We start from the raw sequence: 60,948 nt of genomic DNA on the forward strand, positions 1-60,948 counted from the left end.
GGGATGGATTGGATTTCCGGTAAGCTACCTTCGGTTCCGCTTTCTACCGGAAGGAATGCCCATTAACGTTGCCATTAAACGACCGTTTTCAACCGTCCGCTAGGTCGGCTGTGGAGAAAAGATGTCCACCAGTGCCAAGGATACGGTCCGAAATCTTAACACACAGCTAGCGGACATTCGGGACCTCACCGGGATGGACTTTGGCTGGTGGGTCATCTGGAAGGATCAACCGAAGCAGGACGCCAGGATTAAGAGGGAGGTAGAGGAAGAGGATGACTACAACTACGATTATGATGATGAGGAACCGGCCGGTGATGACGAAGGGTAAGTAAAGGGTCTAGTTTTTTAGTGTTATTCTTTTTATGCAAATTAAAAAAAACTACTGATACAAACGAGATGAATAAGTAAGTCCATGAATCCTGGTTTAAAATGTCGTGAGTTCGAAATTAATGTAGTTAAAATTAATTTATTAAACATACATGGCTTGCTTCTGTTACGCTATATTTTCAATTACCTCGTTTAAGGCTTGCTTCACGCCTCGATGAAGAATGATTTAATAAACCATCGTTATTTTCCTTTCAGCGAAACAACGGAAGTTCCACACGCTCACCGACATCACCACGGTTCCAGCGAGGTAAGTTTGCACGATTCTTTTCTACCCACTCGACCGTTTAACCGTAGCTGTAATGTTGCACTAATGACGATGAAACACCCCGATTCCGATCGACGCACGCCGGTTCGATACTCTGATGCCCGTCCACTGAAATGTTCCTTCCCCCTTTTTACCACTTGCGATTCTAACACAAACCACTAAGCGGACATAGCTTCTGGCGAGAGTGCGCCCGAGGTCCTAGAACATTGTCGTGCCGCGTCGAAAAGAAAGGGAGGGCAGAAAATTAATCCAACTTTGGTCTCCTGCTGGTAATTGATCGAAATTCACCCCTTGCCCAACAGTAAATGCCCAACGCTCCCAACGTCAGTCATACTTTTTACCTCCATTCTTGTGCTCCATCGGGGAACAGCGAGGTTCACATCCAAAGCTTCATAACCACATCGCACTCACATTCTACTTTGAGGAAAAATAATATCCGTACATCACTTTCAATTACAACCTTCTCCGGGAAAAGTTTGCCCTTCGTGTTAGTTTCCTCCGTTTGGCTCGTAGGCGAAGAAAAACAATCCCCATTAGAAACCTGTCGAATTCACGGTTGATGTTCATTCATTACGCTTCTAACTCAGTCCATTTGCAACATCCTGCCTTTACGTGCACAAAATATTTTAGCCTCCACATCAACCAACCCGATGCTTAAATACACCCACCGACACCCTTCGATACCCCACACAGTTAAGGCTGCTTGCTTCCCAACCTTGGAACACAGGATGCACTGTTAAGCGTTACACCTTCCACAAAATCATTCCCTCGATTAGCGAATAGTTGCAGTTCGATTTTATCTTCCCTGACGATATCATTCATATTGTTCCCTAGCATACAGTTTGAAATTATTCTACAGTGTTAACAATTAACATCAGTATTATTACTTTATTTAACCGTTCGGCTTCGGAGTTCCAATTTAATGAGTTTCAAAAACAATAATATGATTAAATTCGTTTCCTGTTGTCCCGATGCGTGACTTAGTTTGTTCGTTCGACTACCCAAACATTACTCCCGTTACTAATAGTGCATATAGTGTTGCGTAGTTATATACCAAACTAACTCATACACATATACTAAACCTCCTGGAAACTGTTATTGACCATGCCAAATACTCTACATAGCTACATACTCAGCATCCAGTACATAAACTTCGCAACCGATGTTTGCAGCTAGAGAATTTCTAGAGCACCTCAAAGTTATTGTTGTGACTTTACTTAGCTTCGTTTCCGTGTTGGTTTCCATTTTCGTTGGAAAACTATTTTGCGTTTTTGCTTTCACAGTTTACACGTTTTATGTTTTGGTTTCGGTTTTTGATGCGGTTTGTTCGTGTTATGCTATTATTACTATTTTTCAAGGATTTCTTAGTGTAGCTATCGGCGTGTTTTCGTTTTATCTCTCGAATTTTCTCTGGTATGATTTTCGTGGAAATTAAAATTATTTATCCATTTCACAATTTCATACCATAAGCATTCCACAGGGATGGAAAAGAATAATAGTTCCAGTTATTTTCCATCGCATTCTCATGCAGAAATTCTTTATTACGTGTGAAAAATTAAAATCGACGAGTAAAGCGAGCACACTCGAACGATTGTTAATGAGTTGCATTACTTTAGCATTTGTTCACTTTGTTTTACGTTTACGTCTTTTAGAGTTGTTGGTTTCTTTTGATTTGAGTTTTTATTTGTGTGGTTCTTAGATATATTTCCCAATCCAAACTCCTACCTGTACAACAGTTATACAGCCAGTTTATGCTCATTCTACATCATTTCAAACACGGATCAATCCACATGTCAATTTACTTTTTTGACATGGTACAGTTATTGTCTAAATGTTGAACTTCCTAAGGCTCAAAACCGGAGAGGCATTTCATCAATGTAAGTGCCCCATTGCCCAATACTTCCACGAAATGGCAAGATTTCGTCCACGAATTCGTCCAAGTTTGTGTTTATTTATTTTTCCTACAATATAAACATCCTGGTGTTTCATTTTTCCCAAGTTTTGTTTTGGTTCTTTTGAAACCTTTTCACAATTGGAAATATCACCATCATTAATCAGAAGGCGGATCGCGAAGACAATGTGCCCTTCATAATATATCGACTTGAAGGGCACCGTACCGTCCCGTTCCGGAGTCCAGGTGAACCATATTTCACCGTCTATTGTTATTATGCTAAGCCATAATGGAGAGCTTTTGTTCGAGGACTGAATGACTTCTTCCAGCGTTGGTTGGTTTGTTTTTTTTCTACGCCGCTTAAAAGGGCATGTAAAAAATGTTAAATGTCTACCGTTAATGGTCCGATAAATTGTGCTACAGTCAACCATCGTAAAAAGCACTTTCTTTTTTTTTTTTGCTATGATAAAGGTTACACCTTTTACAATGTGCATTCATTTGCCTGTAAGCTCTACCAGGAGATGAAATATCAAATGTTATTAAATTTAGGTCATTGTGTGATTTTTCGTAGTATTCAAACTGTGATACGTTTCTGTTGCGTATCTAAAACTCGCGAGTTTCCCTTTCTCCATCTGTTTATTACCTACCTTGATATTTATTAGATTTTTAAACGAACTCGTGAACTTGTGGATGGAAAATACGGATTCAAATACTACTAAACGGCTTGCAGCTGTAGTTGGTATATTTCCTTTCATATCCGGTCCAAATTTAAGCATTGCGTGAACACCGCCCATAACGTTCGTACGCTTGACGGAAAAACGCTATCAACGCCCTGGTGGAAATGGAAGGTCAATCGATACTTTGTGCGCGAAACAGAACCGCGAAAGCTCCGTACATGGCACGTACTCGCGTATAGTCAAAACTATTTAGCGTCGCCTGTCGCCGAGCTGGTCGGAATGATTGTGTTTGCAAAATAGGCGTTCACGCAATTGGATGCTATAAACCGGTGTGCGGGCGCGGAAATGACTCCTCTTCCGACTTACTTAATCGAAGGTAAAGGTTACATAACGCGTGCCGGAAGGCACCCGTGTCGCGAAAGGCACGGGGGAAGGAGAAAACATTAATTCGATCGCTCCCACGTGTGTCATGGAGGCGCCTAGTGTTTTTCATTTCAACCTCATGACCCATTACTTTCGCTGATGGGAAACGTTATCCTCGCACGTACTGCGCGTAAAGGACCCCAGGCAAAACATTTACATTCACATTCAAGCAGTCCTCCGAAGATAGGATGTAGTGTGTTTCTTATTTTGTCGGAAACAAAAGCTTAAAAGATACGCCATTACCATTGGTCCTGTTGCACTCACAAACCTAAACCGCGACTGTTGCTCGTCCTTTCCATTCCTTCCGCATAGTGTGTTCTTTTGCGTACGAGTAAAATTATGATTTTATTATTTCTTTGAATCCCATTCAACTCCTCCTAAAGCGCGTGCACCTCCTAGCCATTCACTAGCGATTTGAATTCATTTCCATACGAACTAGCTCCACTTCACATTTATCTCACTCTACGAATCGCACAGCACCAGCAGTGTTGCCTCTCGAAATCCCACCCTAGAGGGAGGTTGGGGTTTTGATAAAATTCTCTTTTTGTGTGAGATCTCCACCAACAAAAATATGATGTGCGTTTACAATTGCATTCACTATCATTCCTGTTTCGCCACAATCGTATGTGGAAAAATAAGCAATAAGAAGCACCCAAGCCGCAAATCTTCCTTATCACAAATGTATTTGCCATCGCCAGATAAAAAGAAGACATCGTTTCGTGTCGTTCCATCGTCGCTTTGGCCCGCGTTGCACCTTCACGCGCAAAAGTTATTAAGCGGTTCCAATCGTGTGGAGCTTTTCTTGTATGGCAGCTAACGAATGATGAAAAAAAGAACACGCGCGCTGTACGCTTGTATGTGTGTTTGTTTCTGTGCGTGATGGAATGTGTGCTTTCGTGTGTCAGTGTGTGCCCCCTTGTTTCACCGCAAAAGGATATTTAAGGATGAGGGTTTTTGGGGTCTCCGATCTTTCTTCTCTACTCGTTGTGTTTGTCTTTCTTCTGTAAATTCCAGCACAACAACAGCTTAACAGCCTTTCTATCACCAATTTTCTCTCTTCCTCTCTCTCTCTCTCTATGTCTCTATGTCTCTTTTTCTTGCTCTTCGTGTTTGATCTATATCTGTGCCGTGTTTGCGAAATGTGTTTCTCAATGGGATTCGGATGATTATTTCTGTTGCTTCCAATCGAATTGGTTGGAAAACAAAAAAAAAACGACCCATCATTTGTAAAATGAAATGTATGACACTGTGTTTTTCAACGCCCGTTGGATCACTTGTTTCGTCTCGATACTTTCAAAAGCAGTACAGCACTAAAAATGCGCACATCGTACCGACCCACGCCACTAACAAGCATACTAACAAGAAAAGCGGTCACCACACGACGGTCGGTGAGGGTGGAAAACTCGCGCCAAACGGCGCTACGGTGGTGGAGCACCGGCCCAAGTCTGCCCCTGCGACGACCACCAGCACCCAAGTGCCACCCAAGCGGAAGCATAGCCACGGACTGTATGATCAGGTAAAGGAACGGTCGGCCAAGAAGCATGCTGCCGCCGCCCACGACCCGCAGAAACAGGCGGCACGGGTCGAGGGGCACACGGAAGCACCGACCAGCGGTGGAAGCGGTTTTACACCGCCCGACCTGCGGGAGAGCGTGTCGCAGCTCGAGTCGACCATCAGCAAAACGATCGCCAACAACGAGCAGCTGAAGCAGGAGGAAGAGAAGCTGCTGGCGCGCAAGGCCAAGCACAAGCACATCGACATCGAGCGGATCGTGGAGACGGAGCTGCTGATGCCGGAACTCGAGCGCCTGCAGGACGAAGTATTCCGGGACGACTACGTGATCGAGGACGTGGTGAAGGTACCGAAGTTTTACGACTTCACCACCAGCCCGGACCGGGAGACGACGGTGGACGTAAAGGAACGCAAGGACACATCGGCACCAAAAGCCATCATCACCAGCACTACCACGAGTGTAAGACCTCCCACCAGCGTGACGGAGAAGAAGACTACAACCAACAACCCTATCGCTACCTCAACCGTGCCGCAAACGACACCGGGAAAACCGACCGTGCTGCTGACAACGGCTAACGAAGCAACGGTCACGACAATTACGAGCACACCTGTGGCCATCGGCTCAACCGCACAATCGCTCGCAACGACCACGAAGCAGCCGCCGGAACCGGAAGTCACGCCGCTGGTCGGCCCGGGTCCGGATGAGCTCATTGAGACAGCAGCTCGTACGCTTCCACCTTCGGCAACCACCACGATAGTGCCACGGAAGAAGGACACCATTATCATTACAACGACATCGATTCCGGCATCGAGCATCAATGGTGAACCGACGGCCACATCCGCTCGCAGGGACACACCCCGGGTGGTGTCCTTCGATCTGTCAACCATCGCAACGACAGCCATCGCAACGACAGCCGTCAAAACCGCCAGCCCAACGACGACCACCCGGCCGGTGGCTTTTCCTTCGCCGAGAAAACCCTCGCCCGCTTCCGCTACTAACACTCGCTCCGCTAACATTGTCGCTTCCGTTCCCTCGGTGAAGGTAAGCAAATGACCTGCCGGCCCACCGGATGTCAGGTTCCCGACCTCGGGTGGGGGAGCTCGGTTGGGAAAACTTTTATTTTTGCACCGTTTCCGGTTGTGCAGCAGTGTGCGGTTCCGGTTCGGTTTTCAGTTTCCATGATCACGTCACGTGGTGCGCTTATTAGGGCGATCTTTTATGCGGTTTTAAGTTTCTTCTTGAGTTCGATAAAACAAAATATGTTTTCTTTGATAGTTTTGGTAGGAAAAGGATACTGTGAGGATGTTCGTTCTTTTATTCCAAGACCGAGAAAAAGATCATCTGCCATCGCAGTTGTAACCACACTTCAACGTTTCGCTGGAAACTCTTTGTATAATTTATCTTCTACTCTTCAACTCGAAAAAAAACGCCTCACACCACCGCCCGTCGTTACCCGATGTGATCGAATGTCCGTGAGTTCCGGTGGTCAACTTTTGTGGTGGAAAAACTTTTCCTATCCTACGGCTACGTGATGGTACGCGCGTCCAAAGACAGCTCATCAAACATTTAAACCGACGCCGAAACCGATGGTCCAATAGGGGGCAACCGGCCACTTCCGGGTGGGCGAGAGCAAAGTTTTAACCACCACGAAAGTTATCCGTTCGGTTCGGGACGTTTTCAACAGCCAACTTGTTGGAGAGGGAAAAATAAAACGGAAGACTCTGACTCCATTCGGTCGACATCCGGAAATGGGAACGAGGATGTGGTTGAAAATGGCTATTTTCCTTTTCTAATCTAACATTTTATACTCCTCCGTTCGATCAATCGATCGAAGTTTAGCCCGGGCTTATACTCTATCCATTTTGATTTCGTTTCTAATTGGATTCTGAATCTTCAAAGGTTGCCTTTTCTCCAGCAACAAGGTCACTTCCGTTACGATTCCTAAGTTTAACGAGAAATATAACACGTTTTAACATTATTTATCTACTTTCGGGGGTACAATCTTATTCCTTATCACACGAAACAGAAAAAAAGAATACACCTACACATACTGAGAACTGCCTTCTGTTATCAGTGCTGCTAACTGCAGTAAATCACCCTGACACGATAAGATGATTTCATTGCAGTGCAGTTTTTTGGCTTTTAGAATGACTTTACTTTCGCTTTCGCTGGCGGTTCTTATCTCGAACAATTTGCCTGCCAACTTATCCTTTCTTTTTTATCCTCTTTCGGTTCGCGACAATATAACGCGTTTTGATTTATTTACATGATGCGCAACTCTGACCGTTTTGTTTTATGATCATGCGGTATTTAGTACGCTTTGCAAACATTCGCGAACTGGCAAACAGATTGTCGGTTGCAACTTTTGTTCTTTCCTTCTCCTCTTTTTTTCTGTCTTCTGCCATTGAAAGATAACAATTACCCAGTAAAGGATACGTTTTGTATGCAGCACACAACACGACTACCATTCAGCGGATAATTATGCAGCAATACCAAAATCGTTCGGATTCGCCAATCGAAAAGAGACTTATTTAGATTCCGACGAAAGCTCGTTAGAATAAAAATACCCAAAAGGGTTCGCCCATAAAAAAGGATCCCGAAAGAAGTTTCCGTGGAGAAGCTTCCAAAGCGTGATGGGCGTGTAGAATCGACGAGTGAAGCAGCAATTGGGCAGAAATTAGAGCCTTCCTCACGTACTATTGGCGTGTGTGATGAGTGTGCGTCAGTGTGCCAGTCTGTCTGTGTGTGTGTGTGTGTGTGTGTGTGTGCTGTATTTAATGTTGCTGAATTAAGCCATGTTTGTTTATTTGTAGTCCAAATTGATCTGCGTGTTTATTTGTCCGTGTGCGTGTGTCTGTCGCTTTCATAGCTTTTAGAAAATAGGCCCCATTGTTTGTGCAGCAATTTATTTATCGAAAATGATTTCTATGCTTTCCAACATCCCAGCTCCACACTGATGTTGGTGATGATAATTTCTTAGACATTAAATGCAGATCTCGTTGCGACCATGCGCCTCCACTTTACGCTTTGCAGATAATCATGTTAAATATTTTAATCTGATTAAAAAAGTACAATTTTCACCTTAAGTAATTGGGACCGTAATGGTTAAAAACATTGTTTAAATAAAGCATGGAGCACAATAAAATGAAAGGTATATTCCAACCCTTGCCTCGTGCCGCTAGCACTTGCCGGTGCTCCTCAACTCATTTGCATTTAAATTAAACGAATGCATATCTGCTTACCGTCGCGCTACTTCAGCGAGAAATAAATGGAGTGCTTGTTGCTTTTCTCCCAGATTAATACGCAACAGTTCCCTCCCGGGTTGGAAACGTGGGACCAAACTTGTTTTCCTTAGCAGCGGCACCAGCTCTGTGGCCACAGGAGAAAAAGGCACGCTGTTCGCAATTCGGAACCATTTCATCAGCAGAGAATGAATATAATTTCACAGAAATTAATACCAGAACAAACCTCATCTTCCCCATACATTTTTATTTTTTCGTTGGTTCTGTTGGGGACGTTTTTTTTTAACCCGGAAATGGGGAAACCCCCGTAATTGCAATTGCGTTAATCGAGCAAAAAAAAACCTCTTAAATTAAATTAAAATGCATCGAATGGTTGGCGCAAAAAAAAATGCAAACAAACATCTGTGTAAACAACGCCCCAGAGGACGGCGACGAGAGGTATACTTTACAGCGAGACGAAAAAAAAAAGCTGCAGTCTGCATGAAATAACTGATTGCAAATGAGTGTTGAAGGAAAAAAAAATCCCTGTATCAACAAAACTGCACCACGAGCTGGCATTGCGCTGGAAAATGCAATAACACTGCATTTTTACTGGGTTAACTTTTCATTCGTTCACTGGCCCGAACCAAAAACAAAAAATAATATTAAACCGGATGGACGAAGTGCAAACAAACAAGAAACGCCCAATTGCATCACGCCATGCATCGCTGGGCGTTGGGCGAACGTCGATAACAATTGCTTTTCAATTCGGAATTCGTCGGCGGCCGCTCGATTCGTTCGATGCCACGCAAAACGGTACGAGAAACGCGGAATTGTGCAATTGTTGCACCGAAGAGGAGTTGCCCCGTTGGCGCTAAAGGCAATTGCAGCATTATTGTGCCATTGATTGACCCGCTTCCCTTCCCCATTGACTGGACGGGCACCGTCTCGGCACCAGTTTGATTTATGTGTATTTATCCAAGCCCGGCCCGACCGAGAACCGAAATTGTGTTACCTTTTCCGCCCGGCGAGTTCGCGAGGCCGCGATGGCCATTGAACAACAGAAGTTTGTGACCATCTCCGCCAGGCAGACTGTTGAAAGAGCAGGAATAAAGCGTAACATTGAAGTGACAGTGTAAGGCTCGAATGAACCTCATTTATCATGCTCCATCGCCGCGTTTGGCTTGAAAAAGGGAGAGATTTGATTTATTTGTTTAACGCATCTCGAAACATGCATGCATGAAAAGGAAGGCTTTCATTGTGAAACTCAATTGCATTGTTGGCAGGATAAAAAAGAAGATAAGAATCATAAATCATTCGGAGAGTTCATTAGTAAACTTGAGCAGTTAATTCTGGTGGACAATTCACTGCACTAGAGGGATGGAATAGATAAGTAATTTTAATATTGTTTCACAATAAAAAATACGTTAACTATATCGCTACATGTGGATATAGTTTGTTTTTTGACCCCTTTAAAACATTAATTAAATCTTGATGGTGTTTGAAAAACGTCGTATTTTTTTTTCTTGGTCAACAGATACATATTATGTAGTTTTTGAAAGATTTTTTTAATATTTTATAAAAATACTAAGGTTTTTTTGTATGCCTATGGTATTAGGAGTGGTTTCTTTATATTGTTGTATGAAATTAATAAACCATTCGTTCGGATATAAACAAGAATTAAAAGGTACTCATTCAAAGATGTTCGTTTCGGCTATAAATTTTTTAACAGCTAACCAAAATCGTTCATCATACGAAAATGGATAAAAGGAAATTAAAGTTATAAATAAAAGATCTTTAAAGGTAGTCACCCGACTATTTGAATCATACCCAGACTTTATAAAATTTAAACCGGAAAAGTCTAGGACAGGTGCTGAAACTTTACCGTGACATAATCTTCTCTGCCATGGGATGGAAAAGTTGACCTAGCACGCCATGACTTTTCACAAACAAAAAACACCGATGTGAAAGCTTTCAAAAAGACGTCACCTTGAAGCGCTTTATCCAGTTGGTCAGCTTAAATGGAGGCGCCTGGTGGCGGTGACTCTCGCAGGCGGCTTCACGTCAATCAAAGCGCCCACACCGCCATGCCTCTCGTTCGACCAATGAATATTAATTGGGCTGTCCGGATCTATGGCCTCCTGGGACCCATCCATTTGGGAGCACGCATATGGCCACGGCTGAGCCGCTAGCTAATTTTTGCGCCCATCCATCGTCGCTCGTTTTCGCTTCCGGTTTCCCCCGACCGAGACAACTCGGACGGTCACATCTGTCCGCAACGAAAGAAAGTAAAAAAAAAACGAATGACACACGAAGGACACCGTGGTCCATTTCGAAGCTCCCAAGTGGTGACGCGTTCATCCGGGATTTACGAGTTCGTTCGGCTGAAGGGAACGATTCGGCGAGATAAATTGGTTCAAGTACTGTTGTCCGTAAAACTTCACTTCATCACCTCTGTTTGCTCGAGTGTTCTTGTATGTATGTGTCGATTTCCGTCGCCTTTTGTTTTACTCTTTATCAAAAAGTTTGCTTTCCTCAATGTATGCTCTTATAGCGACTTTTTGATTCGTCTTCCTTTTATGTCCTTTTTTTCTATCTCACAACCATAACGTTCCCCCTGTTCGCACTTACCTACTCCATTATATCTCTCGTGCTAGCTTGTTTGCTTCCCATGACGTCCTGTTGTGTTGACAGCTTTCTTGCGCTATTTACTTGCGCGCGGTGTGAGAGTTTTCTTTTCCGCTCCACCCGCGAAAGTGGGCCACCCCTCGGTTGCCCGTTCGTTGGCGTACGAAGCACTGGCTCTCAAAAACACTCAAACATTTAATCATTCTCGAGTGTACGTCTCCCGTGCCATCCATCGGGGAGGACAATTTTTTAATACCAACGACAAGGTCACCCCTGGCAAACGGCGGTACGAAACCAAAGTGCCACACGAACCCCAAGCCACCCGTTGCGCTTTCCGCGGAATCGCTGGGAAGACATGTTAACGCTTCCGTTTCGCAACCAAACCGCTTGATTAACGGTAAACCAGGTCCTGGCGGGCGTGTTTCAGAGGCAACCAGAGCCATTATTTGAATTTGCTGCTTCTCTAATCACGCTGGAGAAAAATTACCCCCCGAGCAATGGCTCGGGGAAGGTAACGACACGACAAGGTCGCCGTGTGCCGTTTTGTGCGCCCGCAAACACGGGCAAACACTTGGGTGGTAATGAATGTACGACCCTCTTGGGCCGCGCTCGCCCGGTTCGAGGAAGCTCGTAGTAACAGGACACGACACATTGTTCCTTCCGGGAGCCTTCTTCTAACGCCTCCCGTGGCCTCCAGCAGCAGTCATTTTCCATCATTTTGCTCCCGTAATTGCTCCCTCTCGCAAATGACGGTCGTGCGGAATGTGCTGGGTAGTAAACACTTCATCAGGATTTAATGTGACACTTCTGGTAGGACATGGCGAAAGATTTCTGTCACATGTGTTCTCGTTGTGTTTTCTTCGTGCGCACATACATGTGTGGCTGTTTGGTGTTAAACAACGGCACTTGCTCGCATGTGGCAGCTCATTTGTAAGCGCATTTTCTTTTTTGTTGCTGCATGGTTTTTTCTTCCCCTTGCTGATCATATGGACGCGACCAGATTACGGGAAAACTACTCCACTTAATAATAATGCAAAGCTCGTTTGTTGTTATGCTCCGGTATGGGGGAAAACCATTGGGCAGCGGAGATAACAAACAAACAAACCAAAAACCTGTTCCACAAACGGATTAAAACTATCCTTTGCAAGATCAGCTCCTTCAAAGCTTCCACTTCTTCTGCAACCTCTCCTGCTCTACTTGGTTTGTCCGCTGGATGTTTGTTTCTATATTTCTGGCTGCTTTTTCCGTACAATATACATATCAACACCATCCGCTCAACGCACTTGCTATCGCGCCCCCCCAAAACCTTTTGCTCACTGCTGTTGCTGATGCTGAATCGTTTTTCCATTCCATACCCTTTTTGTTTCCTTGTTTTCACCTTCCTCCGTGCACCGGTTTGTTTTTGCGCCCATTTACTTGACCCTCCGATTTTTTTTTCGCAACCCCAGCCCCACAACGAAAGATCGCTTTTCCCGGCACATTTTGCTTATGGACAGCTTGGTTAGTTTTTTTTTTTTTGTGTGTTTTCCATTTGGTTTTGATGTTTTTTTTAAAGTTGTTTCTCCTTCCTATACGCTTGTGATGTTGGTTACAGTGATTTCATTTATTTTTGTTTTTTTTACCCTACCCGACCACTCGGAAACAATCTTCAGCATAAGCTGGAAGCTTGTTTGTTTTTTTTCTTTATTTACGTTGCATTTCTATGTATATTGGCTTCCAGTTGGTTGTTTGCTATTATGCCTTTTTTTGCGTTTTATGCTTTTATTATTTCCCAATTTCTTACGACGCTTGTTGCATAGATTTTCGCCAGCATTCCATGTAGTTTTTATTTGGCATTCTGTATGCTTTTTTTACCATAGTCGTAGAATAACAGAGAAAGATAATATTTATAACATACTTGCAAAACAACTCGATATGGAAGTCGTTCCCTTTTAGCCTCCCAAAGCTTCCGGAATGTTAACCACATTCTTTCCCTGGAATGAGGGTTAATTTGCAAAACAATGTTGTGATGAAAACGATCCGAGGAATTAGCCTTTACACTGGCTATTGGAAAACACAAGTTGTGAAAAATGTTTAGATCCATTTCCATTAGATCCATAAAACAACTCCTATGCCAAAGCTGTTATTCTATGATTTAGCGGTTTTACTATTGCATGTTGTTGTACGAAAAACGTTATGCTTTGGTATGCCTGTAATGACGCACACTTTATCAAGTTATGCATTCCGATTGAAACGCATATAGATTGTACATCTCTGCTAATCGCATATTTGGCAAGAAACTTAAATAAAATCAAATCCAACGCATAATGTGGGATTTCGATGTCTGCTCAACGGCTCGAAATAACGAGCCCAATATTTCTCGAACAATAGTATAAGCGATTAAATATCCTATATCCATTGGACTCTGGTAGTCGAAACATACGACCATCTGTACAACTTGACAGCAAATCATTCTTACCAGTAACCGCCATTACTTTTATCCATTCACAAACTACCTCTACTCTGTTGCGTGATCCACACACCTCACATTCGGATGCCGCGGCCATAATTCGCCAAAATGCGTGCGTTGTTGAACCGCTTTCGTTTGAAACGAATCGATAGAACGATGAAGCCGCTACGGAGAGCACCTCGAGCGATCTAAGAAATGATTGGTTTGAAAGGGACGTCAAGAAGCCAACAACGACGATATCGACGGTGCCGCCGTACGAATCCTCACCGACACCATTGCCATCGACCCCAAGCACCACCACATATCAAGCTCAATGGAGCTCGGGAAATCAATTGGACGATGATGTCGATTCGAAACTAACGCCACCGGTCAATTCCGAGCCTCCATCGAGTAGCACTAGTTCGGCCAGTAGTAGTAGTGCCACTAACCCTCCCTGGACCGGTGGGCGAGCGATCACCACGGCCAGCAGCGTGCCACTGACGACGGCCCGGCCTAAGGAGCTGCAGCATGCTGCACAGCGTCCCTTCGGGCTGCTCGACGGAGAAGATATCGCCGAGAGCGAAGAGCAGTTCCTGAACCAGGAGGACGAGGACGAGCTCGACGAGGACGAGGAAGACTACTTCTCGCAAGGGGTCCGTATCACGGTTCTGCCACCCAATCTATCGCCTCCCATTACTTCCCGAGCCCGCGTCGTCAATGCTGAATCCGCTGCAACCACCACCACCACCACCACACTAACCTCGGGCTTTTCCGACCCGATATCGACGGTTGCTCCAACCGGTCCCGGAATGGCTTTCCCCGCTACGCCAGCAACATTCGCTCCGTCGACTGACAGCCCCGCAACAATGGCGCCGATGACAGCATCCCCTAACCAAACAAACACATTCACCACAACACCGTCTTCCAGTGCCTACAACATTCCTCCTACAGTAACAGCTACTACCACCATCACACCGACAAGAACTACTACTTCTAGTACTACTACTACTACTGCTACTACTGCTACTACTACTTCTGCTAGCTTCACCACCTCTTCCGCAACTACAGTGTCCGCCGGCATCCCCAGTACCACCCTGGCACCACCAGAACCCGATACCGTTGCTACTAGTACTACCCTAGAGCTCCAGGTAGCCTAACCATAAACAATGCTCCAAAACAAAACCAAAAATCACTTTTACAGTAATATACTAGCCTGCCTGTGTCTGCCTGCCAAGAACTTTTTTCCGCAAATGTCGCTCACGACAGCAACCACACCAAATCGAACAAAAAAAATCCAAAAAAAGGCATCACGCTTTTACGTTTCGTTTTTAGTATGCCTCACCTTCTTTTTTCTATCTCAATTTTTATAAAGTTATCGACGTGTAAGCAGCAAACCAATTAGTATTATTAGTATGCACGAATTGTTTTATGCCATTTTGTGCGCCAACAAACAGCCGTACGAGCGGGGCAAAGTTGTGCAAACATGCAAACCAAACGCAAAGTTCAAAAACAAAACACAATCCACAGACACTCTTTTACGCGTCGGTGACGCGATTAGGGGCTAGAGAAGGCCCACAGAACAAGCTGCGCCCAGAAGTGCACCGCACGGACGAACCGGGGCATGGACACAGTTACCATTAAGCGGAGTGTACTTTTTATACTATCGTTGTGTTTTTTTTTGTTTTGTCTATAAATACGCATATTAGTCGCGCTTTAGTTTGGACGAAGTTTGTCGTTGTCTCTTGCACTTTATTTTGTTTATTTTTATTGGCCACCAAAAGCTGCCCACCGGAAGCGGCGGCAGGCGGTCAGACGGCGGCGGGTTTTGCAACCGGAAAGACGCCGACAGCAGCGAGTTTGCAAAATGCAGTCGAAAGTAAAAGAAACACAAACTCAACACAACCACCAAACACACCGCACACCGTTACCCGCACCAGTGTGATAGCGATATGTTTTGTAACTTTGTCTATTTGCTGGAATAATTGCACTGCAGCAAAGTTGGAAGTCTGTTGTTTATCTACTTGATCTTTAATTTGTTTTTCGTTTCGTCAATCACTCCAAAACCAATGGAGCCAAGTTTGTTCTGTTTCTGTTGCGAAAGAATTATTTTTGCATCGCACACCATATACGGGTATAAATAATTACGAAACAACGTATATTTTGGTTAGTTCAACGGTTTCTCAAAACAAAAAACGATGCAGAGTGTTTGTAATATTTGTAACAAACGAATGTACATTGTTTTGTTTATATTGCTTAACGTTCAACGACAGCATTTTTTTAGTATTTCATTATGTTCGTGAGATTTTGTCATACTCGTGGGTTTTGCAATTTATTTTTTTCTGTATATTAACATCGTCAGTTTCCGTGTACATATTGGGTGTAAAGATTTGGTTACCCGTTGATTTGTATAAAACACACACAATAACAAACACCATGGGATAAGATTTTTTTTGTTCATACCATTACTTTCACTTTCATTCAACCTTGCACAGCGCTTTTTTCAAATACGCTTTTTCACACTAGAATAAGATGAAAAAAACAAAATCGCTTTATTTTACGTGCAAATAATAGCGTTGAAAGATGTTTTTTCCAGCTCTTTCGGATCCTTTCTTTTTTTTTATATCTCTGTTTTATTACGATCTACTCAGATTTATTTATTTTTTCTCTATTATTCTCTTCAATTCGCGTATCGTATTTTACTTTGCATTAATCGTGTACCATTATTTGACGCAGACCACCACCACAACGACCCAGCGAACCGTATCGTCCTATACGACGCCGAAGCAGGATAATGCGGTCGATGAGAAGGAAGTGGAGTACGAAAACTACGACGACGAGTACGACGACGAGGAGGAGGAGGATTCGGGACGGGACTCGGAGGTGACCACCATCGTTCCAGTGAACGAACCACGGAATGTTCCCTCAACCACCGAGCGGGTGGTTCCAGCATCGACTGAGGTAAGAAAATGGACGATGGTGTTGATCAGGTTCTTGGAAACGCATAGTTATACCATGGAGGTAAAACCATGGGTTTTCTTATTAACTGAAGTTATTAACTTTCCAAATCGTACTGTTATTAGAAACGTTGGAGAAACATAATGCTTTATCTATCCAACTTGTTAAAAACAAAGGAAAGCTAAGTTTCAATTGTCTAGAGAAGTAAGCGCCTCCATAAATTGTCAACCATTTAGGAACATACTCGTGCCCTCAATTTATGGTAAAGCATTTTTTAACAATGGGATCTTTATTTTTCTTAAGCTGGTTGTGTGAGTCAAGGTGCACCTCTTAAGCGAAAAGCATTATTTTTTCGCAGTGCTTTCAACTCAAAATAAAAATTTGTTTTATTACAATGCATTTTACAATACATATCTCAATATGAAAAATCGCAAATTAATCATTGAGTTGCGGATGTAGAATAGGTACAGTTTCAGTTTCAGTTTGTTTTATTTAAGATAATGTTTCTACATTATTTTTTAGTAAGTTCTCGGTACCAGTACCAGTAGCATGTATCCAGATATCCCCAACTCGACATTTTTAAATTATAGCGATGATCAGTGATCATATTGACAAGTTAGATTAGATGAGAAAGTTTATATAAGAAAAAAAAATGGATAAAACCTGCATGCAGAATAGGTACAACTTTGTGTTTTTCTTGTTGGAAAAGTGCCATACTGAATACATTTATAATATTACTGAATAAATTTAAATATTCACAGTAGTGCATTATGCCTCACATAAGCCGATGCATGTTGCATCCCTCTAATGAGATGTTTTATTTTTAAATGTAGTCTGCACAGCCAGATTGCAAATCCAATACGGTTCAGTCTTTGTTAAATACCATATTGTTGAGGTACTTGATGAATGTCTGCTTTTAAATGCAATATTGTATTTTAACACTTGTTATAGCTTGATGCTAGTCACGTTGTCGCGATTTTCCGAAAACACGTTTGACAGGAAATTTGAACCGTTTTATTTGAGCAACTGGCCTCGATCGACTTATCTGTCTTTCTGAGCCATCTTTTCAAAAAAATTCCTAACTATAAGGCCGGTTAAAGTGACCTATTAGCCCAAAGAACGGAATGGTTACGCAATTTTTTCTTCTGTCTGTCGTTACGGCCTCTGTTGTAATTTTGAGTCCGTGGCCGGACCTAGCCTTCCAAATGATTGTTTAACCTTTTTTCCATCAGTGCCCAAATAGTAAAAAAAAATCCAAATCAGCTGAGTTCGGTTGACAAGAAATGTTGCACAATATCAAACAAGTTCGTTCCCCGATAAAGCTGGAAATTCCAACATATAATCAAACGTAGTTGGTTTAATGTTTTGGCCACGGGCGGCTTCAATTTAAATGATAAAATAGTCAAACTTGTTCAGAATTCAAAAGAAATTGTACTCTTTATTTGAATTTCAGATGAAAATTGCTAGCATTATACGTTTTTGTATGAAAAGTCGTTAAAATTTGTCTAGTTTTTTTTAATGCAAACGTTACCTCATTTTGTTTTAAATTTTATTATTTAGGTAAAAAAGGGCCTGTGCATTTTACCCCACCGAGCCCACCGAGGCATTTTGCCACGCTTTCCCCTTGTTAACTGATGTGAGAAGGTCATTTTAACCAAACGTTTGCATTTTTGTAAACGAAGTTTCCATTTACGTTTATTTGCGTAAATTTCAATATGTTATTTAATAAATGGATCAAAGAACAATTAAGCGAGCTAATTGAGCTTAATATCAATATTGATAATTTGTTCTTCTCAGTTCAATGCAATTATTTACAGCCATTACATGTAATGGAATACCATCATTTTTTTACGCCAAACACAAAGTAGGTTGTGGTTAAAATTCAATACGACCACAGGCGTGCGGTTTGTAACATGCTGTTAATCAAATTGCGATCATGCAAAACCCATCATTGCACGGATATTACCTTTTGATGTTCGCAAAAGGATCTGTTTCATCCTTTCCTACTTTCCCTTCTTCTAGCCTGCCACTTCGCCAATCACAACGACACCGGAGGCAACAACGACTACTACCACCACCACTACCACCACCACCACGACCACAACAACCACTCCTGAGCCAACGACGACCACCTCAACCACCGAGGCTACCACGACGACAACGACCACCGAACCTCCAACAACGACGACGACCACCACTTCCACCACCACCATGGCCACAACGGAACTGGACGAGCCGACCAACATGCCACCGATCATCCGGAATCGCATCCCGAAGCAGGCTATTATTGCTGGCAAGGTGTACATCTACCAGGTCCCGCTGGAAACGTTCTTCGACAACGAAGATGGTAACAACCTGCAGCTGGAGCTGCTGGACGGAAGGGAGCAGCCGCTCAAACACAACTCCTGGATTCAGTTCAACCCAGATACTAAAGAAATCTATGGCCTGTAAGTATATCCATCCCGCACACTGGAAAGGATTTGCTTTGCAATGATGACAACTGTGTATTCTTTTAATTACAGACCCCTCGAGAAGGACGTGTCCAAGTGGCCATACAAACTGCGCGCAACAGACTCGGGCAACCTCAGCGTCACGGAAACGATTGATATTTCCGTGCAGCAGCACAAATCGCACCGCAGCGTCAACCACGAGATCAGCCTGGCCGTTCGGCTGAACAGGAAGTTCGCCAAAAACACCGACTGGCAGATCGAGACGATCCGCGGTATTGCGAACGTGCTGGGCGATGTGACGCTCGGCAACATCGTCGTGCGTGACATCCGCAACAGCATTCAGGACCCGAGCATGGCCACGTTCGTCTACACGAACGATACGCTCCCGAAGGATCGCTGCCCGGAGGAGAAACTGGACGAGCTGGTGGCGCTGCTGACCGAGCAGGCGCTCAACGATGCCCTCAAGCCGGACATTATGGTTAAATCGGTGCAGGGGCAGCAGATTGCCCAGTGTTCGAAGCCGACACTGCCGAAGGTAAAACCGACGCCCAGAATGTCGCGCAATTTTGCGCCGCAGACGCGCAACCAGGTCGACAAGGTGAACGCGACCGTTGGCCAGCTGCTGGTGTACAAGGTGCCGGCGGTAAGTTTGCCGTTTGTTCTTCAAAGCTGTGTCCTTTTGAGGCAGGTGATGTGAAGTACGTTTTGTGGACACATTTTAGGATACCTTCTACGATCCGGAGGATGGCAGTGATCTGAAGATGAAGCTGCTGACGACGGAACGTCACACGCTGGATCCACTGCACTGGCTACAGTTCGACCCCAAGAACCAGGAGTTCTACGGCGTTCCCCGACCGAACGACGTCGGTCAGAAGGAGTATCTGCTGGTGAGTGTGAAACCCGGTCGGTAGGGCTGGATTAGAATCGGTGTGACGACTGATCGTATTGATTTTCCCACCACCGTAGATGGCCGAAGATCGCGAAGGACTAACGGCGACGGATGCCCTGGTGGTGTACGTTAACCAGCCCCAGCACAAGCGCGACCTCAGTGTCCTGTTCGAGCTGACGCTGGACATCAGCCACGAGCAGTTCAGTATCGCGCAGGTGCTACGCCGTTTCATCGAACGACTGGCCCAGGTGTTCGGCGACGCAACGACGCACTACATCAAGATCAACCACATCCGGCCCATCCACCACACCGGGCAGGTGCAGGTGTCCTTCTTTAACACCTCCCTCAACCGGCAGCACCAACGCTGCCCGAACGAGGAGATCGAAGGACTGCGCAACATCCTGCTCCACCAGGACAGCACGATTCGGGCGAAGGTGCGCGACGTCCTCGGTCAGGAGTTTAGCCTGCAGAACGTCAGCCTCGTGCCGATGGACAACTGCCAGGGACTGGACACACCGCATCACGCGACCAGCGAACCCGAGAAAACCCTCCCACCGCCGATCTCCAAGGACGACTATCTGCTCACCTTCGTCTTACCGACGGTCATCATTCTCATCATGCTGCTGTTCGCGTTCATTATCGCCTGCGTGCTCTACAAGCGGCGACTGACCGGCAAAATGGAACTCGGTAAGCTCACCCCCGTTCACTCTTTTCTCGCCTCCCCCCTTATCCGCCCCACCCCATGCGCACTAACTAACCCACGCACCCGTCCCGCCCAAGAACTAATATTTGATGAGTAATGGCAGAATATATCAATTTCAAACCAATCGCCACCTCCTCCTCTTCGTCCCACCCACAAGGTACCGACGAAGAGCGTAAGTCGTTCCGGTCGAAGGGCATCCCGGTGATCTTCCAGGACGAGCTGGACGAGAAGCCGGAGATCGGCAACAAGTCGCCGGTGATACTGAAGGACGAAAAGCCGCCACTGCTGCCACCGTCCTACAGCAGTACCAACAACGATGGTGAGTAGACCGGGCAAAAGGGATTTTTATACCAAAATAGAAGAGAAATCAAACATAAATAAGAGATACATTAAGGAACTGTAATTTAAGATAGATGTGTTATGTTAAGTTAGGTTAAAATTAGCCTACAACATTGTACTTTTTAATAGCTTTAGAGAGTTTTAAAAGCGATTTAGAAAGCGAGTAGAAAATCCTCAAAGGAAAATTAAATAAAAAACATTTGTGGGCCTTAAAAAAATGTACAGCAAGAAGCATATTAAAAACGGTTTTATTATTTCCTTCTTTACTACATATCCCAAAACGAATATGAAAATTTACATCAATTCCGGGGAGGGGGCTTTTTAAAAAATGTTTAATTTAACACTCTCATTCCACCGGCAGGTGAAAACGATGACCTCGACGAGTACGTACCGCCGCCGGCCGTGGTGGTTGGTGGCCGCGAATCGCGCGGAAAATCGCCCGTCACCCCGTCCTACCGACGACCACCGCCGTACGTGTCCCCATAGGCCCGGCGTCCGCCTCCGCGCGGTGCAGCGGACCGAAACTAGGCCGTTTTTCCGTTCTACTCCTTCTTCCTTCTTTGCGCTATGTTTAAGTTCCGGTGTTGTGTGCACTGGCACTGAGCACACAACACCTGCGTTTCGATTCTTCGTTCGATTTACCTTTTTACACACACCAAACACCAAAAAAGAAAAAGCAATCAGCTGGAACTCATCAAAACAAAACGATACTAATTAGAAAGCAAACGAGCGAGTAGAAAACGGGCGATACGAGAACTAGGGAAAAATAAAGTTATAAAAGCGAAGGAGAGTAACGGTGGTCCGATCGTTGTTCGATCGCTTAGAGTTAATCATTTGCACTACACTTCCTTCCTCTCGTTTTGTTTCATTGATAAAATTGACTTTTGTGGATAGGTTTTATGTTTTCACCTCAACTGACCAACTTTCGCTGATGTTATTGCGATCGAATGAAAAAAAAAAACACAAGAACAAACCTGATGGAAACATCCCTGGTGAAAAACGTAACCGCCTCAACTGAATGAAATGATCTTAATGTGGACGACAATGTCGATAACGAATTGGGGCACTCGGTTTTCTTTTTCTCAATTATTTTGTATGCCCACGGGCAACAAAATACTATCTACTAAAGAGAGAATGTAAGACGGGAAATGAATTCCGGATGAAGAAAAAAACTAACTAATGGGATGAGTGATGAAACGAAACAGGAATGCTAACCGGGAGGAATCCGAATGGAAGCGTGCGTCGTACCCCTTTGTAGCGTGTAAGGCAACTTCAATTTATAGTCATTTACAGAGCGTTTCAGTAGTAGTGCTTAGCGATATGTGTAGTAGGATTACGAATAACTTCTTTTTTAAGTTCGCATAAGAGACGGCCAAACCGGCTAGACGTGCTCCCGGATAAGAGTGCTCCCGTCGGCCGCGGATAGGATGGTAACGAAAGGGCATCTTATATTACGAGTCTAAAGTAGGAACTGAAGGGCTATTCAGTGGCACCTTTTTTTGCGACGGGGTCAGAGTTTTTTTTTTGTAATTGGTTTTTGTTATACAAGTGAAATCCAATCAACCGATAAGTGGAGAATTAAAAGTTAAATTTTTATTCCTACTTTTAATACCGCTGATGTGGTGGAAAAGAGGACTACATATGCGTCGAAAAATTCATCATTAAGCTATTGCATGTCCAGCCGTGTGTTTTGTTCCTTCAATCGTTTTTTTCCTACTAAACTAAAAGCAAAACACAGGAATAAAACTATCCTCCTTTAGTACCGGACACGGACACGCACAATCAATCAGTCGCAGAGATCTGTAAAACCATAAAAGAAAGATCGCCCGTGGCGACCGTGTAATAAATATACGATAGTAGAAACCTTTTAAAATAAATGGGACACGACCCGAGATCGTTTCTTCTCCACCCCTAGCAATCCCCCCCTCGTCTTATTCTAATGAGCTTATACCGATTAGATGTGGTGGACGCGAGAGAAAAAAAGCGATCACGATAACGTTTTCCATAGAACAGTGAAAAATATGATCAATCAAAGCTATCCTTTGTTTAACAAAACTAACACAAACACTTTTATAGTCCACAGCAAAGTAGTTGCCATAAATGTGAAAGTACTGAACAGATTTCCAAACCTTGGGGTTTTTTTTTTTTGAACATAAAAAGCCATAGCAAAATGCCACAAACGCGTAGCGCACAAAACATAATGCAACGAATAGGATCGACGATCTCAACGGTTTTTTTTGGGAATGCATTTACTACAGGCCCACGAGAGGGGAAACAAAAATAGGCAAACAAACTAATTTGATCAGAAACTTTCTTTAACTCTGCGTGAGTATTTGCACAATGTTTCGTCTTCGTTTTTATACTAACAAACAAAGCTGGACAAGGTTTAAAACAGTTTACACAGGAAATCCAACAGTCACACGTAGAATGCGGGAGTCCTCATTTGAAAAGGGGGAACTACTGGAACTTTTTTATTCCTGTATTCCCACACGACCACTCACTCCGATTGATAGACGAAAAAGACGTAACCTCCTCGATATAAAACCGAATGATAAAAATTGAATCAGCTAAAAAAAACCCCCCGTTTAACTTTAACCTGTTCGCTCCTACCCAAAAGCGGGGCTCTCTTTGCGAGGAAACGTGGCCGCAAAAGAATCGTGTTTCCGTGTACTGCTATCCATTTACGCGGAACTAGCCCGGATCCCGAATCTGTGTGTCAGGCCATCTCCCTTTACCGACCAGATTTGTAATATTCCTAGCATAGGGTGAGGAAGAATGAAGAAACTCACCACGCCATCGATCATCCATTATCGTTCTCCTATGATAAGACTCGATCCCATTATAGATCATTGAATCATCGCCATCATCATCATCATCATTATCATCATCCCTTAATGATCGCGCGCCGAAACGCGAGCAAACGCTATAAACAATGTGCTAGTGTAATGCGAAATAGTTAAATTCCCGCGCGAATGTAAGTAAGAACCAATTATTCTCGTTCGGTAGATAAGTAACAAATCACACGCTAAGAAAAGAAAAACCACACCCTAATCCTGCATAATTCTCCAACGAAGATGAAAAACAACACACTATCAAGCAAAAACACATGGGAAAACCACCCGCACCTGCACCAGCGTATAATAATAATAGTCAAATTTACGAAATAAGCTAAACCGGATCGGGCGGAGGGAAAATAAAGCGAGGAAAACTATCTGCACACGGGGCAACGATGGAAGGAAACGCAAAGACGGGAAAAGCCAAGCTTCCAACAATAATGTGACTGACATTTAGAACGATACCTCTCTCCTCCTCGTCTCTCGGTCGGAGAATTAGCTCATCCGGCTGGCGCTAGGGGTTTAACAAAGCGGGGGAAAAAAAACGGGCGAGAAAACTGGCACCAAGAGCTGGACCAGAATGGGCAGGAAAAATCCCAACAGATTACGGTAAACTTCTCCGGTAAAAACACCGGCGGTTGGGGAAGACACTGGGCCATAAATGATAAGAAAGAGGCACGTGCGAAGGGGAAAACAGTTGCTGAATAAACGAGGCAGGAAAAGGGGAAAATTATATTGAAAAATATATATATATTATTATATTTAATTGGAGGTAACGAACGATACGGAAGACGAAGTCTACGACTATCGTTCCGAAAACGGCCGAGATGCACGAAAAGAGAGATCGAACTAGAATGGAGCGAGAATGTAATAAAAAAAAAGATAGTACGACGAACTAGTGGACCCGTTTGTGTAGCCGAGAGAGGAATAGTACGGATCGCGTAAAATGATAACCAAATTGTACATTTTTTAATAAAAAAAATACTAAAAAAGTTGTGAGAAAAGAAATTTGTTTTAATCCGAACCTTTTACTACCTTCAGATACAAAAGTAGTGAAGGCAAATCTAATTCCTTACAATGTAAGTTATGAAATGAAAATAATCGTAGATAAAACATGTTTCGTTTTTGTTCTTCCAGCGCTGAAGCCTCTCGGCCTCTCAGTACAACTTTTATTTCTCACTTGTTGTTGTTGAACGGTTGTTTTCAATTCATTCCCTCAGTTCTATCCTTTTTAAGATAATAAATAAACATAACACGCTTTCGCACGCAATTGCGCATAGCTTTTCCTCTACCCGACATTTTGCAGATACGGAATGGTACCGTCCATTTTTGCGTTGAGCCGCAAGTAGATAGAGTCCGGCAGGCTGGTCGTGCACAGTGCCAAGACCTTGGCCTTTTCGAGCTGCTCAGGTGGCAGGCTGTGCAGGAGATGGACCATGTTATTCTGGTCGACGGCGCGTACGATACCTGGAAGGTAACGGAATATTGTGTTATAAAGCACGCTTATTACCATTACCACCATTATGGCATCCTGGCAAATGAAACTCACCTACGCCGAGGCAAATATACTGCTGACCGTTGGCCATCGGTTCGCAGAGGTATACCATCATGGCGTTGAGGATATTTGGTAAAATTCCTTTCGCGGGCGCCATGCACTCGTCTCGCATTACTAGGACTTGTATGTCGTCAAGAGACGCGCTGGGAAAAAAAAGAATGTACATTAATATCAGTCACCACCAGGAATCTCAAGGTAAAAAGTTCTAGAAGCCACTCACCAGACAGGTTTAACGTCGGTAAACCATTCCGTTTCATCGTTCAATATTCCAATCAGCTTGGTCATGATGGACAGCGTTCGACGTTTGACGCTACTCAATGGAGCTGCAGGCCGCTCATACTTAACACTGATTTTACGAAACCGGTACTGCAACTGATACCCCTTTCGCAGATGCTCAGCCATTTCGTCGAACAAAATGTTAAATTTGTAAGCCTGAACATTTTTGTCTTTATGCACGTGCTCGTAGTTATTGGACCCTTTCACCGAGCGCGGAATTTGCAGCTGTATCAGCTCCGTGGGCTGCACCAGATGGATGAGGGCCGCCATCAGTTCTTCGCCGAACCCGGTAGTGTATCCCATCGTGTTGACGATCCACGGTACGTCCTTCAGTTCGGCATTTGCCTCGCAGTGCTCCACCAATTGTTGCACATTTTTAATGTACAACACTGGGGAGGATACAACGTTGACGCTTCCGAACAGTAGGCATTGAGAAGGCGGTTGAGCTTTTGCAAAGCATCCCACCCCAAGGATCGGATCCGTCAGCACACTCACACTGATCGTTTCCGGCAGGTGAACCAACGGCTGCCCGATGTCCAGGTCGAGCAACACGATACGTCCGAACTCTCTGATGTGCCGGTTGATTAGGAACTGACAGAGGGTCGATTTGCCGGCATCTTTGCCACCGATCACCATCAATCGGCTGGACTTGCGAAGCTGCACCTTGTCCCAGATTGGATTCTTCTGGAAGAGCGGAACGGAGCGGACCTTTGTTACGTCGGGAGTTAGCAATTCCACCTCCAACAGCTGCTGCGTTAGGCTGAAGGACGATTGGACCCGGAGCGAGATCGGGGTCGGGAATAGGTTGAACTCATCGAGGTAGTTACAGATCACAGGGAGCGAGGTGCTTCCGTCCGGCTCAACTTGCAGCAACACGAGCACCGATTCCGATGGATCGAATGTTGCCAGCAGCGCATCCATGTCGATATCGATGAAATGGGGTCTTAACTTCTGCAGGACATTCTTGAACGCGGCCTTATTGAACAATTCCGGTGATGGCAATGGAATGAGACTGACCGCATTGTAGCCGCGCGCGGCAGTGACCGTTCTTGTCTCGGCCATTTCCAACCGGTAGCCCATTATTTCGACCTGACCGAACAGTGCCTGCACGGTCAAGTGTCCGTAGAAGTAAATGTGATTCTTCAAAACCGCGAGCGCCATCCGCTTGTCGATAGCATTGTAGAAGCGATAAAATTTCGTATGCTCTGGCTCATCCACATACGGGTCCGCACAATCCTTCACATCCTTCTCCACCTCTCTCTCAACTTCCTCGTCGGTGTATGATGACGAGTCATCCTCATTCTCCTTCTGCTTGCCGTTGGTTTTCACTTCCGCTTCGATCGGAACCGTTTCCTTAGCCTCCTGTTCAGGAGTTTCCATAACCTCCTGTTCTGGAGTTTCCATAACCTCCTTTTCAGGAGATTCCATAGCCTCCTGCTGTTCAGGAGTTTCTATTGCCTCCTGCTGTTCAGGAGTTTCTATTGCCTCCTGCTGTTCAGGAGTTTCCACAGCCTCCTTCTCAGGAGCAACAACTTTTGAAGCGGCAGCGGTGGCCGGAGTTTCCACTAACTGCTTTGGCAGTTTCTCCGGGCTGTCTATGAATTCGCCGTGCACGTCGTAAATCGGAACTAATGGCGGTATGTCCGTGTCCGACGATGGATCAGTGTTGGCTGATTTTTTGGCCCACTCCTCATCGTCGTTGTTCGGAATTTCAATTATTTGCGACATGCCCTCGCCGAACGGGACGGTATCGTCGTCGATATCGTAGATGTGTGCCGTCCCTCGCGGTATGTATACATCCTCCGGGCCGTCCTCTTCGTAGTCGGAATCCAACAGGTCTGAATCCGATGGATCATAATCCTCGTCGTAACTATCGCTGTCGTACGGTTGGCGCAGGTACGTTAGACCACTATCCTCCGATTCTTCCGAATCCTCCGAATTTTCCGACGCGTCGGTCCACATTTCACTATCATCGGTATCAAATTCGTCATCCAAGCCATCAGAACCGGAGAAGTCATCCGTATCTTCATCATAATCCTGCTGCTCATTACCGTATGTAGTATTATGCTTTTTGATCGCACTAGTTGCGTAAGCTTTTCCATTGGAAGTCACATTACCATTCGATGGCGACTTCTGCTTCACCCCCTGCCCCGAATCTGCACCTTCGCCGTCAGATTCGTACTGCAGATCTTGGTCATTGTCCTCCTCAATCCATCCTGCCGAACTGTTCATAGAAGTAGTAGACGTATTTTTCTTAAGAGCCGTTGGTGATTTCTTTTCTGCTGCTGCCTTGAGGTGTTGTTTTTTCTTAACATCACGCATTTTCCCGTAGCGTTCTATCAAGGCCTCAATCGGCATCGGTTCTTCTTCATCATTATCCTCCTCTTCCTCCTCATCGCTATCATCTTCAGATGTTTCTTCCACCTCGGACTCTTCTTCGGTTGTATACATTTCTTCCGTTCCTGCTGCGTCTTCTTTCACATCCGCGAAAAACTTGTGGATGTAATCATCTTCTTCACTGTTCGACTCAGATTCCGCATTGGTGGTTCGAAACTTCTTTGAGGGAACCATGGGCTCCGATTTCGCCCCCTTTTGTTTTCCACTACTGGTACCATTTGTAGTTTTGCTATCAGGAGGGTTCTTCCTTTTCTTTGCTACGACAGAAGTGGTAGGTTTTTGGTATGCCAATTCTTTGAAATTGCTTAAACTACTCTTGCCTTTATCCACATGTTCGTTATTGGCGTTTTTCTTCAGCGCTACAGCAGGGGAGGTTTTAGAGTTATCGCTTTCTTGTACCTTCGAGGACTTTACTTTGGCTTTGAATGATTGTTTCAATTTTGATTGGCCATTTGCAAAATGTGGTGGTTTACTGAACTGCTTAGGCGGCATTTTGTTTGAATATTGTGCGATACGCATAGAGACGCTGGCTAAAACGTGGTAACACAGGAAGGCCGGTACTTCTAGAAGAGGTTAGAACTTTCTAGATAATTATGCTTGTTTTTGGACCGTGATATTGATAGTTTCTACCGTTTATACCTGAACGACACAAATATGGCGGGCTGAATACTTATGGTACAACGACGATACGACGGAACAATATTTTAAACTCACGTTGTGGACAGGATTAATCGTGTTTTGCGTGTTTCTTCGAAACGACTGTCGCACATTTCGTTGAATCAACAGAGTTGAATTTTGACAGATTGTACCGCACTTGACAGTTGCTAATCGAATGTGCCTAGTGAGCTTTGCTCGGCCAGAAGTAGAAAAAAAAAACAATGGCGCCTTTAAATGGTACGTTTTCACGACGAATTCGGCCGCGTTATCCTGTGTATTGTCTTAGTTAAGTAGTGATTTTTAGTAGCGAAATTACTATTCTCTCGACGCAATACCAAAATACACCGCAAAACAAACATTTTTTGAATCTAATACTTAAAACACAGCTTTGTTGGAGCAACTTTGTTCGACAGGGAAAAAAACAAAACAATTTGAAGGAGTAGTGGTGGGTAAACCGAATCCCCAAATCCGAATCCCAATCCAAGAAACAGAGGAAACTGAAATCAATCACATTGTCTCTAGATCGACTCGTAACGTGACTAATTCGACTCACATCAAATTCAAATAAATTTGGATCAAAGTCAGAATCGAATCAAATTAAGTCCCAAACAAAGCAAATCTTATTCGAATCCCAATAGAATCATTTTTTTCTGTTTAAAAACTCAGATTGTAAGAATCCGTACAGTTGGGACTCGAATCTTTGGAATCTGTGTAGGGATCGAATCTTTGGGTCTTCCCAATCCCGATTCTGCCAACACTAATTGCGATCGTCGAGGATCGTTGTCGCGGGGCGAAGGTGTGTGCATCAAGTTGATCCAAACATAGAATTCCCAGTCGCCTTCCAATAGAGGATAGAGAAAGGAAAATTTATCGACTGCCGATACTCCATCCCGAGCAATATTCGTGTGGCGTGAACTACGCTTGTGTTTGGACGTCGCTGGTGGCTTTTCCCCGGTAGTGATAGTAGTAACCCGAAACGAAAGGCTTCACCAAACATCCGCCAGAAAAAGTGTACGCATTCTTTCAGCTTCAAGTTCTATTTTTCTCAGATTTCCCTTCCCACCTCGGGCGTCTTTCCAACGGGCGCAGTGTTTTTCCTACGCCGTTCGAGTGGAATAATCGAGACACGTCGTCAAGGGTTTTCCATGTCAAAATTATTTCCCGTGCTAATAAATCGCCCTGAAAAACGAGTGTATTCATTTGTGTGACCACCATCCTACTATCTTTCTTTCTTTCTCTTTCTCTCCCCTTATTTCACTGCAGCAGTGCGGAAAACCTGAAAATCGCTAGTCGAGGAAAAACCAGGAAAATATTAGCTATCCCACCCCGCGACCCCATCGGCGCCAGCATCGACAGAACCAGCAGCAGTACCTGCCTGCTACGAACCAGTGAAAAAGGGCTGCACACCGTTTTTTTTATCGCGTGTTGTGTGTTGCATAGGAAAATCGGAAACCCGAGATAGAGCGAAAAAGTGTGCGGTTCCCATTTTAATTAGATCCGACGTAGACGAATCGTAAAAGAAGAAAAAGGTACATCCATTGTACGGTGTTTGTTTCATGTGTGGTGTCAGGAGATAAGTAATGTGGTGTTTTTCATGCGTCTCTTCTCCAACTAATTCAGGTATTATTTGTTTTCATCTGTAACCTACTGTGATTGCCTTTTGTTTTAGTGCACTGTTTACTGCTGTCCGTTTGTTTTTCCTTTCCATGGGCCTCGTAAAAACGGCCTACCTCCTTGCTGCCTGCTTTTTTCAAGTTCTGTTTTTCTCCTTCATATATGTATGTTGATGGTGACAATTTTTCACCCTTTCCTGAGTTTCATCTGTTTTCTTGCATCGTTTGGAGTACACCTCCTCCACTGCTGTTTAGTTTGTTGCCTAGAAATGCCTTATCTGTTGCTGTGTTTAATCTACTCAACGTTCATGCACCATAGAATATTTAATTTCTTCAGAGATTTTCTTTAGTTATAGAGAGTTCATATTGCATGTTTGTCCTGCAAATCAGTGACAGTTTTGCTACCTCCGTGTCAGATGATTCGGCGAGAAAAGCAACCCCTTGTGTATGTGCGTGTCGTTGTGTGTATGCACCCTTTTTCGAATGTTTCCATAGCAGCCGCCAGTGGAAAACACCCATCCAACCACCCACCACCCACTACTGTGGGGCCGAGCAGTCCTCAAGATTGCACCGCAGCTCGTAGTACTGCTGCGCGAAACACGACGGCCAACCAGACGGAACTGGATAAAACTCGCTCCAATTACTTTTGGGAATGGGTTCTCGTGTTCCGCTTGAAAGCGAACAGCACCACCGTATGGTTCGTCATTCTCTGCGCCGCGCTGGTTAGGAAGAAGCTAGCGAAAGGGCTTCCAATTATCGTAGATAAACTGGTACGATTACGTACCACACATATATGACCAAGGGGTCAAGCAAAGTTCAAACCTAGCGCGGGCAGGCTACCATGCATACGAGCTGCACATTCGACTTTAATTCCATGTTTCTCTTCTTATCTCACTGGTTTCAGTTTTTATGCTGTAAGTTGGACGACTTGATAAGAGTATTTATTTGGAGTTTTTTTGCTAAATGTCCTTCAAATGCATCGCCCGTTCGGGTATACAAACGGAAAATCTATTGGCCGACCTTTGTGGGATTGATAATAATGCTGGCTCGCAACGAGCCCGAGTACGCCCTAGCACATCCATCAACTGTGCGTGATTATCGGAAGAATTCAAATTTTTTGATGCTCTATCTGTGAGATGCTTTGGAAATATTTTCTTTTTTCCTGTTCGTCGAAAACAACATGACGATTGTGACTTTCATCGCGATTTGTTTTTCAAAAAAATCTATCAAGAGAAACCGACACATCATTTGGCCTAATCACAACGACATTCCAATGAATTTGCTTTGAATCCATTCTAATAGTACATGCTAGTTTTTTTAAATGATTTTTGTAGGTTATTTTGAGTTTGTGTCGCAATTGTAGTAGATTAATTTTAATACTTCTGACCGTTTGTTGCATACATATGATGTATAGTTCCCTAGAAAATAATTAAGCACTAAAAATTGTTAGTGTATTCTGTTCAGTTCATAACTCATCAGAAGGATAGTTTATTTTGGATCCTGAGTACCGGATGGATGCAACAAGTTTTTCCACCCCCGGTGAAAATTCAACAGGAACTGCCCTGACGTTCATCTTTGACGTCTGTGCCGGCCATTTTGTATATCCGTTTCTATAGAAAACTCATCGCCGAGCTGTTGTTGTCCTTGAATTTATGTTGAAAATTTGTTCTCTTTTTCTGTAAAGTGGCTGTAAAGGAAACTTTTTTCTATGGCCACAATTAAAAATATCCTTTGATTTACCACTGAGAGATAGTTGATCTCGATTTGATTGTCAATGCTTCACGCACGCGATGTTGTTCACCAACTGTTGGCGTTTTCATCGCAGCGCCATCCTATATCATCGCACGTGGGTCCACGAAGCTCGCGGTCAGTTTCGGGCAGCATTCGCCTAGATACAGTCATCGCATTCGGAAGTTCGATCGCGGTTTTAGGGCACACGGCGAGATAGCTGATTTTAGTTTTTTCGGTTGGTTTCCCCCCGGAGTAGTGTTTGCTGCAGCGGAAACGAACCGTACCCAACCTCCTCGTCCATTCTTCTTTTAGTGATAGAAGATTTTAATCGAGTCCCAGGCGCCGGGTACGCACAGATCTAGGAGTTCTTTTTAATTTGTTTTCCCTCCCCGCTCGTCGCTCCATCCTGTCCATCTAATCTTGCGAATCGTCTACACTGCATAGATAGCAGCAAGCTTATCCAAACCGTGTTTGTCCAGTCGACCGTCATCGTCGTTTGTGTGGTGCTGTACGTGAAGAAAGTAACGAGAAGTTAAAGGGTGCATAGAGTGAGTGAAATTGTTCCTTCTTTGAAAAGAAGCGATTAAACAAGCATTTGCGTAGAAAATTGAACCCTCTCTTGGAAGAAAGTCAGTCGAAATCATTTGTCTTGCCCTCCCCGCATTCGTAGCTTGAGTTTCACGGACTGCTACGACACCAAAAACGATGTGCTATAAAGCAGAACCAAAAAAAAGCAGCACATTCCCGCAATATGTTTAACTTATCCTGGCCTCCTTTGCTAATTTGTCTGTGAATTTTCTTTCTCTTCCACTTCTTTCATGTACCTTCGTCTCGACGTGGAACCTCGCCTTGTTGGCCGCTACCGTTCCTGTTGCTGCTCCTGTAATGTGTGTGCTGAAAATAAATCATCTCGTACGGATCGCTACTTTCGACCGATGACCGATGCACGACGCCCCACCCGCTGTTGGATACGCGCATTCCATCATCTTCATCCGCCACTGGACACCGGACCGGATGTGTGGTGGTGGTGTTGGTCTTTTCCTTCGACTGTGTTTTGGCAAAAAAAAAACTAAATGGAAAACCAAAACGCCTGGCGACGTTTTTACGCTACGCGCGTCGTGGCAACACCCTCGACGGACGGGCCCCGAAATTCGGGCGTCACCCCTCGGTACGCTTCCGGTTCCTGCGTACTCTTGGGCTACTATGCTGGCTGGTCATCCACAATCCGTGATACGGTTCCGTTTTACTCCTCGGACCCGATCGAAAACCGTTGCCCCCCGACCATCCCTCGCGTACGCGTTTACGTATGCCTGGTGTCGCGTGCGCGCGTGTGTGTTTGTGTGCTCGTTGGTGTCGTCCTGTGCGCGCACTTTGCGCTGGTGTCTGTGCGTACGGTTTGCTGGCGGTGTGTGCAACAAAAATCTTCCATCGCCCTGCGATGTGTCATCTGCAAATCGGTGATAATGTTGTGTGATTCTACATCGCGATATGGCGATCGATGCAAATGCTAATATCGTGAACAACAAAACCACCATCAAATGGCTAAATGCCATATTCCTTGGCCAACTTTGTGACTATCCTTCTTCAACATTTCGACGACGGCGTTTGCAACGATGACTCGTTATATCTCTCCCGACCGCCGCCGTTCGTGATGCCATCGCTGTGTGCGTGCGACTCGTTGCCGTTACAATTATGAAAATTCGGCTGTGTTTGTGTGGTTTGTACGTGTTGCGCGCGCGTGTGCGGCAAACGCGTATCTTCCTTCTTGTCTCGTGTGTGTGTGCGTATGTGCGTGTTGTTTACGGCTGTGTTGGTTGGTTGTTGCTGCTACTTCGGTACTATCTATCTTCTTTGCTATGTGAACACGAATTGTTACGAAAAAAAATAACCCACCATGATTCCATGCTACGACGGATGTGCGTAACTACCGTGTGGTGTTGTTTGTGAATGCGTCCCGCCGATCCCGTGAATGCCCGTCCCGCGGTAACCACCGTCATCGTCCGCCAAATTTAACATCTCTTTTATACGCGCGCCATTGCTCCCTCTCTTGCTTGTGGTCCTAAACAACGTACGAAATACTTGCTCACTCTTTCTCGCTCCCTGCGGCTAATTGTGTGTGCCCGTATTTCTTGTTGGAATATTTTCGCGTCTTCCAAACGGCAACGACGACGACGACGACTGTGACCGTCTTTTCCGCGTACTTTTTTACCATTGCTGCCATTCTTTATTCTCTGCCCGCTATGTTCGAAACCACCATAACCTCGTCATCGCGCCTGCTACGTTAACTTATCACCGTTTCGGTGGTGTGCGATTGTTCATCCCGTTGCCGTCACAACCTTTCCACTGCTGGATTCTGGAAAATGGCTCGTTGACGAAAAACAATTAAACACGAACACATCAAATCTCCCACATTGGATCGTAATCGGCCTAAAACAGAACCAATGGCTGCTATAAGGAAAAAGCTGGTGATCGTCGGCGATGGTGCCTGCGGTAAGACTTGTCTGCTGATCGTCTTCAGCAAAGATCAGTTCCCGGAGGTGTACGTCCCGACCGTGTTCGAGAACTACGTGGCCGACATCGAAGTCGACGGCAAGCAGGTGAGTGCAATGAGCTGCAGCGCAAACACCACCCACCAACTCACCCCCAGACACCATCACAACCAATAAAAACCCCAGCGAAGCCGCCGATCATGTGACAAAGGCAACATGGAACGGTTTGGGCAGGGTTTTGTATGGTTTAAATTTGCCTTTTTAAAATGTAATTCACTTTGATTGTGATATCATGTGGAAGAAATACGCTCGTAAGAAGGATGCACTAAGGAAAAAATGGACACAAACTGGCATTGCAAGGGAACAAACCAGCAACATTTTGTTGTTCAGTTTGCTGCCGGTGCATTTGAACACACACACACATAGAAACGCCCGACATAACAAAGAAATCCGGCGTGCAAGGCTACCGCCCTCTTGGAAGAATAGATGCACCAAATGCATGCGGAATTTTGGAAGCATTCTACATCTTTTGTTTTTAATCGTCGTAAAATCCACCATCTAAAGATTACACTAACAAATTTTACTGCTGAAAGGATTTAAAATTTGACTGGAGATGCGTTGCAGAAAAAGATGATAGAATATTAGTAAGAACAATAACTTCCCTTTCGAGGAGCCACACACCAACTCCACCGTTTCCAGGAAGGTCGAAACTAGAAACTGGAGAAAAAACTTATACGCGAAAATGTACAGGAAAAAAAGGATTGGAGTGAAAGGAGGGCGATGGGGAGGCAGGGCATGTCTTTTTCATAAACATTAACATGCCTTACCCTTCGGCTGGCAAGACTCCCTCTCTCTTTCAAGTGGTCATGCAAATATCCCCCCGGGAGGTTGACGAACGGCTCCCAACAACTCCCACCCGACTCCCCCAAGGCCACCCTAAGAGCATACGTGGACTGCAATAAAAAGAGTGTGTGTATGTGTACGAATTTGCGCTTGTTCCGATTGCCTGAATGTCGTCAAATAGTACGGGCCAGCCCGCGTGCACGAGCCGTCTTGCGCCAAGCGCTGGAGGAGAGGACGTCTTACCATAAATCCAATTGTATTCGCCTTTCACCTTCATCAACTCCGGGCGGCACATCGCGGGCCCAACAACCACCACCTTCCTTCTCCAATAAGTACGTGATTAGATTTTTCGCATGGCTTTCGTCTCGCCTCGTTCGAAAGCGAGAGTTTAATAGATTTTTTATGGCGTTTTTATGCACCCCCGGGTTGTCGGTGCTGGGCGATTGGCCTTGACACACCAATCTGCAATTTATGATATCTCCATTCATGATAGTAGGCAGCACTGAGTTACTACAATACAGTAACAAGCTTTTTCTGGTCTAAACTGCGATAATAAAAAAGCGAAAAACTATACCGTGAATGGAGAAATTGAACTACATTGTTCAACTCGAGTGAAAAGGAAAAAGCCAGTTTTTGATTCTGTTATGTTGCAGATTGTAGAATAACAAAGGGCATTTGTTTGCCCATGACCCGTAATACAAAGAGTTACAATAGGAAGCGGAAGATGGCAAGTAACTGATTAAAATATTTGTTTTCTTTTCGCGTGGTCATTCCCCTGGGCATCAAACAGAGGAAATCTTGGATTCTGAAATTGGTTTCATCTTTGTTTTTACGGTTTTCCTTTGTTCCCACTGGATTCTTTGCTAGTTTCTCCGCCGAAAGCAAAAACCATAGTGAAACATAATCATGTTGTTATTTTTCTTTTTTTTCCCTCAATTTCTCCTTGCCTCTTGGACCTCGGAGATAGATCGCGCAACTTCTACAAACTAACTAGCGAGTAATTTTTGTATTCTATCGCGCGGAAGCCCATCGCCCTAGATTTGGTTTGGTCTGACGAGTATTGGGAATTGGCAAAAACATGTTGTATTGCTATTTGTTTATTCTTTTTTGTTTTAAGTTTTTATTCCCACTCACATTTGTGGCCGGAGAGATTTGTTTAAAAATATTTCTTAGCTTATCTCCTCCCCCGAGCGCATCATTTCTTGGAATGTCTGCTCTCTGGTAATGCGTAACGGCATGTTTTGGAAGCGCGCTTGTGCTTTTTGGACGGCTGCCATAAAATCGGCGGAAAAACGATTGACGCATAAGCCGCGCAAGAAGCGATTCGATAAATTCCAATTAAGGTGTCATCAGGGCAGAATAAATGAAGCTGTGTGTTATCCGGCGCACACACACACACACGGACACAGGTTGAGGATCCGGATGGCCGGAAAAAGCAGCAGCGGGCCCCCTGGTCTGACGCTCGATCGGTGTGTGGGGTGGCCAATGAAAAATAATTTTTATTGACATTCACCATAAATGAATTGGTGTTAAAAGAGCGGGGGAAAACGGGAAAATCATTACCGGTAGCGGACACAGCAGATACGCCGAGCCCCGGAGGCTTGGTTGTGGTATGCGGATAAAAATAATTTTATCAGCGAAAACGCGCTCTCGCTGTGTGGCGATGGAAGGAAGAAAATCTGTGCTCCTCTCATCCATCCAGGCCCGGTACACGAATGGTTGCCATACGTAAATATAGCCCGGGAGAAGGTAAAAAAGGAATGAAAAGAAATCATTTCGCGAACGCAGACTGTGTGTGTGTGTGTATGTGGATGCCTCCGCTCCCCCCGTACACACCAGGACGCCGTCTGCAGATGACCACACATCGATCATATATTATTACACTTGAATGTTCTGGAGGATTTAAAAAAGAAAACCGGACATCGGAAAAGGCATACACACACGGTATGCACGCACGCATACAACTATCCACGGGTCGCCACAGTATGGACAAGATGCATTCCTTTCCAGTCGGCCAGAGGGTGGGGGGAGGCACGGGATCTTTCCCCATGATGGTAAGCGCGCGTGTTCTCCAACTCGAACCGCGAACCGACGACGACGTCGAGCTCTTTGGTGGACGCGCTGGATTCGCACACCACCCCGCTTTGCCACAAAATGACCCACCACACCCCCACACCCTCCCCACAGGTCAGTCGTTTCTCCGCGCCCGCAGGACTTCGTTTGTGTCAAACGTCAATCAAAGTCAAATGTTTCCAAATCCCTCCTCCCACCCCCGCCACTACGAAGTGTCCATACGGCTTTCTACCGCTTTCTGCCGCTTTCTGCTCCGTTTGACTTCTTGAATTTGAACCCGCGAATCCCAAAGCAACGGGTGGCGGGTGGGAGTTAGATCATTTTTCTAGCCTCTTGGCCTCCCAACGGTACTCAAGTTTCTTGACACATTCTCACATACACACACACACACACACACACATCATGCAAAGCAAGCATATTCACTGTTTGGAATCAACTGGTAGCGAATAGTTTCGAAACGGTGGTAGACGGCAACTTTTTACGCAACAACAAAACGCCACAAAAGAACATTCACACCAGAAGCAAGACCCCCGAACGGGAGGAGGAAAGAATCGAATCGAAAAAAGGGAATTTCGGTGAAACCGTCTCGTTGTGGTTGGTGGCAACAGGATTAAGGGCAACATAAAATTGAGCCAGACGAAACCACCACCACATCACTGCCGGCATTCACCGCGGAAAGATTGGAAAACCGGTGTTGCTGCGCTCCACTCGACGAGTGGAATGATCCTCCCCTCTTTCCTGCCCCGGGCCCGGCCCGCCCTGGAAGGAGGGTTGAAATTCCTACCGCATTAGGTCATAAGTTCTCGCGGAAACTGGTGTCTCTTTTTCGTGCTCTTTGTACAGGTTCGTTTGATATTATCAATGGTGTACCGAAGGCAAAAAACTTTTAAAAAGTCCATCACCAAAATAATATCCCGCCTTTGGGAGGTGGGTTGTGCGTGAGAAGGTTGTGGAAACAGGTGTGGTAGATTTTTTTTCTTTTTAAAAAGAAAACCAATTTCAATTCGGTTCCATGTTGCTGCCTGCCGGTCACCGGAACGAATAAAGCGCTCCATTCGATCTGTTTTTGTTAGCCGGAATAATGGGCTCTGGAACACCAACATAATATAGTGCTTGAGACATAAAACGAATGTCCACTGGAGAGGTCGGTCCGGTCCGTCGGAAGGAAAGTGGACATTTTCTCATTAGCCAGCACCCCCAATTCATTATTTCTTGTCCGGTTTACTGTGTACAACCCCCCCGCCCGAGGGAAGATGATTGTTGGGCACCGAGGGAGAATTTGCAACAAACTGATACACTTTTGTGTCCATCGTTTTCAATTGTGATCCCATTTGAAGGACAGCTTCTTTTGCCAATGTAGTAAACTACTTTCTCTCGCTTTAACTCAACCTGGTTTCACTTCTAGTGGATAAAAAGAAGTACTTTTCAACAGTCTTGTATTTCTAAAACTCTCTTGTTTATTATTGTTAGATACAATGCAATAAAGTTTGGCTTAAATCGCGACTGCAATATTCTTATTGTTAGAAATGAGTTTCATGGCACGTAAAACTCACTGGCACAAAACAGTAAAGATAAAATTAAATCAATCGATCGATTTCGAGCTAGATTTATTCAAAAACATAGAGAAAAAATGTTAAAAGGGATCTGAAGAGATCCCTTCATTACTTTTTTGTATCTGTTCGGTTATTCCATCTTCTGCAACTCGACAGGTCCCTTCCATATTTCTTTCCACCATGAATTCGAGACCATGATGATTGTCCCCCCTTCTACCCATCATTTTGGACCAAGAGTTGTATGGAAGGATTCGTCATACGTTCGATGGACGTTCAATATTCGTTTTAGAAAAAAACCGGAGGATCAACTTAGCAAAAAATGGACGGAACGGCAAGGAGGTCTCTCTGAAGTCGATGATGAAGACGACGGCGAGATGATGATGATGTGGAGGTGCTTGACGATCGATTGCGCTTCTCGCCTGTGGTGATGATGATGTCAGCTTATGCCTCTGACCTGAGACCTACGACGGGGGGACGGACACCGTTGGATGTGCAATCCGGCATTGGGCAGGATTTCGATGAACTATCTCTCCCTATCGCGACCCTTCCGGTTGTGGGAAGGAGAAATAGCTTTTCCTAATAATGCAAAACCTCCCCAACGGATCACGGGATTCTCACGATAGTTAACTGTAATGAATATGTAATGAATAACCCAGAAATGGCTAAAGGTGTCTATCCCCGGCCGGGGTTAGTCTATGGTTGTGTTGATTAATCAAAGTATTTAAATTGATTTTAGATATTACCATCCGCGAAGAACCGCTAGTGAGGGTTTGTTGAGATAATTTAAAAAGCATTACATCATCCCGCGGTGGTCCATCATGTGTTCATCTATTTGCTTGCCTCCGCTGCCGCCTCCCGGGGCACCCAGCAGCAACAGCTGCTGGTGTTGTTGCTGCTGAATCATGCACAGTTCTCAGGGCAAAAGAGTATAGTCTCGGAATGGAGCCGCTTTTGTGCACACGAATGAAACTGAAACGCGAAATGCTGATTAGCCTCCTAGAAGCGAATGTTGTGGTGCTTGTTATCGGTGTGCGCTCGGAACTCATCATCCAATCATTGGTGGGTACCGAGGCGGTTGGGAAGTACTGAGGCTGGGAAGCGGGGGGCATCTTGTACGTGTTGTGCTGGTAGCATCCTAATCACCCCGAGAACTTCTTTCCCATTGCGAGCTATGCTTGTATTAAAATGCTTATCGCTTGTTTATTGGGTTATAGGAAAAAATGTCGTTCACATTTATTTATTATACATTTTCAACCAATGTTTGAAATGGTAATGGTAGTCCCCAGTGCATAGTAAGGATATACACTACACGCATAGGACTGTTTTTCGGATTTCGCAAAGTTCTTCGTTCTAACAATTATCTCGCCTCGCCTCGACGAATACATTTTAACGAAAATTTTCATGTGTCAACAATTGTTTTGGTTTGTTATAGAAAATATTTTCTATAAGATATGCCTACATCACAATTTGTAATTTGAAGTGTTTTATTTTTCTGAATGGATGGCACCATAATTCACTTCCCATTACCATTATATATGGAAATTGTTTCTTATGTATCTTTAGACGAGAATTTTCTTTTCTTTTCTTCCTACCGAGATTAATTACAAAACATTTATAACTCTGAATTTAGTAGTTACCCAAATCTATTAGAAGGATATCTTCATATATTTTTTTACTTGCTTCTGTTATGGTATGATCTAGTATTTGGTTTATGGTTATACAGTGTCATACACAATATTCGTCCATTGTTATAGTATTTTAGGTTTTAAAACAAATGTTGCCTGATGAGTGACTACATTTGCGAAAACTTTTCCACTAACACAAACCCTACTGGTTTTTTCTAACATCGGTCGAAGAGCGGGAAGGGGTAAGGGGGCTCACCGTATCAGCGAGGTTAATGGCATCGGCTGATCAATTAGCGTCACTTAGGGACGGGGCTGAGAACTGTCGAATGTTCGATCTGGGTTGTTAATTGAAGCAGACAAAGCACATCAAATGGTAGGGGGTTCGGTTTTCTACAGGTTTTCGATGTATTTTAAACAGTTATTACATCTAATAATCGTGTTGACAACAACAATTGCACTTGAACCCGATTACAAAAAATTGGTATCAGGAATCCTTGTTGTTTTTTCCCCGTCTTCAATAGATGACACTCTCAAAATTCCGACGGGACCGGGACAGCCTTTTCAAGAACTGGGGAAAAGTGCCACTTTGGCGTCATCGTGTGCTGCTGCTACATTATGCTGGCCAAAGCGGGTGTCGTTGTTGTTGCAAGCGGAAACAATTCTGCAATTACTCATTTGGTTGATTCGAACAACGTTTCTCTCCTAGCCTCTTCTCCACCCAGTCCGTCGGCCATAACTTTGTAACTCCTCCAGGCGTGGGTTTGGTTTGATGGCGCGAACCTAAACCCACGACCTTACACGAGGGACTTATGGAAGGGAACGAAAAGAACGGATGAATGGGTGACGCTGTGAATCAACTTTACCAGCGACTAAAGGAAGGCGGACAACATGGTGTTGGTCAGAGTTCCCCGTAGCAGCGAGCTAGATAACTGACGGAAGGGAGGAAATAAAACTGGACAAACTTTAACGTACGGCGTAAACGGGAAGGAAGGAGCTTAGTGGAGAAGAGAGTCATCGGAGAAACAAACTCTCTGTTGGCCTCCCGATTGTTTTTTTTTGTTTTGGTTGTTTGTGGATGGTTGATGATAACCAACCGTCGTTGGAGGAAAACGTCGCGAGAACCACGAGACGACCCCACCCGACGACGACATACCTCACCCTGCGCCACCCGTTGGAAGGTGCGCTTGCAAGAATTTATATCACTGCAGGCAATGATGGCGCGCGCGCACACACGACGCTATCGCTGATAACGGAAAACCCACAAACACCTCCCCCAAGCGGGTGATGGGGTAAGCGGGGTGATACCCGGATAAGGTTCCGCCGTGAGAGTGTGGCGGTATTATTTGCTTGAGCGTTTTGCTGCGACTCCACGGTCCTCCGATGATCCATCCGGTGGTTGAAGAGAGAGGTGTATCAGGTTTGACCTCGGCCTGGGACAACCACCTGGGGTTCTCTACCCCCTCGCTATAGGTGAATGGAGATGATTTCCCACCCAATCCCCTACGGGAAAACGGAGGGCAGATAAAGAGGTCGAATACGCGCCATCGTAAGGTCGATGGAAAATCTAATGGTTATTGGGCGTGGGGGGGAATCGGTGGGGAGGATGGAAAAATGGAACCAATGTGTCCTTACGTGTGTACTACTAAGAAAGAGGGAGTGTTTTCGCGAGCCACACACTGAATGAAAGAATAATGGTCCCCCCACGGTACGGACGCGCATGGGGGTGGGGGAAATCAATGGTGACAATTTATTTAACAGCCTTAAATAAACACACCTTCCCGAAGAGCAGGAAGAACGTCCGAGTGTGTGTGTGGTGTGTGTCCTTTTTGGAACTACTGGGGGGTGTCCTCTTCCATGCGTTCTCGTTAAGATTTCTTTCCCCAACAACTTTCTTCGCTTCGCTTGATTGAGAAACGACCACCCGACCCCCCGCGAGGGGAACCTTCCTTCCGATGTCCAGCGAGGGTACGACATTCTCTCACCACTTTCTAGACGACCACACGTTGGCCGCGTGTCAAGGTTTTGTTGTCTCGTCAAAGGTGGTGGGCCCGGCTCTCAACCCCCCCTCCCCCAGCGATTCGGGGGAACCCAATCTTTCCGCTTTCGATTCTCACTCTCTTTTTTCTTTTCGAATTCCGTATCCAATATCATCTTCCCTGACCCCCTCTTCAGGTGGCACGCGTCTAGGGCTATGGCGGGGGGGATCCTCCCGCGGGTGTTCAGTAAGTGTAAGGGCAGGAAGAGCGGAAACGGGGGCGCTAATGTGTGGAATGTTGGTCGGAGTTCGCCCGGTTGTCGGTGTTCGGTTGGTACTAATGGCTCTTATCGCGGAGTCCCACATTCCCAGGGCTCCTTTACGGTAAAACAGGGCGTGCGATGGAAAAGTTGTAGGGCTCGGAGGGAAATGGGAGGATTGGTTAATAGATGAAATGGGTTTGTCTATGTATGTGTGTGAGGTGGGTTATGTGTAGTTGAATCACACCACTAAAAAAGAACAACCACCTCCGGAGGAACACACGGAGCAGTGAGGTAATGAATGAACTGACCGCGATAAAGACACGGCGTAAGCATGAGCAGCATATGTGTGCGTGTGTGTGTGTGTTTGTCAATGCGGAGCCAGTCTAAGGTAACATTTCTTCGGAATGATTCAACTTCCAGGAATTGGCGGGTTTAGCAAGATCCCCCGGTCGGTCCCCCTCTACTTCTAGTGTCGGGTTCGCGAAGTTCAAGTGCTAACACTCGAGGGCCTAAAGTAGAAGAAGAAGGACATGTCTGTTAAACGGTTTTTGAAAAATATTCGAAAACCCCACCCCTTATTTAAAGATCTTAGAAAAGCTTATCTTACCGGGCCGCTACACGAACCGAAAACTCCAACCGAGAACTCAAAAACCGTATAAGTTTACGTCAAAATCTTCTCGGTTCGTGTAGCCGCGTTTTGTGGTACCAATTCTGTGAGCCACGCTACACGAGCCGCAAACTCAAAACTTCGCGGCGCAACGAGGTTTTTGTTTTTGATTTTTCAGTTAACTCAAAAATCTTCCTTCAAAGCAAACAAGATCTTATTTCAATTCACACAAAAAGTAAAAGATGGATAATCTGTTGAAGTGTGGCTAACTACCCTATCGCGGGTCATCGAGTTGAGTACCCAAAACTTGCAACAACGCAACAGGCGTATTGTGCGGAGGCAAGAAGATGGCAACCGTTTGCTGGACAATACTGTAGCAGAGCAAGCAAATGAAACTATAATTAACTTTCTTCGCATGAAGAAGGAAGATTTTGATGTTCTCAAGTTACATAAAAAGTGGTAGAATAAAATATTTTAATCTTTATCATTAAACTTTTTGAAACTTTTAGATTTTGGAATCAGTTGGTGGGCCGGACTTTGCGAACCCCTGATCTATAGTGAATTTATAATTGATATTCTAGCTATAAAATAACAAAATATTAACTAACCGTAACTACAAAAGAAACACGTAAATTTATCACCATATGTTCGTTTATTTTGTTTTTGAGATTTGTTATGTTTACATTTATTTCTTTTTCGTCTTCTTCTTCTGACGCATTTGAGTTTTCGGTTAGCTGCCAAAAACTTCTCGGGTGCAGTTTTCAGCTCACGGAGCTGAAAAGTTTTTGACGTAAACTTCTCGGTTGTTCCCCTCTTCTCGCCGAGAAGTTTTTGAGTTTTCGGGTCGTGTAGCGGGGCTCTTAGCTTTTTAAAGGAACGTCTGAAATAATTATTTTCCTAGCTCGCGTACAATTTTCTATTACATTATATATCCCGTTTTTATTATAAAATTTCCCCACATTAGATCTAAAACACCTCTTTTTTCTTCGGGCATTTTTCAGGTCGAACTAGCGCTATGGGACACGGCTGGACAGGAAGACTACGACAGACTGAGGCCGCTGAGCTACCCCGACACCGACGTTATCCTCATGTGTTTTTCCGTCGATTCGCCCGACTCGCTGGAGAACATCCCCGAGAAATGGACCCCAGAGGTAAGCGGACAGTCAACAAGAGTTTCAAAAGGGCAGGGAGCACAAGACTGGGAGATACGTGATCTCGTTAAGAGGTTTGTTCGTGATCTTTACCGGATCGTCGATGATAAGATGCACCCGTTTTATCAGCAAAGGGTTTTGTGTTTGCTTTGAAGTCAAGAGTGTAGTACCTGTTTGTGTTACATTGTTTCAAAAGGCGTCAATTGCCTTTTAATCCGATGCAAGACTGGAAGGTCACATGCATGTTAGATAAGATTTCCTTGCAGTAAAATTATGTAACAGAAATAGCTTCGTAAGCGTAAACAATTGTTTGATTAATAATAGTAGAAAGCTCTCCTCCATTTTTTCGACAAAAGAACACTGGAAAAGATTTTTTTTCTGTTGCAACTCACAATCGTAAGTTGTCGTTAGTTCTGTGTTTGTGTGACCGTTGGCTGTGTTTGGATGACGAACTGTCGTTATCAGAGCATATAACCACCCTGCTACCAGCGCGAAAGCAATGTGAGTCACGCGTTGGCCAATCAAGTTCGCTTTCCTAAAGACGCGACTATCTTATTCGAATCCGGCGTAGGAAATGAATCATTAGATTGTTTCATGGAAGGCATTTTATTCATAAAACAAATGGACAGACAAATGAGGGATGCTTTACTTAATGTTTGCGATACTCTTGCTCGATTCTAAAAGTTTTTGTATTTTCTTTTCGCTTTACCTACAGGTCAAACATTTCTGCCCCAACGTACCCATCATTTTAGTCGGCAACAAGAAAGATCTCAGAAATGACCCTCATACAATAAAGGTTCGTACGTTCGCCCGACAACACTTTGTGGGCTCAAATAGTTGGTAGTATTATCGGTTTGGAAGTCACCTCAATGAAATCATCTTCTCTTTTCCTTCCCCCTCTTTTCGCAGGAGTTGTCCAAAATGAAGCAGGAACCGGTCAAGCCGCAGGAAGGGCGTGCGATGGCGGAGAAAATTAACGCGTTTGCCTACTTGGAGTGTTCGGCCAAGTCAAAGGAGGGCGTCCGTGAAGTATTCGAAACCGCCACGAGAGCAGCGTTACAGGTCAAAAAGAAGAAGAAGAGTAAATGTGTTCTGCTCTAAAAGAGCAAAACATCCATTTCTACTACGATTGTGTATGGTGAGGTCCGCGCATGGCTTCGATGAGCGCCGATCGAGCCAGGAACGTGAGGAAGAGCAAAAAGGAAGGAGGAAAAACGGTAGGGGAAAGGGAAAGTCGAGCGAGGAGTTGATAACAGCAAGGAAAGAAGGGACACAATGCCCGCAGATGAGGTGAAAAAACAAGGCTCGACGTGCAACTAAAGTAAAGAGGTAAACAAACAAAACATACGGTAGATCGAGAGAGAGAGAGGGATGGCCAAGCGTGTAGAAAACCATACAAACCGCCGCCGCCCCGACGATGAGGAAAACGCGAAAACCCGCAAGTTTCTATAATGCTCCCAAACGCCGCCACCTGGCGTGCGGCCCCCAACCGAGCGAATTGCGATCATAAGGCAAGCAGCAGCAGCAGCCGGGGTGTGGTATGGGGGTGAAGCTGGTTGAATTGAGGAATCCTCTTTTAAAAAGAATGAAATTGAACCATCATCCTTTTCGATTGATCCTTCGTGAGAAGACCAAAACACAAAGCAACAGATGAGCAAACACAAACAAACGAAGTCAGGATTAGGATTGGATTTGTATGTCTAACGGCGCGCGCTTTTGAGCGAACCCGTCGGAAGGGGTCCCCCGGAAAATAGTATCTGTCCGCCGTCATCTCCCGTTTTATATTTCATTGATCCAAACCATTCGAAATGTGTTGGAAATGTTTTACAGAAGCCGCATCGAATGCGTTTCCTTTTCGTGCGGTCATCCGTATTGAGGCTGGAGGCCCGCCACCGGGATACACCCGGAAGTACCATCCATGCGTAACGTGTCACCATTTTACTTTGGGAGAGTTCTCACTTAATCCGGAAGCAGTGGGACAATCCCGACTGCAAATGACAAAAACAGGATGATACGATCATACAAGGGAATGCAATCAACAAACGGGAACGGAAGTGTGCACTTCTCTTTAGTAGAGCCCGTCGTTGCCTTTTTCTTTTCTTTGTTGGGCCCATCACTCCGCGGGCACGCATCTTTTTTTTTAAGTAGGAGAGGACGGAAAAAACGGAACGGTCTGTACTAGGTTTTTAGGGTTTATGTTTCTCATATTCGGCTCCCATCTTTCTTTTTATTAACACATACACACACGTACACACACACACAAACACACCACATATGCATACATACATAGCATGGCATCTATTAGATGTGTTTTTTTATTATTAACTATTTGGTAAGCGGTTAAGTAAGTGTTGTGTATGCAAAACAAAAGAACAAATTACAAAACAACAGCAAAAAAAACTATTCAAGAGAATCCGTGTGTGTTTCGTTTATGTTGATGAGAATGTTAGGAGAATGATGTTAGCGCCAGGACGAACGTAGAAACATGGAACATGGCATTCATAATACGGCAGGAAAATGGAAATGGAACATAAGCAGCATATTACTGCTACCACCACCACCACCACATTAATTTAGTAGCAGATGAAAGTGGAACCGTCAATGACACAAAACCACGTTTTCTTCTCGTTCATTCTCACATGCATTTGCTAAACATTATCAAGCATAGATTATTCATCCAACTGGACAGGAAACTTTACACAGCATCTGGGACATTATACTTGTGCCCGTTGCTTGCGGGCATCCCAAAAACATCTCCGAACATCCACTTAAAAGGTAGCGCAACAAAATAACTCCCTCAATAAGTTTCGTAGCTTTCGGCGGCGATTTGGAAAGGTAGGATTTTAATTTGTTTTTGAATGCTGTCGTTCCATTGAAACAAGAAGCATGGTAAAAGGAAGCAAGTCTAACGCATATATGCTACGCATGCCGATGAAATGCCGAAATGATGAAGGGAGTGGTTTGAATTGAATGATTACGAATGTTTCCCTTACGGGGGGTCAGCAGAAGTAGAAGTAGTACAGGCCGAGCAGGATGAAGAACAACGCGGCGGCAACGAAAACGATGATAAAGATGGTGACGATGATGAGAAGGAGATGAATTTAGGCTAGTATAGATGTAACGCAGATAAAAGAAAGTGAAAAAAAAACAGATTAAACGAAAGAGAGCGTAAGTTGGATTGAGCGAGTGAGGGAAGAGTCAGAATTTTAAAAATAGAAAGCAGAAGAATAAATTCTAACCAATGATGAATGGAAAAAAAAAACAAAAAACAAAACACGAACATCTACCATCATGCTACACCTCAAAATCCGATTGTGTCTCTTCTCGTGGCCGATTTCGTTGGCCGTGCTAGCTTGTTGCTGCTCGTGTGGACCAAGGAACGAACCTCGGCGGATGTGGTGTTGTCACTCCGTAGAATCATTCTTTTGTTTTGCTTGTGCGCCGCGAAAACCAATTTCATGCCGTAACTAATCCTTGCGGACGCTCCTTGGGTGTTTCGAGTGCGCGTGCCCTGATATACTGTTGGATGTGTGTTTTACTTCGGTGGATTCTGCTGTTGACGAGGAACTGCGATAAAGGTAAGCATGAGCAGCGAGTCTAACAAAAGTGGATATATCAGTTGTATTTTTCATTCTTTTATTTTAGAAAATGAATACCTTGTGCTATGAGGACCACTACCCATGTTGGATGGCGACGTAAGCATGCGCAGTACATCGAAAACTCATCAGGTTACTAGGATTGAAGCGGTCATCTTTACTTTAGCAGCATGCAAACAAAATCCACTGCAATGCCAATCGACAAAGTAGGCAAAACAACAAACGAGTGAACAAGCAACGTACGATTTGCGATGCTTTCCTGACTTCAGCTTCTGCGTGTGAGTACATGTGTGCGATCTACAACTTCCGTCGGTTAATTATACCTTCAGGCAAAAACACTTCCATTAGTAATCCTGTTTTGCTATAGCTCGATCCTCAAGATATAATTCCCAAGTCGTTAGGTGATCGCATTCGTAAAGGTCGAGGGTTGGCGGAAATAAAAGTGGAACGAGCAATGTAGTAAGAGATGGTACAAGCTAAGGCCAATTTCTAACAAATATTAAAATCGGGTATTTTAGCATGTATGCAAGTAGGTACTTTCCCAAGATCGTTGTGTCGATGTATAATGCGTGTGTGAACAAGTTTTTCTGCCGATAGTCATCTTTTTACAACAACAAACACGTGTTGCGTGTGTCATCCTGTATCTGTCTTGTACGATCGATATTGATGGTGAATTTAATGGTTTTCTGGTGCAGTGATACACACGCACGAGGGGCTCAGTTGGACCTCAAAACAAGTACCCAGTCAGCGGAGAAAGGAGTATTGAACAATTGGTTATTTCACACTTTGCACAGTGCGATGGTAGACGAGAGACATCCTGCTGGATTGTGGGACATTTCGAATCCTTCCCACCAAACAATATACAAGAGGCCGTTGCGCGTACTGTACCCCATAGCAGAGTAGATAATTTGATCCTTTTTGACACTAAAGCTCACGTATCTCGTTGATCTTCTACTCTGCGTACCGTACAGTAAAGATGTATAGGACGTTCGTGGACAAGAGGATCTCCTAGGTCGTCGGCAACAAGGGTAAAAAATATGACTGAAACACTTACAAACAACACTGTAGCTAAACATCAGAAACAAATTAACGATCAAAATTCTACTCCAATTAATAAGATATAAATTAAAAAAGTTATTATGACTAAGTAAAAGCAACATCATCAACCAAATTACCACTAATATTTCTATCAATTTAAAAGGCTGCACTGGCAAGAATAGGGAAGTTGTTTAACGCTTTTGACTTCATCTTCGGCAGGGCAACATATAATATCGACGAAGCCACGTAAAATTTAATCGCTTCATTAAAAAAAACATATTGAACGGTAAAATGTGCAAATTTTGAAAATGGCTTTGAGCACTACCGTGGTTTTCTATTTGCAAAAAAGAAATTGGTTATAGAGGGAAGCAAAGGTACGTCGTGGCTTATGATTTTCCATAACGGAATGGCTTCTGGAGATCGGAATGACTATACTGGTTGATTTTTTTCTAAACTTAATTTTTGTTTTCACTACCTGAGAGCTATTGAGGCAAAGGAAAAGTATTGGTTGGTTAGTTAGGATTGGCATATTGCAGGAATGACATCGCGCAAAGGCATGATTTGCTATTTCCTCGTTGTTGTTTGGAACATCAAAATGGAAAATAGAATCAATGTGAAATTTGTGGCTCATATTGTAGGGAAGTTATCATATGACGATCGAGAATGTTGGTAGTGAGTAACGATTAAAAGGTTAAAAGTTTTATATACTTATTTGTAGCTATGATGTGGTTTTCAACCAACTTTCTAGTTTTAATAATTTGTTATTTGAATAAATGGCACAAATCGATTAATTTGGAGGAAACAAATGCAGACGTCTGCTTTAAGTTTCTCGTCCATTCGTTTTTCTTGTGCGCTTTTGGATTTTGGTGCGTCTCTGAACTGTAGGGATAATATTTGCAACCGCTGCAAACTTTTCAACGCTGAGATGGCACGTTCGCACCCACCACGTGTTGGGTAGATTGAAAAATACTAAACATATAAACAAAGAAAAATATGCCTAACTATACATATTTATGCTTTCTAGCACACCATTCTTCACATGTCAGTGTCAATAGTCGAGAGATATAAGATAAAATTCCCACTTTTGCGTACGGGGAAAGGCTAGAATAAGCAACATACAATATTTCACCCCTCACGTGGTACATGCACCGAGGGCATGTCGCTTTGCTAGTGTATCAAAGTAAAAGAAGCAAAAAAAGCAGTGTATAACAAATTATTATCAACTATTTTACATTACCATACATTCGAAATAGAGGAGACACTAAGAGCCATTTAACATAAAATCAAGCTGCTGGTAATATTCAAAGACCGGCTGGAGAGAACCTGAAACATAAACACACTTGCATATTTTTATTTTTTCATCAACAGGTCATCTACATCATTTATTGTAATTTTTCAACGAACCAACACAAAACGCCACGAACTACTACAAAGTACCATTGAACAAATAATTAAACCTTTATCGCCTTTTTACGGAAAGAAGTGGGCAAAGCCACTTTGAAGCATCATAGATAAAACTTATCGAATTATTATGCTGTAGGGAAGAGAAAGAATATGGTGATGGAAGGCAATTTAATTAAAATTTGAAACTAATGTGGATAGAAAGAAGGGAACATTTTCGTTTTAAAATTAATATGTCGTAAGAGCGGTAAATCAGCAAAACTAAATGGTCCCAAAGTAACGTACATCGTTGAATGGTCATGAAAATGGATACGATAATCAGATGTCGATAGAATGCAAAGTATCGGAAAGGATGAAACGTAGTGATGAGGAGCGGTTGAATTTTGAAAGCTTGGCGGCGGATATACGATACGGCGGAATTGTAAGCTTTTGTTGTGCAAAAAGGCAGAATTAGGGCGGTCTAGGTAAATTCGTTTAAAAAAAGAAATGCTAACAACACGCACGGAAGATGTTTTTAAAACTATTGACTATGTATCGGTCGCAAGGATGCAAAAAACAAAACAAAAACTGGAAAGTGATGGGAAATAAACCTGTTTTCAAAAAAAGAATGAAATCGGTGTTATTTTGAATTATACCGATAGTTTTGGTTTTATTCTGAATGGAATGTTGTTGACTGGAAATTGTGGTGAGTACAAGGACGGGTTTGAATTTATTTTTTCTGTGCGTAATGTTGAAATTTAAAAAAAAATCCTCATTTGGGTTCCTTCAACAAGGTGATTATTCCATTGTATTGTATCCACCTTGGTTCTAAGAATTGACATTTCTTGTGGTGACGTAACAGTTGTAAATAAACAAATTTCCATAACCAATTTCTTATTCAGCCGAAGTTTAATTTTAATTGCAGATATCGCTATAGGTTCTTTGAAAACAAACTGAAAGTTTAAGCCTCAATTTTGTTTGGTTACAAAGGTAATCGTAATTAAGCAGACAGGCAAGAATGTAATCTAGCAAGGTCACTTGAACGAAGCAATTGTTGTAGCTTAGAAAAAACAACCTTGTTCAGGATACGATTCTCGACATCTAAAGTCAGTATTCTCCCGACAGGACACAGTAACGGGAGTGGTCCGCTCGAGATGTCCTGCTGGCTACATTTCAAACGCAGAAAGATGTCGAAAAAGTTGGTGTACTTCGGTCAGTTGTAAACGGTGCTGCCAAGAATCCTTCTGCTGGCCACGCTCGACACGGCATGTGTGACCCGTCCTCAAGGGACTGCACATGAACGGTTTGCCAGGAAGGACATTTCGGTGAATACATGACCACTACCAGCCTGGGTTCGCGAATTGTATGAATCTATTGTTTTCGGGGCGTGCAGCTGGACGGAATCTACTTGCCAGTTTCGCTATTTCTAGTGCTTCCGTAGCGAGACCAGCCGGACGAGTGATATATTGCAGCGTTATCCCGACCGCTCGTGGCAGTTAGTTTTTCCAGAAGAGCCAACCAACCCACCACTTCAACAGGCAAGCAACCAGCAACCATGGCGGGTGATTTTTCTGGCTGTACGGCACGCAAGAAAAACCGGGCCCAATCCATCGAATACAACCCAGTTAAAACGGACGGCAGCGGGGAAAACTCAAAGCAACCAACCAACCCGCTTACGACCCGCAGTGGACTACGGGTGTACAAGATTGTTATCCTCGGAGACGGCGGTGTTGGCAAATCGGGTAAGACACTAAACGAGAATCTTTGAATTTTAAGATTCAATGATAGCAAAGTAGCCACGAAAAGCTACTGATGTGGTGTGGGCCAACTGCTACTGATGGTACTTTGCCGTACGGACAGGAGAATGGTTTTTCGCAGTTAAACAAACCACCTCCAAACGTGGGTGGTAAGGTAAACACACACGCACGCATCGATCTGTGGCATTTGTTTACGAGAAGACAGTTCAACGAATGACGCGAGTAGTATTATCGATTATTTTCTTTATTCTTTTCTCTATTGTTGTTGTCTCCCGGCTGGAAATCTTCAACCGTTGCGCCGCCAACTGTTGAGCGAGACGGAGACCATCGTTTGTCATCATCGATGGCGGAGGTGTGTTGGTGGGTGAGGGAGGAGGTGGGGAGACCCGTGACCTAGACGGTGGCAAAGGGCTTTGTTTTATGGTTGACTGGTTCGCCCTTTGCGCCTTACAGTGGGCGATGGTCCGAATGTGGGCAATTGGTTTTTACCATCCGATGTGCGTCATCAAATACCGGTGCGTTTGGATGGGCTTAGTGTTCGAAGAATAAATGTTTCTCCCTTGTGCTCCCACCCACGCCATCAATCAAAAAGAGCGATTAAAACAATTTATTTTTCTTTCCATGTTATTTTCAGCCGTAACGCTCCAGTTCGTGAGTCACAGCTTTCTCGACTATCACGATCCAACGATCGAGGACTCGTACCAGCAGCAGGCCGTCATTGACGGGGAAGCGGCCCTGCTGGACATATTGGACACGGCCGGGCAGGTCGAGTTTACCGCCATGCGCGACCAGTACATGCGGTGCGGCGAGGGCTTCATCATTTGCTACTCGGTCACGGATCGGCACAGCTTCCAGGAGGCATCCGAGTACCGGAAGCTGATCGCGCGTGTTCGGCTCACGGAGGACATACCGCTCGTGCTCGTGGCAAACAAGCTGGATCTGCAGTCGCAGCGCAAGGTGTCGACCGAGGAGGGCCGCAACCTGGCAAAGCAGTTCGGTTGTCCGTTCTACGAAACGTCGGCCGCCTTGAGGCACTACATTGATGAGGCGTTTTTCTCCCTGGTGCGGGAAATACGGCGAAAGGAGGAACAGCGGGTGAGTCTTCAAAATCAAAGAAAAGTTTCCCAGGCCTTTATTTTTTGAAAACACCAAATAAAATTAACTATTATAATTAACCACTTTTTTTTATTTAAAAAATGGTTAATGGCCAAATTGCGTTTCACCTTGACGCTTCAAACGTCTAACAAAAAATCGCAAGTTTTGTTTTCAAAGGATTATTATACGTTTCTGTCTTCCAGGAAGCAATAACTTCCACCCAAGAAGCCAAAATATCCAGTCTCCAACTGTCCCATTTGCTATCGTTCTTCTTTTTTTGTGTACAATTTATTTGACTAAGGATATAAAAGATATACCTTACCAATATTTTCCTTCTTTCTTTGTGTTTATTTATCAGGCTCTCAACGGGGGCTCCAGTTCGGAAAAGATACACCCCAGACGGCGCAGCCGATGGTGGCGATTACGGTCAATATTTGCACTCGTCTTCAGACGTCGCCGCAATCCCAACGATACCAACCCATAGGAAGGCGTGCCGGTGGCAACGGGGAAAGGAGTTGTGCGAAAATCGATCCAGCATATTTGGGCCAGAGTTTCCAACAGGTTTGCCTTTTTGTTTTCTCCAGTTGGATATATTGTTCGCCACTCCTTTTAGTAGCTGTCCTCCTATGTGCGTGTAGTGTATAGGTTGGTTTTGGTATGGCCATCCTATGGCAGTCGAACGTTTATCGACGAAATGTCAACTCTCCCAGCGGGCGTCCCGAATTCTTGTGGTCAATAACGGACGAAACAGCCATGAGCTAAATGTTACCTGTACCCGGGCGTATAGACTCTTTTCGGGCAGTCGCCACATTACAGCGTACGACGACAAGGAATTAACCTAAGCAAAGGCTTTTAACCACATAGTACATGTGCCACTTAGTCGCCACTAAGTGTATCATCGTGTTTTAGGAGTATAATTTATAGTCGAAGAAAAGGCACCCAATTTGGTAGGTAACTCGTTCCATCATCCACTATTGTAGGAGATAAAAATGTACGGTTCCCGTGGGCCGGGAAGAACATAAGAAAAAATGGGAAATGTAAGATTTCATCAAACCAGATGTAGCATTAGAATAGTTGGATTCTTTAGTACAAGAATCATACGTAATCATTAGGCGTACTTCTTCCGAACATCAATCAACGAATGGAACTAATTCTAGTTTAACGGTTAATTTGTAAGACGAATGCTTTGCATTGTGTTTTAACCCGCTCGCGCACATAGTGCTCAATAGTTTATTTTTTAGAGTACGTGGCTGGGATTCGCCATCGGAAGTGGATCGGAAGAGAATTAGTCGAATTCAATACCCTTTTCATGCTTACATTACCGTACAAAACAAAATGAAAAAAGAAATTATGGCGTTAAACGTAAATCATCCAACATTTGTGTAGACATCCGTCGGTGTCTAACAAAAAAGCATCCAAAGGGGAAAAAATCAAAATCATACATTTTGCGAAGCAACTACCTGTCCTACACTGACCCAAAGTATCTGTGATGTATGCCAAAACAATGAAGAATATCATATTTATTTCTATTTTACTCCGTACGTGACGAACACATCGGTTTGGAGCAACGTTTTACTTTCATCCCACTTTATATAGAACCAGATTCTCCTTGCAGAGTTGGTTCTGGTTGCGTTACTCTTTCCGTTTCAAGCACTAAAAGTATTCGGTATGTGTTCTGAATGGTTTCGTTCACTACAAAAATAGATACTAATGAACTATAACTATAAGAAGATAAAAAATAACGCAATACATACACAGTACCAATCAAACCAGAGAATGAACAACCAGGTTTAAGGCTATATAGTGATAGTCTGTTATCACACAATAGAGGAACCACAACTATCATATTCATAGTACTCAAACAGGGTTACAGGAAAAAAGAAACTTTCACGAATTAACGTCATTTATAAAACATCAGAGCAGCGTTTTGACGAGAAGGAGAAAACTCGGTAGATTTACAATCTGCCATAACTATAAACGGGTGATGTCAGCACATTATCAAAAGAAAAGTATTCAACTCTTAAAGCCAGGGGGAGTTCGGAAGGGGGAAGCAGAAATATTAGGAATTGATGTAGCATTTTGCTTTATACATTTTTTTTAGCGACTTGGTTTCAAAATTGTATTCTTATGCTGTTGAAATATGCAAGAGATTTCATACCTCCAAAGTGACTACTTTTCCATTATTTACAAAAAAGTTTCAAAAAATGGTGAAGATTATCTTTCATTTTCCTTTGAACTTGAAAGTGATTATGCAGTATTAAATTTAGGAATTATCAAAGAAAAAGGATTTTTAAGTTTCCCATTCTCTATACAAAAGATCCTTTAAACCATTCCAACTCTACAAAGCTCGAGCTACATTATAGGAATTCATCAAAAAGCAATTTCACCAGAAAATACTGATAACAAGAGGCAACAATTCATAGGAAAAATAAGCAATAGAAATCGTATGCAACTTTAAAACTCTCAGCACAAGTGAAACCATTCATGTTACCGGACTTTAGTGAATCTGTTGGGGTAGTGCGTGGCTTCGGATCCACGAGTGAGAGGGGATTCGTCAAATCTCCTAAAATTAGCCAGTCTGTTTATGAGCTATCGGATTCATACAAAGCAATAGATTTGAAATGTTGAGCGAATCACTCTTCTTTGGTAGTGGGTAGTCCCGTCTCAACGTGGAATGAAAATCAATAGAATGATAGAAACTGATATGGTTTCCTCGCGTCGCGATTTTTGTCATTAAGTTAGCGTTTTGACGCGAAAATGTTTTGAATGATTATTGCATTTATTTTCGTTAGCTTATAGAAGAAACTGAAACTCTTGCGAAAAATGCTTCCATGTTGAGTTAAACATAAAATTGTTATCCTTCGAGAACATTTCGCACGCCGTCTTAAGATCTTTACGTTACAATTGTACCATTTCGAATGGTGCATCCTACTAACAAGCGACAATAATTACTACGCAAACTGCAAGCTACAAATATTACACCTATACTATCAGTATTTTTCTATTCAAATTTTCTACCTGAATTATTTTAAAAGGATGATTCCTTTTGACTCTAGCTTTGATCACGTCCAAGCAATTTTTTTAAAAAGGACATCTTAAACTTTGCCTAAAAATGACACACCTCGTTTTGCCTGTAGCAGAAGGTTTTTGTAACTGGACAAACGACCTCTAGAAAATACGTTAAAGAAACGAACCAAACGTTGCATTAGTGGTAGGTTTAAGCACTAGAAGTGATATGGTACCCAAACATTGATTCAATGAAATTACCCTCATCGACCGTTAGCCACAAAGTGGTGAAGTGTATTGAATACCACTCGGGATTGTGTGTGTATGTATGTGCGTGTGTACGGCACAATGCGTGCGTGGAGCAGATTGTTACTCGAAGCAAATGTTATTGAAGCAGCGAAAAGATTGTAAAAAACCACCCCAGTATATCATAAACCTCAAAACAACCCCCAAACAGGGATGAACGATGCCCTCAGCGTACCCTTTCGTTCCCGGATATGATAGTGTTATAGAATTAGCGCTTACCTTTTTAAGGAATGGATGTAAGTTTGAATGGTTCTAAGCTAATGAAACTGCGGATGCAAGCGAAGCGATTGTAGAAAACATTTCGTGTAGGCATGCGACACTTTCCGGATGGATGGTGTTTTTTTGTGAGAACATAACAAACGTATTCAAAATAAAATTGAAATGTGCAATCTGCAAGTTGTGGTGTTGTTTGCATTATGTTTAAAGTCACGTGTAGTGATCCTGTAACGGGTTTTACATATACTTTTTAAAAAACCTTTTATGTTCAAACGATGACAGTTAGAAACTAAATATTTTGGCGCGAAAACAATTTTTCATATGTCACTACGATTTTGTTTAGAATCGCTTCAGTTCCTTCTCCGTGTTTACTGCGTGACCTTCGGAAGATGGATTTTTACCGGAAACTGCCTAAAATAGTAACTCAACTCATCATCTGATATCGGAGGCGATTTCAAAAAGATTGTTTTTCATTTAAGGAGTTACATGCCCATCTGAATGGATCTCTGAGTAATGCAACTTTGACCGAACTGCGCGAGCTCAAATATGGAAAGGATGTGCAACCCGGCACCGACGACGGGTTCTACAAGATCCTGAACGGGGAAACTCTTTCCCTGGAGGAGTGAGTTTGAATGATCACGTCCGTCATATAACATTTTCATCAATATTTACTTATTGCCTGTAGATGCTTTAAAAAGTTTCATTACGCGCATGATTTGACCGATCGCCAGGAGACATTGGCGAAGGCAACCGAGCGAGTAATCGACGAGTTCGCCAAGGACAATGTGATCTATTTGGAATTAAGGACTACCCCGAAAGCGACAGGCCATATGTCGAAGCGTGAATATCTTTCGACGGTGTTGGATGTAATGCGGTAAGGAAACAAACATCGCCTTCGTTTTTGTGCTGTACGATCATTCTTTTCTTCCTTTTTAATTATATTTTAGAAATTCAGTGGAACTTTATCCGCAAATGATTGTGAAATTGTTACCATCCATCGACCGTTCAAAAGGCATCATCGAAGCAGATGAAAGCGTTGAGTTGGCGATCGAGCTGAATGCGTTCTATCCGGGATTGATGGCTGGTTTCGATCTGAGTGGTAATCCGTTCGGTACCAAGTTTGCGGAGTTTGTACCACCGCTGCAGAAGGCGCGCAAGCATGGTTTCCGCATGGCATTGCACTGCGGCGAGTTCGAGGATGCACAGGAGGTGAAGGAAATGCTCGACTTCGGTGTGGATCGTATCGGCCATGGTACATTTATCGAGGGTACGTGATCACTTTCGTACTCTGCGGCTTGTAATGGATTTGATTGACTCAATTCTATCTAAATTTGTAGGCGATCATTTGGAGTTTGCTAGGAAAAATAATATACCGTTCGAGTGTTGTCTTACGAGCAACGTGAAATGCAAAACAGTGCCATCGTATGAGGAGCATCACTTCTACAAGTTAATGAAAATGAAACAACCGGTATGCGTATGCGTAAGTGTCGTTTAAGCTTACAAAACAGATGAATTTCGTATCACCACATATCACTATGCTTCTTTTATTGTAGACCGACGACTTTGGTGTATTTGAAACGAGCCTTTCGCAAGAATTAGAAATATGTGCCAAAACTTTTAACCTTTCCAATGAAGAAATTTTCGAACTACAGCTCAAAACGGTCGAGTACACGTTTGCCAGCGATCAAGAGAAAAATAAGATGCGTGAAGTGCTTAAACAATTCAAAGAATCGTCGAAGAACAATGGATAATGTATAAGAAATGTATTGCCATGCAAATTGTCAAATGCATTTCTTAAAGAATTTTAAAAGCACTGAAAATTGAAAAGAATCATCATCTGTGCTGTTCGCTCCGATTCAGTTCCAGTTTAAATAAATCCAATTTCCCATCTCTATGGTAAATGTCAAACTGACAGCTGTTTGTTGTTGTTTCTTGAATCGCACGTGCGGTAGCAGCATTTTATGTGGAAGTTCCAAAAATTGTGCGTTGTATTTAAGTAATAAACTTTGTGCGGTATATTTCATATTCTTCGCATTACAATGGAAGTCGCAAGCAAAAACATGGAAGCTGCAAGCAACGACATGGAAGACGCAGTCGACGACATGGAAACTGAAATAAAGTCGGAATCGGCCGGCAAACCAGAACGGAAAACTAAATTGAATGTTCAAAGTGTGTTGATTCCCCGCAACCGGAGAGCGGCACTGAAGGAGAATTGGATGAAGATTTTCACCCCAGTCGTCGAACAGCTATCACTTGCGATCCGATACAACATTGAAACACGCCGGGTCGAGATACGGGCGAGTCCGAACACAACAGATTTGTCGCACATTCAAAAGGCGGCCGATTTCGTGCGGGCGTTCGCGATTGGGTTCGAGGTGGACGATGCGCTGGCACTGATCCGGCTTGACGATCTCTTCATCGAGACCTTCGAGGTGACGGACGTGAAGCCGTTGAAGGGAGACCACCTGAGTCGCGCCATCGGGCGTGTCGCCGGCAAGGGGGGCAGGACGAAGTTCACCATCGAGAACACGACCAAAACGCGTATCGTAATGCAGGGCCAGAAGATCCACGTCATGGGAAGCTACAAAAACATCCAGCACGCCAAACGGGCACTTAGCCATCTGATTCTGGGATCTCCCGCAAGCAAAGTGTACGGAAATCTGCGTGCGGTAGCCGCGAACCAACACTCGCAGCGCATGTAGAAATAGAAGTGATTAGGTTTACGGAACAGGTCCCCGGACTTCCTTTGTCCGAGCAGCCGTATGAGCATGTTTGCTTTTTCGCCGAATTGCTGAAGGGAAGAATTATTTATGCAGTAGCATAAATGCGTGTAAACAAGTACTGCATTTTGTTTGATTGTATAAATGAGAAGAAAAGATTCAATAAAATTTGTAAGAATTATCCGTTGGAGGAACATTAGCAATAAAGCCTGAATTTCTTTTTAAATTATAACCAATCAAAGTTGTGACCTTTTAATGTTGCATGGTAACAATTCATCAAATTAATAATTCAATGATTTCATTTGAAAACGATTTAAACGCTGATAAGTGGAAAAAATGTAAAATAGTAAAAAAAGAGCTTCATTCATAATCCACATGGAAAATTATTTAAATAAAAATATTTCTTTTAGAGTGGATAAATTTGTAGATGCACTCGGTTATAATTTTCATAAATAATGCTGTTTCTCCGGAAATCCATTTGAATAAAAATAATAAATGACATATGGCATTGAAAAAAGCTTTGAAAACTTTATATAAAGTTCTTCGCTGCACATCATTAGAAAATAAGATTCCATACATCGATTATCCTTTTCTATCAGACTGAAACTAGAAAAAATATCTCAAAATTAAATTCCCTCGATTGTCTTAACCCACTTCATTTTCCTGCTCCCATATTGCACCCGACCCTTTTGAGAAGGTGGAGTTGGACTTCCCTAGCAACTCGTTGGGAGTAGAGTCGTAAAGGGTAACCCTCGCCTTCCACGCTTCCCTCCTGGGCGGGTCGGTGGCGGAACTAAACCGGCGATGCTTTAACCGTCCGATCCTGATGCCGCGGCCGTCGCCGAACTAAGCTGAACATAATCGGTATCGTGATTAATGATTCGAAAGATGAATTACATCTCATCAGCATCAAATATAAATAAATACGAGCAAGACAACTGGCTGCCTGCCTGCCTGCCTGGCAGACTGGTTGGGCATCCGCAACTCGGTTCGGTAATGGGACGGGTGTGATTGCCATGGCGAGTGTTGCCGATGCAAAGCATTTATCCTTCTCCTCCTCCCACCGCGTGGAAAACCTCGTGAACCTTGTGAACTTTTTCGGAAATTGCGATGGTGAAGTCGTTGGATGAGACAGCTGGATCGGAATGGGGTGGTAAAAGGAAAGCTTGGCGAGAAAAAAGGCGAGCACAGTGAAATTGCAGATGGGATCATGGAATGGGAACCAACGAAGCCAACAGTGAGTGATAAATAAATAAAATTAAAACCTATTCTTTGAAGCGGAACCACGTCGAGAGAAAAATAAATGGTTACTTCAAATAGATAAGCAGATTTTTTTTTATGAAAAACCCACATGTTTTTCAATAAAACACAACAATAAACAAACACATATTTAAACTATCTGTTTTTGCAACGAAAAACGAAA

General features: G+C 43.8%; 6 protein-coding genes across 9 annotated transcripts in view; 5 read left to right on the top strand and 1 right to left on the bottom strand.

Moving 5' to 3' along the window:
* Positions 1 to 21,255, top strand: part of LOC131294151 (uncharacterized) — a 25,256-nt gene extending 4,001 nt beyond the window's left edge. Inside the window, exons 4-15 of the mRNA XM_058322197.1 lie at positions 1 to 19; positions 104 to 324; positions 583 to 634; positions 4,947 to 6,197; positions 13,607 to 14,086; positions 16,167 to 16,391; positions 18,411 to 18,835; positions 18,911 to 19,481; positions 19,561 to 19,725; positions 19,805 to 20,414; positions 20,534 to 20,749; positions 21,131 to 21,255. The exon at positions 1 to 19 is cut by the window's left edge and continues 101 nt beyond it. Of these exons, the coding sequence (XP_058178180.1) occupies positions 1 to 19; positions 104 to 324; positions 583 to 634; positions 4,947 to 6,197; positions 13,607 to 14,086; positions 16,167 to 16,391; positions 18,411 to 18,835; positions 18,911 to 19,481; positions 19,561 to 19,725; positions 19,805 to 20,414; positions 20,534 to 20,749; positions 21,131 to 21,255 (4,360 nt within the window). The remainder of the gene's footprint in view (positions 20 to 103; positions 325 to 582; positions 635 to 4,946; positions 6,198 to 13,606; positions 14,087 to 16,166; positions 16,392 to 18,410; positions 18,836 to 18,910; positions 19,482 to 19,560; positions 19,726 to 19,804; positions 20,415 to 20,533; positions 20,750 to 21,130) is intronic.
* A 3,555-nt stretch (positions 21,256 to 24,810) lies between these two features.
* LOC131294152 (polynucleotide 5'-hydroxyl-kinase NOL9) lies at positions 24,811 to 28,005 on the bottom strand. The gene is made up of 3 exons (XM_058322198.1): positions 25,379 to 28,005; positions 25,153 to 25,301; positions 24,811 to 25,070 (listed from the first exon to the last, which is right to left on the bottom strand). The coding sequence occupies exons 1-3, from the start codon at positions 28,003 to 28,005 to the stop codon at positions 24,892 to 24,894; spliced, it is 2,955 nt and encodes a 984-aa protein (XP_058178181.1). The 3' UTR covers positions 24,811 to 24,891.
* Positions 28,006 to 29,282: 1,277 nt separating this feature from the next.
* Positions 29,283 to 45,634, top strand: LOC131281969 (ras-like GTP-binding protein Rho1). Of its 4 annotated transcripts, XM_058311348.1 has the most exons (6): positions 29,283 to 29,499; positions 29,752 to 30,017; positions 34,269 to 34,429; positions 44,262 to 44,411; positions 45,127 to 45,207; positions 45,321 to 45,634. In XM_058311348.1, the coding sequence occupies exons 3-6, from the start codon at positions 34,274 to 34,276 to the stop codon at positions 45,510 to 45,512; spliced, it is 579 nt and encodes a 192-aa protein (XP_058167331.1). In that variant the 5' UTR covers positions 29,283 to 29,499; positions 29,752 to 30,017; positions 34,269 to 34,273; the 3' UTR covers positions 45,513 to 45,634. The 4 variants fall into 4 exon arrangements, with proteins under 4 accessions (XP_058167331.1, XP_058167329.1, XP_058167330.1 ...); XM_058311346.1 differs by lacking the exons at positions 29,283 to 29,499; positions 29,752 to 30,017 and adding an exon at positions 30,089 to 30,108; XM_058311347.1 differs by lacking the exons at positions 29,283 to 29,499; positions 29,752 to 30,017 and adding an exon at positions 32,003 to 32,380.
* A 5,921-nt stretch (positions 45,635 to 51,555) lies between these two features.
* On the top strand, positions 51,556 to 53,906 carry LOC131280992 (GTP-binding protein Rit2). The gene is made up of 3 exons (XM_058310246.1): positions 51,556 to 52,167; positions 52,817 to 53,277; positions 53,636 to 53,906. The coding sequence occupies exons 1-3, from the start codon at positions 51,981 to 51,983 to the stop codon at positions 53,759 to 53,761; spliced, it is 774 nt and encodes a 257-aa protein (XP_058166229.1). The 5' UTR covers positions 51,556 to 51,980; the 3' UTR covers positions 53,762 to 53,906.
* Positions 53,907 to 57,150: 3,244 nt separating this feature from the next.
* LOC131281168 (adenosine deaminase-like protein) lies at positions 57,151 to 58,708 on the top strand. Its single transcript, XM_058310427.1, has 6 exons — positions 57,151 to 57,224; positions 57,285 to 57,427; positions 57,491 to 57,679; positions 57,753 to 58,072; positions 58,143 to 58,285; positions 58,359 to 58,708. Exons 1-6 carry the CDS (start codon positions 57,195 to 57,197, stop codon positions 58,554 to 58,556), a joined length of 1,023 nt encoding a protein of 340 aa, XP_058166410.1. The 5' UTR covers positions 57,151 to 57,194; the 3' UTR covers positions 58,557 to 58,708.
* A 136-nt stretch (positions 58,709 to 58,844) lies between these two features.
* LOC131294153 (RNA-binding protein pno1) lies at positions 58,845 to 59,751 on the top strand. Its single transcript, XM_058322199.1, has one exon. The coding sequence runs from the start codon at positions 58,845 to 58,847 to the stop codon at positions 59,505 to 59,507; it is 663 nt and encodes a 220-aa protein (XP_058178182.1). The 3' UTR covers positions 59,508 to 59,751.
* The last annotated feature ends 1,197 nt before the right edge of the window (positions 59,752 to 60,948 follow it).

Source organism: Anopheles ziemanni, chromosome 2 (genome assembly GCF_943734765.1).
Source record: "Anopheles ziemanni chromosome 2, idAnoZiCoDA_A2_x.2, whole genome shotgun sequence".
In the NCBI taxonomy this organism is placed as follows: domain Eukaryota; kingdom Metazoa; phylum Arthropoda; class Insecta; order Diptera; family Culicidae; genus Anopheles; species Anopheles ziemanni.

Bases quoted from the DNA above. Each gene is read 5' to 3' on its own strand.
- LOC131280992 (XM_058310246.1), top strand. From the start codon at position 51,981: ATGGCGGGTGATTTTTCTGGCTGTACGGCACGCAAGAAAAACCGGGCC. The intron at 52,168-52,816 runs GTAAGACACTAA...TGTTATTTTCAG, and splicing joins CGGCGGTGTTGGCAAATCGG to CCGTAACGCTCCAGTTCGTG. The intron at 53,278-53,635 runs GTGAGTCTTCAA...TTTATTTATCAG, and splicing joins GGCGAAAGGAGGAACAGCGG to GCTCTCAACGGGGGCTCCAG.
- LOC131294153 (XM_058322199.1), top strand. From the start codon at position 58,845: ATGGAAGTCGCAAGCAAAAACATGGAAGCTGCAAGCAACGACATGGAA.
- LOC131294152 (XM_058322198.1), bottom strand. From the start codon at position 28,005: ATGGTTCCCTCAAAGAAGTTTCGAACCACCAATGCGGAATCTGAGTCG. The intron at 25,302-25,378 runs GTGAGTGGCTTC...TTTTTTTCCCAG, and splicing joins ACCGACGTTAAACCTGTCTG to CGCGTCTCTTGACGACATAC. The intron at 25,071-25,152 runs GTGAGTTTCATT...GTTACCTTCCAG, and splicing joins GTATATTTGCCTCGGCGTAG to GTATCGTACGCGCCGTCGAC.
- LOC131281168 (XM_058310427.1), top strand. From the start codon at position 57,195: ATGGATTTTTACCGGAAACTGCCTAAAATA. The intron at 57,225-57,284 runs GTAACTCAACTC...TTTTCATTTAAG, and splicing joins ACCGGAAACTGCCTAAAATA to GAGTTACATGCCCATCTGAA. The intron at 57,680-57,752 runs GTAAGGAAACAA...ATTATATTTTAG, and splicing joins ACGGTGTTGGATGTAATGCG to AAATTCAGTGGAACTTTATC.
- LOC131281969 (XM_058311348.1), top strand. From the start codon at position 34,274: ATGGCTGCTATAAGGAAAAAGCTGGTGATCGTCGGCGATGGTGCCTGC. The intron at 44,412-45,126 runs GTAAGCGGACAG...CTTTACCTACAG, and splicing joins CCGAGAAATGGACCCCAGAG to GTCAAACATTTCTGCCCCAA. The intron at 45,208-45,320 runs GTTCGTACGTTC...CTCTTTTCGCAG, and splicing joins ATGACCCTCATACAATAAAG to GAGTTGTCCAAAATGAAGCA.